We start from the raw sequence: 72,089 nt of genomic DNA, 5'->3' as shown, positions 1-72,089 counted from the left end.
TTCGGATAACCTTATGCCAACCTTAGATGGTCTATTTCCTGTTGCTTAACCGTTTTCCTGTGCCTCTCTTAGTGGTGGCAATGAGAAATAAACGAATTTTGTGAGACTATTTTTGAAAAATGTTTTTGGAAAACAATTTCTTGAAAGCATTACTTTACATTGCTTTGGTTTCCTTTTGTTGATCTATTTGTTGTTGTTTAGCTGGTTAGTTTGTAAAAGACGAAGAAGAGAAGATAAAAAAAGTATCAAAAATTTCATTTGAGAAATTTTGGAGTGAATGAGTGAATTTAGGTTTGAAAGAAATTGGGTTGGAGAATTGAGTGATTGCGATGGTGACAACGCTTGCAAAGGCAGATGAGAGAGGAAAGAATTGGAAAAAGAGAAGAAAGGGTGAGTTTGGGTAAGAGAGAGTGGGTTTGCATATTTCTTTTGAAATTTGGGGTCAAAATTGTATTTTTTTTAACATTTTCTGTTTCAAATATGACCGTAGAGGTCAAATTGATATGATTGCAAAAATTTTGAGGGTAAAATTGAAAATATGATTGCAAAAATTTTGAGGATAAAATTGAAATTATTCAAAGTCTGGAGGTGTTATTAAAAATCGAGGCAAAATATATGGATAAAAATAAAATTTTCTCTCCATTTAAAAAATTCATTGAACTTAAAGGTATTTAAGCCCCAAAAGTAGGATTGTTCAGTAATAAACCCTTATATTTTTGTTAGATATCCTTTTTAAACAACAAGACAATTAAACTTGCTTGAGTTATTACTATCATATGATTATGGGATAAAGTTTTCATAAAATTTTGATTATGGGATAGTCATTTGATACATTTAAGTCATTTTAATTTCAATGAGAACTCGAATAAATATTTACACATCTATAGTACATGGTATAAAAATATATTTGCAAATATAGATATTCTCTTATTCATAACAAAATTGTGTTAACATTTTGGCAAAACCCAATAATTTTCCTAGATTACCAATATTATGGGTTAATTCATGTCTTATTATGAAAATGCAATAAACTACTCTTGGTAAGATAGCATTTGTATTTATTTTTTTATTTGTTTGGATTCAAAAAATCATTTACATAAATGAAGGTAATTATATCAACTTGGGCAATCAATTATGGAAGGAAATCCAACAATACATACTTACAAGTTCAATACAAACAAACTTAATGTTAATGCTTGAAAGAGCACCATAATTTAGTAAGAAAGAAATCAACAATTTAGAAACAAAAAAAATAAAATCCTAATAGGTGAAAAAACAATAAATTTATTATTTGATGATGATTGTCCAACGACCTTTCAATTAAGAGCATGTTTGTTTTGAGGGATAAGGGTGTGGGATTGGACTATTAGTCCCACCAGACTAATAGTCCATTGTTTGTTTGCAAAATTTTGCTCCGGGCTAATAGTCCTCCCGGACTATTAGTCCCACAAATATGGGACTATTCTATCCCATGGGAGGTATGGGATAGAAACCATGGGATACCAATCCCATGGGATTATTTGGTGAAATGTCCATTTTACCCTCCATGCTATTACTTAGTAAACAATTAGAAAGGGTAAAATGATCTTTTGAACATTTATAAATTATTTTTTTAGTGTTGTTAATTTAAAATTATATATTAAATAAAAAAATTAAATTATAAATTATAAATTAAATTTAATTAAAAATAATAAATTAAAAATTATGGCCTTATAAATTAATTTTTTTTAGTGTTGTTAAAAAATTAAATTTACATATTTCTCTAAAATTATTTTTTTAGTGTTGTTAATTTAAAATTATATATTAAATAAAAATTATAAATTATAAATTAAATTTATTTAAAAATAATAAATTATAAATTATGGCCTTATAAATTAAATTTTTTTAGTGTTGTTGAAAATTTAATTTATATATTAAATAAAATTATTTTTTTATTGTCGTTAATTTAAAATTATATATTAAATAAAAAATATAAATTATAAATTATAAATTAAATTTAATTGAAAATAATAAATTAAAAATTATGGCCTTATAAATTAAATTTTTTTAGTGTTGTTAAATTATAAATTATAGATTACAAATTTAAAATTATATATTAAATAAAAATTATAAATTATAAGGATAAAGTAGTCTTTTGAACATTTATCATTATCCAGTCCGTCTAACTAAACATTAGATTCATTAAAAATAGTCCAATCCAAACATCTAATCCATGACTAAGCAAACATAGGATACAAATCCAGTCTAACCAAATAGTCCGGGGACAATGTATCCCAAGACTAACAGTCCGATGGATTACAATCCCCCTTATCCAGTCCGTTCAAACAAACGCACCCTAGGAGTACAGAAGAGTGATCAGATGAGTAAGTTTAATTGGCTGATAAGAGTACATGTAGCATAATGCCAAAATTGTAGAGCACCCATGAAGGCAATGACACCCGCCTTTCTTCAAATATATACATGTAAAAATTGTCCTTTTTTATTTACTTTACCTTACCAAATATCCAAAGGACCTAGTTAGAAAATAAAGGCCAAAACAGCTACATTAGTAATTTAAAATAATAATAATAATAACAATAATTGATTTTTTTTTATTTTAAAAAAAGAGGAAAATTAGCCTTGGACTGTATTGTGGCAAAAGTCCAAACTTTGATCTTTTTTAGTTATTTTTCTTTTTATGATCAGGTGTTTGTGATCGGAGCTTAAATGTTACACATTTGACTCACTAAAATACATTCATTAATTTGTATTATTTTATAATTTTGTGTGATTTTATATATTTGTACAAATTTTAAGGATTTCTACATAAATTAGTATAAATAATATATTTTAGATATTTTATATTATATTATATAAATAATAAACACTTATAAATAAATAATAACAAATAAACAAATAAAGGAGGCAACTGGAAAGGACAAGAAAGAAAGGAAAGAAAAAGATAGAAAAATGGAAAGGAAAGAAAGAGAGGAGCCACGTCTCCTACACCCCTCCTCAACCATTATATATATAATAATATATTATATTATTTATATTATTAATTTGTTTTTGTTTTCTTTTGCAGGTTAAAGGCTATAAAAAGAGAAAAATAAGAGAAGAAAACGCGAAGGGAGTTAGGGGGAGCAAGAGAGGGGCTTCGGCCTGAGAGAAAGAAACAGAGAAATAGTAAGAAAGGGAAGGTGGGAGAATATAATTTTTATATATTAGAGTGTGGTATGAGTGTTAGGAAATAATTTTCCATCTTAGGGTGGATATGAAACCCTAATCAAATAATTGAGATAAGTTGTATTTAATATATTTAGTTTTGATTTGATTTGGATAAATTGTATAACTTTTAGATCTTTTTGTGAAATAAATATTTTATTCAAATCATGTTGTACAATTGTTTTCACTGCTGTATATTAAAATTGTTAGATGAATCATACCTAGTAAGACGAGTCGTGCATTAACCTTAATTTAGTTTAGTTTAGTGGTGACACTCTATGCTAAGCAAGATGATTCATGACTTTCTAGTTTTAATATACAAATCCTCTTGACGATGTATTTCTAAACAACTTACATCATTTTATCTAAATTAATGATTTTTTGAAAACTAATATAATAACCCCTGATTATAAGGTTAGCGGTGGATTCAAAATACTGAGATATTTTTTATTTTATTTTATTTATTTTTTGTTTTATTATCTTAATTTGTTTTAATTTTGATATTTTCAAAATCTATTTTTTTAATTACTTTAATTATTATTTTTGAATCAACACAACTCGATTAGTTCTTGAGAATCGACACCTGGTCTTAACCACTATATTTCGGAGTAGTAGTTATTACTTGGTTGTAAATATAATATTTTGATATGCAAATGACCGCATCAGTCTGAACTAGCTTATGCTCACCTCAGCTAATCCTGAAACTCACGCAAAGCGTTTCCTTCACGTGGATCGAAAAAATCTCATGTAGAGCCCCCAGCCGTAGCCCTAAGGAGTTAATAGCACTTAGTGAGAGTTGAACAAGAGATCTGGAAGGGGTTCCAAGGTGCATCCACTAGGCCAACCCTTTTGGGTTGATCTTTGTTAGTTATAAGGATACATACATGGCACTGTCTGCTTGATAAATCCAAATATGTGGTGACGATAACAATTCTTGATATTTTTGTTCTTTTATGTGTATTTTGTGTTATTTTTTTTTTATTTTTTTTATAAATGTTAAACTTTAACTTCATAAATCCGCTTTTAATAAAATTGATATTTTAAAACAAGATATATATTGAATATGAAATTTTAAAGAAAAAAAAAATCAATATATATATCCCATTTTGAAACTAATTTAAAACAAGTTAAGGTTCAACACAATAGAACGTGAATTTGCCCCACCTTGTAGATCAAATGACATTCTTTTTTTGTTTTATGTTTCATGAATTATGCGAGAAAATTCAAATTCAAAGCCAAAATAACCTATCTTTTTATTTTATTTTTGTTGCAAAAATAGCAATTCAAAATCATTTCGGGTGCATGGATCTCAAAAAAAAAAAAAAAAAAAAAAGAAGAGGAATAAAATAAAATAAAATAAATAAAAATGGACTACAGATCGTAAAGTAATGTCACCATATATATATATATATATATATTAATCTCATTTTTTGTTTATAAAATAGATAGATATATTTGTGTGCTTCAATTTTTAATTTAAAAATATAAAATGCACAAATAATGCACATATATTGCACAGATAGTATACATAGATAATACACATATATTCCTATTTTTAATTTAATAGGGATAAATTTGTAACTATTTTTTAATTTGAAAGTGGACACATGTATTCATTTGCCCCCTTTTTTATTATTTAAAAGTGATTTAAAAGTGCACAAATAAACATATTTACTAAAAAAAGTACTTTTTGTGACCGCTACAAGCCGTCGCAAATAATAGAAATACAGTCGCAAAAAGCCTTTTGCGACAGCCAGTGGGGGTCACGAATGTACGGGTGGCAAATACTTTTTGCGACGACAAAGCAGCGGTCACAAATTATTTGTGACCGCCTAAACTACTTATGGCAGCCGCTATTTTGTCGTCGCAAATAACAAAGAAAAAATGCTAGCATGTTTTTTGGCGACTATCTTGTTACGGTCGCAAATAGTTTTCAATGACATTTGTCACGAATAATTATTTGTTACAAAAATTATACATGCATTTGTTACAACAAAAATATCAATTGCAAGCACTTAACAATTTTTTTTATAAAAAATTATGTAAAATTAACTAATTAATTTAAACACATAACAGAAATATCAATCTATCTCATATATATATACCCATGAAAGTTACAACACCAGACACATCTCATAAAGGTAAAAATTTCTTACTGCAACAATTTTTTTATATATTGCGACTAAAATAAGAATTGAGTGGAAAATGATCAATACTTAACAATTTTTCTATATGATTTTCATAAGTTGGCAGTATCGATGAAAACAAGAATCAATACTTAAATATCTAATTCACTATCTTAATACACACCATTTGGAGGAAAAGAAAAAGAAACACTAGAAGTAATAAGCAATTATTAACATATTCTGAATTGAGTGGGAAAGGATCCAAGATCACCATCAAATTATGTTAAGAGAATTAGTGAACTTTCTATTGTAGACAAATGTGAATCAAGGAAAGCATGGGCTAATTATTGCAACCACCAAAGCATGCAATACATACCAACACAAAGTCTACTTCTTTTAAAGTGCATATAAATTAATGGCACTCTCAAGAGATCAAACTCCAAAGTAGCATTATTGTACCACGCATATCACAAATAAGAAAACAAAATAAATAACAATAATAATAGGTACATCTGTAGTGGCCAAACACAAAAGCAAACCAGCTAGATATCAACTAAGGGACAACAAAACACCTTTATTGCTTCTCATATGTAAGCTTACCATGCCCCATCTTTAGATGATATGGCCTCAAATTTCAACTCTGATAGATCTGGAACCTTATCTCCAATTTTTGAAACAACATTTATTGTAATAGCAGTAGCGCTTATTGTATCTACAGCCTTGTTGTTTGCGTTTCTCATCTCTCTGCGGCATGTAGGCTAAAAATAAACAAAAAGCAAAAATTTAAGTTGAATAATTGCAGGAAAAAGTAGCATTTAAAAAAATACTTTAGAAAAACACGTAGGTAAGGGCACCATAAGCACCCAGTACACTTACGCAGATAGTAGTAATAAAACCAAAAAATGCACAGCATACGTGCACTTGAGCATGTAAAATGCGAGGATCAGAACACCTTTATGCACTGTCATCTTACTAATTTGTAGGTTTATGTACCTTAGTGTTGCTCCCAGGTCCAGAAGATATACTCCCTCTAATATGTCATGGATTGCAGTTTTAAATTTTTCGTTATCTATTCAAGTACTTTTCAGATGTTCATCTATGGGAGTGGTACTAAGTGAACCCCCAAAAAAAAAAAAGAGTAATACTAAGAGCAATCAAAAGAGAGAGAAGGACCAAGGTGTTGTACTTGCATTAAATAGGTGAACTTCAGCCCTGGAATTTTGCTTCCTTAACTCTTCTAGTAACTGCAATATAATGTCAATAAAAGTAAGATTTTAGATGGTGATGCAAATGAATGAAGAAAAGAGGATCTAAAATTCAAAAAAATAAGATCATTGACCTTGACAATTAGGAACGTGAAGGAAGTGAACTATTTAAGGAATTAAACATGTAGATATATATGGTGAAAAATAAAAGAAACTGGAACTATAAAATAAAATTATAAAACCATAAATTAGAGAGAATTTACCCATGTTGGAAACATTCAATTCCAGTATATGCACGTGTAGTGGTTATTTTTGTAACGTCTCCAAAATAATTACAAGATGATATGAACCAAATAATAGACTTTCATATAGCAAAGTCAAATTACAAAAGGTAATACATGCGATATACATTCATAAGCTCCACCCTGAATCTACAGCATGTGATACCAACTTCATAATCAACCAATAAATGTCTTATAGACTTACAGCTTTCCAAGACTAAACTTGGTTACAACAAAAGAGAGAGTCTTAAGCTCCATACATATAAAGCCTTAGGCTTGTACAAATATTAAATACAAAATCACAAAACAGAGCCTTCAGCTCCCTGGTCCTCCTAAGCTAGGTCCTTGAAGGAGGCATGTGTAAACACCCCATTTTTGACCGCCCTTAAGACTTGGGCGCCACAGGTTGATCACTCGATGATGAAAGTTATACTGTATAAACGTTCTATTTCTTCAGCAAGAGGAGCTCTAAATCCCAACCTTACACCCCATTTTTGGACCAAAGCGATTTTGACCAAAATCATTTTAGACCTTAAAACTCTCTTTTTCAAAATATTTTTCTCAAAAGTTTTTACGATGTTTCGAGGCTTACATTTCATTAAAAATTGCACTTTTCGGTAAACCGAGCAAGGACAAAGTGGAAATAAATGGAAGAGAGGTGAACTCTTTCAAAAATATTTTAAAACATCTTATTTAGAGGTTTGGAGTTGAATAAAATTGGAGAAGAGGCAATACAAGAATTTACACATTTGGCGACCACTTTTGCCGACCAAAAAAATTTTGGTCGCAAAAAAATGACATTTGGCGACCAAATTTTAATTGGTCGCGAATGATCATTATTTTTGGCGACCAAATATTATTGGTCGCAGAAGGTTATATTTTGGCGACCATAAAATGAGTTGGTCGCAGAAAGTGGTATGCATTTGCCGACCAACTACAAATTTGGTCGCCGAAGGCCACATAATTTTTGGTGACCAAAAATTTGGTCGCCAAAAACTTTTTTTTAGCAACCAAAAAAAATTAGTCGCCAAATTTATACTTTTTGCGACTAATATTTTAGTCGTTGTTGATTGAGATTTGGCGACTAAAAAAATTTGTCGGCGAAGGTACCTTTTCTGCGACTAATATGGTCTTTTGGTCGCCAAAAGTTTGGGAGGGAAATTTGATTTTTATAGAGGTGGGAATTGAAAATTTTTGGCAACAAAAAAATTTGGTCGCCATTACTAAAACGACGTCGTTTTAAAAATACGCATTCACCGTCACATGCTCTTTCTCTCTCTCGTTTCCTTTTGTTTGCATCGCTCTCCTACTACTGATTACCCCAACCCACTCCATCCACCAGCTCCAGCTATGAAAAAGCATATACATACACTTTCAAAACCCATATCATAAATTTCTAGGGTTTGAATTTTCAAATACAAATCCATTCTTCTTCTTCTTCTTCTTCATAGATCAGAGAGAGAGAGAGTGTGTGATAAATTGAAATTGATAACGCCAAGGCAGAATCGCGTTGTGGAGGGTTTGATTCCCGGATCTTGCAAGATTCGAAAGAGGGGTTGCTCTTCGTCTTCGTCCTCTGTGTTGCAGAATTACCAATTCAAGCGGGCCATTTTGGTGGGTAAGCCTCCGGGATCCAGATCGAGCACTCCGGTTCCGTCTTGGAGGACGACAGCGGTGGCTTTGGATTCTCGCAAGTACGCGCCGTCGCAGAGCGGCGGTGGGAGGTCGAGGCCGGTGTCTGCGAGGAAGCTAGTCTGTTCTGTTCTGTTCTTACATATATATGTATTTGCATTAGTTATATGGATTCATGATGTTTGAATGTGAATATTTTGTGATGTATATGTAGAGATTTCGACGTTTCTTCATGCTTGCGAGGGCGATGCAGTGACTAAGCTCACCAATGAGAAAATACCTTACTTTAATGCTCCAATTTATTTTCAAAACAAGACCCAGATTGGCAAAGTTGAAGAAATTTTTGGTCCCATCAATGAATCCGTGAGTCCTTATTTTGCCATTCATTGTTTTTTGTGGTTTGAAGTTTTTTGTTGTTTTTAGTTTTGGAATCAGATCAGACATGATTTCTGTTTTGCATTTCTGTTATTGGTAGTACTTTTCAGTTAAAATATTAGCTGAATCCCCCCATTTTAAAGTCTGGAGCAAAGTTCCAGTTTGTTCGGGGAAATGGTTCTCAAACTTCAATAGCAAAATTTAACTAGTCAAGAATACAATTTTAAAACTACAAAATTAGTGTGATAAAGTATTTTATCAATGCAATTGAAAGAAAAAAGTGTGTTATTGATGGGAGAGAAATATCCTGTTTTGCTTAGAATAAAATTTGGGCTGTTAATATTAACTTTCTGAAATGTGAAAATGTAGGTTAGAATGCTAGGTATTTGCTTGTCCAACTTGATAACTTGTTCTGTGGCTCTTTTCTCTTTTGGTAGGTTTTATAAACAGAGTGAGGCCCAGTTTTATAGGCTTATTCCTCACCCAGTTGTGCTATTTACATTAGAAAATTTCTCATTTTGCATATGTGATATCTAGCCATACTATTAATTTTCCATTAGATCAACTAATTGTCATCAATTTACATTTTATCTTTTCCTTCTCAAGGAGTTGTCTATTTAGTTCTTGACTTCCTAACCTGTCTGTTATGTGGTTGGCGGCTCTGTTGGGTGATGCCTTGATTACAATGCAAGATGCTAAGCTTCCTTGGTGGAAGAAACTCATGTTTCTCCCAGACTTAAAATATTCATAATAAATGGGCATCTGAATATGCTATGTAAGTATTTTACCGGCCTTTGCTAAAGTTCTTTTGTCAAACCCAATTGGTACACATTTCAGCATAGCTTATAATGTTTGCCTTGATGTTGATGTTTCTGATACAACCATGGCAGTACTTGGTCAAATTAATATACATTTCTTTTTTACATCCAATAAAAAAAGGTTCGGCAATCTGTCATGTGTATGGTTCTATATCGCACATCAATTGGTCAAATTAATTTTAACCATGGGCTATGGAATAACACCAAGTATGGGTGGGCTTTTGAATGGCCAGCCCCTTGAGTTAAGTGGTCTAAAGCATTAAATCTTTTTATAAATAAAGATCGCTATGTTGTTGAATTGGCCCGGTTTGCTAAGGAATTAATAATTTATCCAGTTCAAGTCAATGTGTTGTAAAATGGTTGGTTCACATGTGATTTTTTATCCCAATGGTGTACCGGGGTGATGGGCCAAAAACCAATTCAAACCAGCTGGCGTGCTACATACCAGCTGGTATTCTAAGCCTTAGAACCTGATGATTAGTGTTGCACATGATGTTGCTCAAATTAGGTTGTTTTGAATGCCTTAGAACCTTCTTTACAGTTAATTGGTCGGGGCATATCCCTAAATTAGCTAAAATAGTAAATCAATTCCCAAACTAAGCCTAGTTTTTAAAGAATTTCCAAAATAAGCTAACTCGCGGTTCACAATCGCGATTTCAACATATTCCGCCTGTTTCGCGTGAAAGTTGAGAAATTTTAAATTCGTGGTTACGAAAAGCGATTTTGATTAAGAAATCGCGGTTACAAAACGCGATTTTAATTATTTTTTTTTTCTTTTGAACTCGCTGTTACAAACCACGATTTCATCCAAAAAAAAATTTTGTTCTGAATTCGCTGTTTGTAACCACGCTTTTAGAAAAAAAAAATTTGTGAACTCGTGGTTTGTAACCACGAGTTTAGAACTGCTACTCAACACATCACTCACACTCTACACATCACTCACACTCAATATATATATATATATATTAATATATATATATATATATATATATATATATAAATTTTATTTCATAAAATTGAAACTAATATAAAATAATTATTTTTTTATTTTAATTCTTAATTTTTTTTAATTTTACTGTTCAGGGATAAAATTTATTTTTTTTTATTTTTGGGTTTAAGGTTTAATTCTTAAAATTTATTTATTTTTATTTTAGGGTTTAGGATTTATAAAAAAAATAAATTTTAAGAATTCAATTCTAAATTCTAAACCCTAAATTCTAATTAAAAAAAAACCTTAAAAAAGTATAATTAATTAAAAAATTAAAAAAAATTTAAATAAAAAAATTTTAAAAAAATAATTAAAAAAATTTATGACAGTGGGATCACACATATAATTTATGACAGTGGGATCACACATATAAATTTTTTTAATTATTTTTCAATAAGTATAATTATTTTTTTAATTAATTTTTTTCAATTATAATATGTGTGATTCCACTGTCATTAATAATGAGTATAAATATAAATATTTTAGATTTGAACAAACATATTTTTAGTTTATGTTTTAAATTTTTTTTAAACATTTTGTACAAACGAAACACGTTTGTAATTTATGTTTTTCTAAAAATAAACAGAAATCAGTTTATAAAATTTTTGTAAACATAAACCAAAAACGTAAATGTTACCAACACTACCTTAGTGTATAGGGATAAAATTTATTTATTTTTTATTTTAAGGTTTAGGGTTTAATTCTTAAAATTTATTTATTTTTATTTTAGAGTTTAGAATTTAGGATTTAGAATTTAGAATTTAATTCTTAAAATTTATTTTTTTTATAAATCCTAAACCCTAAAATAAAAATAAATAAATTTTAAGAATTAAACCTTAAACCCAAAAATCAAAAAAAATAAATAAATTTTATCCCTGAACAGTAAAATTAAAAAAAATTAAGAATTAAAATAAAAAAATAATTATTTTATATTAGTTTCAATTTTATGAAATAAAATTTATATATATATATATATTGAGTGTGAGTGATGTGTAGAGTGTGAGTGATGTGTTGAGTAGCAGTTCTAAACTTGTGGTAAACCACGAGTTCACAAAATTTTTTTTTCCTAAAAGCGTGGTTACAAACAGCGAATTCAGAACAAAATTTTTTTTGGATGAAATCGTAGTTTGTAACAGCGAGTTCAAAAGAAAAAAAAAATTAATTAAAATCGCTTTTTGTAATCGCGATTTCTTAATCAAAATCGCTTTTCGTAACCACGAATTTAAGATTTCCCAACTTTCACGCGAAACAGGCGGAATATGTTGAAATCGCGATTGTGAACCGCGAGTTAGCTTATTTTGGGAATTCTTTGAAAACTAGGCTTAGTTTGGGAATTGATTTACTATTTTAGCTTATTTAGGGAAATGCCCCTAATTGATCATGCTTTACAGTGTCAATGGGTGATCTGATAAAATTGTTTATTTATTCCCTGAAACAAATGTTGTGACTGGCAGGACATGCTTCCAATTTTAACGGAACGTCGTCATGCATTGGACATGCAAGTAGCGCTTGAAAACCATGTTGAGGAAGGAAACTTCATTAAGGTTGGATGTCGGTTTTGGTGTTATTTTGTGGAATATTGCACTTTAACTCTCCAATTCTTTACTTAGTTTGCATGTATTTTATTGGTAATGTGCATGTCTCATAATTTCCTTTTTCCTTTTTCTTTACCAAATACTATTTTAATTGTGATCACTATTTTAATTGAATCAATACAGGCTGGATAGTTATGTAATAGGCTATGGAATTAAGATTGCCCCCTTCTCCTTCTCTCTGTCTTTTGTTTTTTGTTTTTAATCTTAAAGTCATATATATATATATATATATACATATATATTTGTATGGTATACGATTCTTGATTTTCTAGTTCAATTTATCTCACTGCTGGTAATTCTACCTTGGTTGTATTAAAGAATAGATTGAAACAACAATATCAATATCAATCTTCTACTTGCATACTGTTATATAAGTTATATGACTGCAATTACGGCAATTGAAAGTTTGGACTTTTCATAAAATATTAAAAGATAATTTAATCATTACAACTAGATGAGTTGGAAAGAATTACTGCAATTGAAAGTCTGGACTCTTCATAAAATTGAAGGATCATTTAATCATTACAACTAGATGAGGAAGTGAAAAGACATAAATTTCTCATGGGTGGTATGAAAGTTAGAAAGTTGAATTAGGAAGGGGAATTGCTACGAGCTTGAGTGGATAATATCCCTATCTGATATTATTTAGCAAATTTTAGTATTAGAGATTTTAACGATTAAATATGTGATAACTCCTTCTCTCTCTCTCTCTCTCTCTCTCTCATTTATTTAATTTACTGGTTTTGAATTGTGAGGCCTGTTTTCTCAATTGTGTTAGGAACCTATCAACTTTATTGATTTTTTTTTTCTGCATTGGGTTAATAAAGATGTGACATGATTTATCCAATACTAGAGATCGGTGGAATGCTCCAATTATTCTTATTACAATAAACCATAACATGTACTTAATCATAAGATGATCTTGAAGGCAAGGTTGGGCATTTGAAGAGTATGACAAGAAATTATGGAGATGGACATCTTCACATTATTTGTCTCTAATTTTAATTTTGATTTCTTTTGCTATGTAGTGAGTCATGCTATCAATTTTTATTTTATTGTCTCTTTTTCCTCCTTTTTTGGATATATCCACCAACATTTACACATCTCTTGCCAAATTGAATTATATATTATATGATTAATTGTGCAGATCTTGAGAGAGTACATGGATTTACTTTTGGGGACAGTCTTGATGATAGTAAGAAAAGCAAGTGGCATCACTTCAAAGCAAGGCTTAACAGGGTAGTGAACTCTCAAATATGATGTTTTCAATTTTTTGCGAACTAAATAGCCATCATGATCCCAAAAAAGGAGCGGAGAATAAATGACAAAGGAAAGCTACCATCTGTCATATGCCTGTAGCATTTCCTGAACCTTAAATTTTTTCCCTTCAATTATCAGATCAGTTTTGCAAATCCTTTACTGTGGCATTTCTCAAACCCTTGTCTCTCTCTCTCTCTCTCTCTCTCCCCACCACCCCACCACCCAAAAGAGATTATTGTAGTTGGTGTAGAAAATGATATTGTTTCTCAATTCAGAATTGCAAAAAACATGCACACACAAGATACACAGATATTGCATAGTGTAGACAATTTTCAAGTGACTCATTTATTATTGTCAGTTCATTTTTTCTCAGTGTTGAAGATTGCACACGAAATGCATGTCCATGTTGACTCTCTCTTACCATTTGAATTTGTCCAACGGATAGTGAAATGGACTGTTGTACATTCCCATTTATGTAGCATCTTCTCCACCTGGGCATTAAATGTATGTTATTGGTGATTTGTCTGACTGTTTAAACTATCTATGTTCCCCATGTTAGTATGTTTACACCAATCTCTCAAAAACTTCCAGTGAAAGACTCGTGAAGCAGGCTCAACCCGTTGCTGTTTGTGTTGTTTAAGTTGCTTCTACAACAAATTACTTCTTTTCTTTGTTTTAGGTGGTCATTTGTGTACTTTTTTTTGTCATTTTGAATAAGATTTTGAAGTCTTGTTTTATTGGTTGGATGAACAAAAACTGTTACTTGTTCATGAATTTCGGTAGTTGAACTTGTGTTGTAACCTTTCTTGCTTGGATTTATATTTATGCCAGGTCTCGATGTGGTTCGCACTGATAGGACTCTAGTTTTCTATGAGAAGCAAGAAAACTTGTCAAAACTTTGGGACATTCTTGCTGTCTATGCGTGGTTTGATATAGATATAGGCTACTGTCAAGGTAGGTAGTCAAATGATGACTTCAATAAAATGCAGAAAATGATCAATTATGATAATAGTTGCACTAGAAGACATACTATTCAAGATTTCTGGAATAAACAAAAGCTGTCAACTGCTGACAAAACAGAGCCTGAAATAGAATTATACCAAGTTTTCATATAATCTAGTTGAACATAATGGCGAAAACAATTAATAGACAACATCTTGTGTACCAATACGATTGTTCTAAAGATGTAAATTGTTGTGCTCTGAGAAATTTAGTCAAAGTTGTTCCATTTTTAGTGTTTAAGCAATTTCTCTGTCCTATTACTGATGAGATTCTTGAGCAGGTTCGAAGTCGGTTTTATCTTTAAAATCTTCCAACTCTTTTGGGATGTAGTTGCATACTGTTTCTCTCTGTATATTATCAATTGTATTCGACTGTAAAAATTTTAATATGTATACTATCAGTTATAGCTATTGTAGTTTGTATTTGAATGACATGTGTTGTAATTTCCAGTTGCTTATGACATGTGTTATTTGAAATTTTAAAGCGAGCAAATTTCAGATGCACTGAGAGCTCTGTTGGGGTGGAGACACAACTTAATAATTTGGCATCAGTTACCCAAGTTATTGATCCAAAGCTTCATCAGCGTTTAGGTACTGTTTTTAAATTAATGTATGTTCATTAGTTAATATAGTTGATGAAAGAAATCTTCATTTTTGTTAGTCAATAAAAATTTGCTCCAAATGTATGAAGTTAGTTGGTGGCAACTTTTTTAAATTGGGCCTGTAGCTAATGAATAAATTACCAAGACATAAAAAAAAGGTTTTAGAGTTGAGAAAACATAAGAGATAAAGTCATAGGTAACTCTGGTAGGTTTTAGAGTTGTATGGATGCAATTAGGACACCTATACTTGATGTATTAAAAATAAATTTCAGAAAGACTCAATTTCAGTATGTACAGGGAAATGATTCATTGGCATTACGAGTTTAATTTGTCTTCCAACACTGCAGGCTTATTTCAATACACCTGACGGAGACGAGCCTCTGGCTTTGGACATGGGGAGTATGGGAAAAGGTCAAGTATGGATTAATGGTCAGAGCATTGGAAGATATTGGACAGCGTTCGCAACTGGTAATTGCAATGGACATGGGGAGTATGGGACAAGGTCTCTTTGCTTGATCAAGCACAAGGCTAATGCTTGGTGAAAAGAACGATCAAGCACAAGGCTGATGTCTCAAAACCATATATATTCCTTCCTGTTTTCATGGCATCTTTATTGTATAGAAAATATTTGGTAGACTGCTAGTTATTTTTTTCGGTTGATGTACATGGATAAAAATTTTAAACATAATAACAAGTATTTGTTATGTCTTAAATTTTTATGCTTGATGAAATATGTAGTTTGGAATTATTTGTGGATGAAAACTTATAATAGTTGCTGATTTTAATTAAACAGGTTCAGAAATGGTTGATCTATGTATTTTGTTGAATGTTCATGATTTAATTTATTTGTTGGTTTGAATGATTTTTGCAAATTACAGATTATATTGAATAAATTGGATGGATTATTATAAATTACAGGTTTATTTTGTTGGATGTTGGTCGCAGAATGTGACAATTGGCGACCAAAATTTTTAGTCGCGGAATGTGACAATTGGCGACCAAAATTTTTGGTCACAAAATGTCACAATTGGCGACGAAACTAATTTTGGTCGCAGAATGTCACAATTGGCGACCAAAATTTTTGGTCACGAAATGTCACAATTGGCGACCAAACTAATTTTGGTCGTGGAATGTGACAATTGGCAACTAAGAAATTTGGTCGGCAAGAGGCGACTTTTCGCGACCAAAGTGTTTTAGCGAGAAAATAGATTAGTCGCAGTAAATAAATATTTAGCGACCAAAAATTTAGTCGGCAAATGCAACTTTTCCCGACCAACGAAAATTTTGGTCGCGAATTACTTTTGCCGACCCTCAATTGGCAACCAAACTAGCGATAAAAAAAATTGGTCGCGGATAACTTTTGCCGACCAAAAATAGACTTTTAGCGACCAATTTTTTTGTTGCCAAAAGTGTTAATTCTTGTAGTGAGGGAAGAAACCTAGTTGGGCAAGAAGTTGGGCATAAACCGTTAAGAGAGAACCAGACAGCCTTTTCTAAATCAGGTCTATCCTTTTGTACACTTGGACTTAAGTTGTGAGGCCACCACCATTGGAAAAGTGGACTTCTCGGGCTTCATTTTACACTCAAGAATCTCCTAAAGCCGTGTCACACCCCAAACCTGCCCCTAAAAGTTTGGTTCATGACCGGCTGTACGTAGGCCTCAAACAGAATTTAGAATAATATTTAAACAAATACGGGGCCTTAAGCGGAAGCAATGTCGATAAAAGAAAACATCCATTGAGCTTGTGCATACATGATGGTTTAATTAGATTCAAGCATTTAAATACATTCCCAGAGTTACACATACAATCACAGAATTTATATAGATCTCACACACACTTACATAAGACTTAATAATTTATATGACTCCCAACACAAATTAAGGCCTCAACACGGAGGCGCACCCCATGCGGCTTGGCAGACAGGTAGACCTCAATACCATTCTAGTGTCAATCTCCGATGGCTCACCTACATAAATATACATAAAAACAGAGTGAGCAAGGCTCAGTGAATAATAGGAATGTAAGGAGGTGAGTTAAACGGGTATAGGCTTAAAGAACGTAAACATGCATATCAAACCATACACAGATCTTATTCATAATCATATTTTAAAATGGCCTCAGACCCACGTGTAACACAAAACGGCCTCAGGCCCATATATAATACAAAGCGGCTGAAAGCCCAGATATGATACATGACGGCTGTAAGCCCAGATATAATACAGAACAACTGTAAGCCCAGATATAATACAAAATGGCTGTAAGCCCAGATATAAGACAGAACAGCTATGAACCCAAATATAATCCAGATCGGCTGTAAGCCCAGATATAATACAGATCGACTTTAAGCCCAGATGTGATACAGAACGGCTTTAAGCCCACAGATAATACAAAACGGCTTTATAAGCCCAGATGTGATACAAAACGACTTTAAGCCCACAGATAATACAGAACGGCTTTAAGCCCAGATATCAACAGATTGGCCTCTGGCCATCATTAGCAAAACATAATGATTCCAGATACACAAAGATATCATTGTTCCATAATACACATATGTTCCATTTGTTCATCATGAATTCAGATAGTTAACTCGCAAATAACAAAACGTCAGTATTAACTATTAACAGTAAGCAAAACATACTGCTACAGTACTATTACTCAATAGTGCACAAAGATTTTCCCACGGTTTGTTACAAGTCGACATAGTTGTCTTGCGGATAACAGAACATTAATAATAACTATTAATAGAAGGCAAATGTATCACTGCATTAATAGCTACAGAACAATTCACATCATAACGGCCTCAAGCCCACTTCTATTAATAAGGACAGAACGGCCTTAGGTCCATACTAATGCCATTATTCAATCATATCCATTAATTTAAGTAAAGCAAAATATTAATGGAATACGCCATTCACAAATGACAATACATAAATCATAATCACAGGAAGTAAGTGAAACATATCGTTACACTACTATTACTCACAGTGATCGGCTCCCGGTAGTAATGGGACGGTGTCCTCGTCTCGACCTTGAGCCACTTCCATCAATTTCTCCATATTTCCTCTTCATTCTCAAGCTCTTCATTCCTTCTTCTCTTTGAGTTCTCTCTCTCTCCCTGTCTCACGTGGCTCCCCATTTTCTCTAGATATTTTTGGTTCTAACAGATGAGTCCATCAACTCATAAGGCATCCATTTATATAAATATACACACACACAAGTTTAACACAATAGGGAGAGCCAAACGTGGCCTTACGAATCATACGAAATCAAATTTCAATTAAACCTTCCAGATGACTCTAAAAATTGTGTTGATCATAAATATGTCATCTGTTCTGGTTTCTGAAGCCTCTGAAGCCTCTAAAGCCTTCAATTTACAGTACAAAATTAACCACCCAAATGTGCATTAATGAATCAGACAAATTAGATTTCCAATTAATTTTTCCAAACAGTTCTAAAAATTCACATTAACATACCCAAGTACTCAATTTTGATTTCTGAACCCATAAAGGTCGGTAATTTAAATTTTAAAGCCGTAACTCAACAGATAATTCCTCAATTCGAACAGATATCATTAAATTAAAGTGCATTAACCCACAAGGGCATAAGGGTAATCTTTGATACAGATTTTGGGGTCGTTACAAGCTGAGTCTGGATATGGGAGATATGGTGGGTTGAAGTTAGGCATCAATCCGGTTAAGCCAAAACTGAGCAATTTTCACTAAAACAGGCATATCTCTTAGCACACTTAGAATTTAGAAGTAAGGCTGCCACCATTGGAAAGTATACTTCTGGGGCTTCAATTTAGAATCAAGAATGACCTGCAAAGGAGTCCGGATGAAGGAGGTATGACCATTTGAAGTTGGGTCTAGAAGCAAATTTTAAATAGCTGACCGGCCATCATTGATGGCCGACAATCCACACTTCTGGCTTGTCAGCCACTGGTGAAAAACCTAGATATTTTTGGCCAGCTGTCCCCCACAAGCTCCAGCTGTTCAAGGCTTGATATTTTCGACCTGTTAGGCTGTTTTTCTATATATACCAGGCCTTTCCTTGTGGTTTAAGGTTCCAAAAAATTCCAAAAGCTCCAACTCTTGGAATTCTCTCTCTATCTCTATCTTGTAACCTATACACCTTACCCAAACACTTCCTAAACCAATATTGGAGCTCTCCTTGTTGAGATTGTTGAGTGCAAATTTCAACTTTTGAGAGTGAAGGACTTATGGTTTGTGAACAAAAGTTTTATTTCTCTTCAAGAGGTAAAATTTTGAGCATCTTTGCACTAATTCTTTTCTATATTTTCTTACTAATTTTGAAGTGTTTTTGAATTATTTTTATGGGCTGAAGCTTGTGGTTTAAGGCTATTAAAGGTAAAGGGGTTAATCACCCTTCTTTGAACCTTGTTCTCTAAGCCTTTCTACTTGTGTTTCCTATTTCTTCATCAACTTTTTTTGAGATTTTTACCACAGGTTTTTAGAGTTTTTCAGAGGCTAAAAATCATGTTTTGAAGTCCCAAAAATGAAGGGGGTTAGCCTCCTCTCTTTGTGCCTGTTTCCTAGCTTAATTGCTCAACATTTTAGCTTATTGTTTTAGCAACTTTTGTCTTCATTCCAACACATTTTTGTACTATTTTTGGACTGTCCAAACCTCTATTTTTGTGGCTGAAATTGATGGTTTTGGGCCATTTAAGGTTAGGGGGCATTTCACCCTCCTTTATTCCTTGCTTGTAAGGCCACTCTACCTTTGTTTCCCACTTTCAAACTATCTTTTTTAGGCTTTTGAACACTGAATTTCAAAGTAATTTCAGTGGTGAAAATCACGTTTTGAGGTCTAAAAATTGGAGGGGTTAGCCTCCCCTCCTTGTATTTTGTTTATTAACTTAACATGCTCCATGTTTTAGCTTATTTTTCTAGCTTTTGTTAATTTAATTCTAGCATGTTTTAGGGCTGTTTCAGACCTGTTTTAAGATTGTTTTGAGTGTTTGTCGTGTTTGAACTTTGTTTTGCATGGTTGTAGTGTAATAGTTCTCACAAGTTGGTGTTTTAGGGTCTTAGACACCTCTTGTTTGAGTTGATAGCATCTTTTGGTATTGTTTTTCACTCCATTTCAGCACTATAATCTTTGCAACCTCCCTCTTTGCTTCATTCTTTCATTTGCTTTTGAGGGTTGTTTCAAGCTTGGAATCCTCTAAGCTTGAGATTGAGGTTATGCTTAATAGTTTAATTCTCTTTGAGGGTTCATTACTAATGGCATAATCTCTCTCTTGCCTTACATTATCCCTTGGTTGACACTTCTTTTATCTTAGAGGACACTCACCAATGGACAAATTGATTAAAGAATGATTTGATAACTAAAATATGTAAACAAAATTGGCAAGTAAACGTGGTAAGATAAGCACTTCTTTGTGTTTTAGTTTGAACATAAGGAAAATGGAACATTTCATACTCAAGAGTGATGAAATATGCCATTTTCCTAGGTCTTCATTGCCCTTGATCATGCATGATAAGGTGATGGTCATTTGAGTCTTGTTTGCGCATTTATTGAACTTGTACAAACTTGGTTCTTTAGCTATCATGCATGGAAATTGCTTGATTGATGGTTTGAGAGCTAAATGTATCACTCCTTTGAACTTGTTTGATGATAAGAAGGGTAGCAGTACAAACAAACCTTCAAAAAGTACACTATTTTGCTCTGTTTGCTCTTTGTTGCAACAAGGAAGTCCAAGCCAGTGGTGGCTGACGGCCACCACCAGTAGCTGACTGGCTATCATTGTTGGTCGACCGACTATCAGCAGTGGCCGACCTGCCCCACTGTCAGCCACCAATGAAAATTCAGCAGAGTGTTTCTGAAGCAAGGCAGAGTTGATCTAGAGAAGGAGAAAGTGTAAGTGCTTCTGTGCAACAGAGGCTTGTAGCAGCAAAACAGTGACCTTTCGAGTGAAAAACCGAGCATGCATGCATCCCTCGTTTCCTAAGGCCATTTGGTTAATTTGCTTAGTTAATTAGTTGTAGCTAATTCATGCAAATGTTGTAACTATTCAGCTTAGGTAGTTAATTAGTTAGTTAATTAGTTCACGTTGTGTAATTAATTAATTAGTTAAGTGTGTTGTAATAATTAGTTAAGTACGGTAGCTTAGCTAGTTTCATTCGAACCCTTCTTCGCGAAGGCATAATGTTGTAATAAGTGTGCGTGCGTGTGTGTATGTTTTCCAACCCCACGTCTTTCTCCCTTTTATTTACCCGCTTTTGATGGTTAGATTAGAGACATGTTTCAAATTAGCATACCTTATGCTTGCATCCATTCATTCGTATTGCATGCACTGAGGCTCGGCGCATCATTCAAATTGCATTGTCATTTCAATGCTTCTTTAAATACGTGTTTAATCGCATGTTGTTCAAATTGCTTCATATGCCATATTAATAACCGAGCCTATTTAATTGCATATTGTATATGTTGCATTAGGCATCTTGTATAGTTAGGAATCATGCATATTTTACTAACTCATATCTTTTTAGCTTGGAGTACTAGGCGAGTTTTTATGCTTTAGCATACTTGCATAAGTGTGAATGTTGCCATGATTAGCATGCTTGCCATGAGGCTATATGCTTACTTTCTAAACTGCTTGAATGTCTGTGGATGAAGGCTTGATATTTGAATTGGAACGATTCAACAAATGTGCGTTTCAAGCCCACTTTGTTGAGTGGCAAATCATGTTTTAAGCCCACTATGTTTGGTGGCAAATCCGCAAACTTTAAGCCCACTTGAGGTGACAAATTCAAACCATTTTCTCAAATAAACATGAGTTGAATTGTTCCAAATTGAGCAAGCTAGTCTATACTTGCTTGTGCGCATCACATAGTAATGCTAGTCTAATAACCGGAACAAGAACATATAATGTACCTAAAAATCATATCATGATTAGCAGAGGCCGATCTTTGATCGGGAGAGTGGGGGTGCTCAATTCATGACCTTCCCCTCTCGTACCTAAGTTCCCGAGCCGAGGCAATTTTGGTGATGACGGACACGTGGCCTTTGGTACGAGTCATGGGTTTCCTAAATTTCTCGAAAATAAAATATTAAGGTGGGGACTCTGTATTTGGCAAAGCAGTCCATTTTTGACATTTTTTATCCTAAAATCAATTTTCCAAAAGATTTGCAGGATTTGGACTTTTTGGTATTTATCAAATTCGCATTGCACTTGTGAGATTAGATTCAGAACCGCGGCAGTCTGAACTGTAGGGCTTTCTTTCAAAGCTTTTGAAAGGGGGTGCGAAAAAATCGAGCTACAGCATGTCAACAGCACCTGAAAATGATTTTTCCAAGTAGGATGAGCTAAAGCCTAGTAAAAATAATCTAGCACAATATGTGAATCTTAATAAAGATATAACATGTTCAATGCCCAATGACAAATCTTTTACAACTCTTTTCCAAAACCATGTATTGCCAAACTTATATCTCAATCTATTTTATCTTAGTTCATTAGTTATACCCACTTCTTTTAATCAACCAAACAAATGATACACCCCATAGGTCTCTAACCAATATAATTATCATACAATTACATTTACTTGCCATTTTACGGAAATTTCGTCTGCGGGAATCGACACCCATGTATACGCGCGATTTTCGGGACTTTTTGGACACACAGACTAACTTAGTTTAATGGAGTCCATCCCCTTTCTTCTCCCAAATATGAATGGCAACGGGGCCGGGCCGAGGATCACACTCTCCATCCTTGATCCCCGAAGGCACAAAATTCTCATTCCTCGTCCCTAATCCCTAGCGGGGAACCCATCACCCTCCTTGCCCCTGTCCTCTAACGGGGATCGGGGATCCCAACCCCGAAACATTCCTGTGCAAAAATAACATCCACAACAACAGATCAACAACCACAACCACAACATATACAACAGATGAACAACCAAAAAAAAAAAAAGATACTAATACACACTCACATACACATACATACATACATACACACAGATTTGTGTGGATTGCTCACGGATCCATGTGGATCAACTTAGATTTACGCCGAACCATGGCTGACATTGCCGTATCTTGAGACATTGGCTAGGGTTTCATTATCAGAATTAAAAGAGAAAGAGAAGGGATGGAGAGAGAAAGCAAGATGAAGGAAATGAGGAAAGAAGTGAGAGAGAAGGTACTACGACGGTGCTGCGATGGAGGATGGTAGATGAAGTACTACGGCGGAGCGGCTGTTCTTGAGGTTAACAGAGGAAGTGTTGCGGTGATACTGTGATAGAGGATGACGGAGTGGCGGTTCTTGAGAATGGTGACCTTGGCGACCTTGGTGAAGGTGGAGACGCATTGGATCTGGTCTAGATCGACATGGGCTTAAGATTAGGGTTGAGAAAGAGAGAGAGAGAGAGGGTCTGAGAAAGAGAGAGACGGAAGGGTCTGTCTAAGAGAGAGAGAGAGAGAGAAAGAGAAGGGGGTATATATAATATGAATAGATAGAGGGTATAATAGTAATTTTAATTCGGGAGGAAACAGGGTCGGAGACGGGGACGAGGACGGGGACGAGCCGGGGCTAGGAAACGCATCACCGTCCCTGGTCCGACACTTGTCAAGGATGCATTTTTGAATACTATCCCTAGTCCATCGAGGATATTTTTTGGGAAAAAACCGTTCTAATTGGGGTTGGGAAGTCCGGTCCCCGTCGGGTCAAGTTTAAATTGGCATCCCTATTCCCAAACAAGGAGTACATCCCCTTGCTGCTCCCAAACATCATACATATACAATGTATTTAAATCATAATCATATTCAATAATAATGGCTACAAGATTAGTTTCAATTCGCCTAATCCTCATGCAATTTCTACAACAATCATGGCTATCCTCCATTGATAGCCCAAAACAGATATTTCTAAACAGATATACAATCTTTACAACAGATAGATTACCCAAATTTTCATAGGTGAGAGGTAATACATATTTAACTCCACCATTTATTAAACGTCCATCTAATTTTATATTTCCAATGCCAATTTCATTTATTTATACAAAATAATGTTTTGAGATATTTTAGGGCAAACTTCCCATTTTTCCAACATCCACTCCAAGTACCAAAATCAATCATTTTAACATAGCACAAGCTTATATTTACTCCTATAACCATTTCCAATACATCCATTAAAAAACTCCTCTTTTGATTTTAAACCAAAACCCTAGGTTTGTTCAAAATCACCTCAAATTCCAATATTTTTGACACATCAACAAATAATTAAGTTAAAACTCATAGAAGAGTGTAGAAAGTCCCTACCTTGAAGTTAGAAGTCGAGCAAGCAAGGTGGAAACTTCAAAGATGCTCAAGCATAACTCTATTCGGATAGAAATGTAGCCCTTGAGATGCTCTACTTTTTTAACAAAGGAAGTAGGATAGAGAAACCACTAGATCTAAGTGAAAATTGAGAGAAAGTGAGAGTTTTAGAGAGAAAGGCTCTCAGATCTAGGGTATTAGGAAGAAAAGAGATGAAAAAGTGATGAAAAAGAACGCAACTGCGAACTGATATACGAACAGTCCGCTCGAGCATAAGAGTTAACGCTCGAGCGTTAGACACAATAAGTTATTCCGCTCGAGCGCAAGAAGTGACGCTCGAGTGCAAAATACACACATCCAATAGTTTTGCAGACAATTGACCAACGCTCGAACGCCCACCCGCTCGAGCGTAGATTACAACCTCCCAGTAGTTTTGTAGACCTGCAAAAAACTTAGAGTTTATAAAGTCCGCTCGAGCACAAGAAATGTCGCTCGAGCGGATAAGCAAAATTCTAGACAACAAAGGTTTGAAAACTAAGTAACCAACCTGTTCCAAACACAACTACTATAATCCAATCACCTAATTTAAGGAAGAATAAGGGGGAAAAGACGTGAACAAACATACGAAACTATGAAACCCGAGTCCAGAATACAAAATAGGTCGGGTTTAAACTAGAAACGCTATAATTTTAATCCATTTCTTATATCTATTTATCAAAAAAAAAAAAACAAAAATCCATTTCTTATATCCATTGAAGAAGAACTCAACAGTCTAATAACTTTGTTGATTCATGTCTGAACATTTGAATAAAAATAACAGGACAGACAATATATTTGTATATATCTTACCTCTCTAGGATGTATGATAGTTTTGTACTTCTTCACAAATGGTGAGCATGCCTCTTCATTGAACTGAAAAAATAAGCAATGCAATAGTAAGTAGAACTACAGGTGAATAGTTCGTGAACATAAAAACTAACAATTTCTTATTTTTTTAATTTTTTTTTACAAAATTGGCCTCAGTACTTATGGAATCGATTACAAGTACCACCAAATTAAAAAGTATTCAGATTTTTCCTCATTGATGCAGATCAATTTTGTTCTAAATATGGACTCAATTCATCAGAAAATCCCTAAAAATTAAAAATAAAAATAAAAAAGAACTTAATCTCTTGCAGACCAAAATTTCCAAGGAGCACATAGCAAAATTTGTTCCAAAAATTACAAAAAGCCCTGACAGCACCATTACTATACATCTTATATATAATGCACTTGTGCATATACGCACAGACAAAAAATAAAAATAAAAATTAGATACATATAAAAACATACAACACAAAATCAAGAGAGAGAGAGAGAGAGAGAAAGAAAGAGAGAGGTGTTCCAGCAAGTGGATTTCGGGACCTCTGAACTAAAGAGGCCTCGAATTGAAGAATCTCAGGAGCAGCCTTTTCGATCTGCCATGCCTGCTTCAAGAGCTCCGCATTGGTAGTTGAAATCAATGACTCGTAGTCGGATTTTGGGATTTGTTGATTTTGTCTGATCAACAAGAAAATAAATTAGAGTAATACTTCAATCATACTGAATCAATACCTCTAATTCAACGAAACCTTATTGTTCATGAACTAGAAAATATATGTGTGAGGTGATGTATGGTCGGTAGATATAGAGATTGAGAGAGCGAGAGTTCAAGAGAGATTGAGATCGAAAGAGAGATTCATACCGATGTTCTTCAGACTATGATCAGAGAGAGAGAGAGAGAGAACAATGTCAAGAGTTTAGAGTGAGCTTGGCTAGGGCAAATATAAATCAAAGAAAATAGGAGAAATAAATGGGGAAAATATATATTTTTTGCCACGGATAAACTGACGATGCCAAAAAAATAGACGCAAAAAGTCAATTTTCTAGTAGTGTTTGTTTCTATTTTTTATTCTGAAAGTTGATAGATGTATTTACTTGTCTTTTTTTATTTTATTTATTTAAAAGTGAATTAAAATTGCACAAGCAGATGTATTTGTCTTCATTTTAAATTTTAAATTTTGTCCCATTTTTTAAAAATTTAATGTGATTTAAAAATACATATATAAGCATATCCGTCCCTAATTTTTAATTTAAAATTCCATACCATTTTTAAAAAAACTGAAAGTTCAAAGACAAGTATATCTATCCCCATTTTTTAATTTCAAAATGAATAGATATATTGTCCCATCTTTTAATTTGAAATTTTTTTATTTTTTTTATTTTTAAATTTAAAAGTCTATCCCATTTTGTTTTTCAAATTTTCATATTCAACATGGTTTTTTTTTTTAAAAAGATCTCATAAAGGTGATTATAAATATTGAGAGGGAGATTTGCGCTGGACAAGTACGGCCGAGCTATGGTAACGCAGGTTATAGCGGGTGGCCAAGTCACATCGTTTGCTCGGTTGGAGCATGTCACGACCCAAACCCGGCCCTATGGGTTTAGTACCGTAACCGGCCAGTAATCCGAGATTACCGAAGGCCTGCAGAACAGTAATACAATAAAACAGAGTACAGGGCCTGGCGGAAGCCAATACAGTAATTAAACAATGTCCAATGAGCTGCGACAGTCTGTATGCCAAATAGATTTTCATGCATTCATACATACAAACAGTACAGTCTATACAAAATTCACAATCACACAGTACAGGGACCTAATCCCTTAATAACAGTACGGTAAGCATTCAGCTTATACAAAACAGTAAGACGGTGCAGAAGGGGAAATCTAAAACACCCCTAAGTCTTAACAGTTGGCTCGGAACCTCGCAGTGAGGCACATAGGCTGGCTTGACAAAACTGGAGTCTAACCCACGCTCCTAGCTCCGGTCTGGTGGCTGAGCACCTACATATATATATAAACAGTGAGCTAAAGCCCAGTGAATAACATAATGCGTAAAGAGGTTATAAATGAAATGTCCTTACAGTAATGAAAACAGTCCATTAAATCAGTATTTCAGTCAGAACAGTTATTCAATTATATGTGGTACATCCATTAGCATAGCAGTAAACAGTAGGTCTTAAAGACCGAACAGTAATGATGGCCATCAGTCAGTAAACAGCAGTGGTTCCACGAGGGAACCGACAGAGATCTCTGTAACAGTAACAGTCAGCAACAGTAGTTGCTAAGGATGCCACAATACAGTTCAGAATAGAGGACATACATTCATTCAGTAAACAATAGCAGTTCAGAAAGCAGTACAGTTCAATTGTTCAGAAAATAATCATTTTGAACATATCTTTACACAGTTGTTACTCACAGAGTTCGGGCTACAGTAAGCTAGAGCGTGTCTCCCCAGTCGCCAACCCTACACAGTTAACAGATTGAACACACTAAGCTACGCAGTTGGGAAATATCATAACTTAATCCCTAATTTGCCTTGGTGTGTTCTACATCTATATCCTCAACAAGATGTCTTAAACTAGGCCTAAGAATGCCTAGAATGGGATGAGGATGCAAAGATGTACTTTTAAAACATTTTCAGAAAAATAGAGTCCCGCTCGAGCGCAGGTTTCCCCGCTCGAGCGGTAATGCAACAAAGGTACACGCTCGAGCTTAAACTTTCCCGCTCGAGCGTACTGTAAAAGTACTGGATGGGTGAAATCTCCGCTCGACGCCTGCTCGAGCTTGAGACATGACTCCGCTCGAGCGCCCAATCCTCCGCTCGAGCGGACTGCAAAACAGTGCAGAGAGATGCTGGATGCTCGGATTCCACGCTCGAGCGTAAGTTTCCCCGCTCGAGCGGAAGTGCAAAATCTGGGAATTCCAGATTGCACCTCCAAGCTCAAACTCACCTTCAAATGCATCAAAACCAATCCTCTTGGGCTCATTTTCTGGAAAAAATTTATAAACACATAGAATAACGTGGTTCAAAGCTCAATTTGAGAAATCAAAGCCCAAGGGTGTTTAATTCAAACCCAATTTCAAACCAATTTCAAATCATTTTCAAGAACAATCTTCAAACATGACATGCATGATCTTAAATCATTTTCAAAGCTTTAATGCTGTTTCAAAAGAGCTCAAACCTTCAAAAACAAGATGAACTCATGGAGTATGACCAAAATATGGACATGCATGTGAGGTATGATGAACTACCACCTCAAAACTTCAATATATGTACATGCATGCAACACTTAAGCTTCAATTCAACAACAATGAACCAATTCATGACTTAGTTCTACAATGAAGCATGAATCATGCAAGAACAACTCAAAGACACCATTAAGATGATGAATGATCTACCTTAGGTGTAGAATTAGAAGTGAGGGAGCTCAAATATGCAATCTCCTCAACAATTTCTTCAATTTCCAAACAATTCACAAGCAAAATTGAGATGAAATCAACTCCTCAAGTCTCTCTCTCTCTAAGGTCGGCTAGAACAAGAAGAAATGGCTGATGAAATGTTCTTCAAGTGTGTACATAAGGCTCAAGTGTGTGTATTGAGTGGGCCACTAAGGGTGGCAATTTGGTAATTAAGCCTAACTCTTTAATTAGCTTATTTAATCTAATTTAATCATACCTAATCACTTTTTCAATGAATGTACCATAAAATTACATTAATTATGAGGATCATAAAACACTAACCAATTCCGGATTCGACCGCCGATAGGGCCTTCAATTAGTAGTTTAAACATATAAGCATGAACAGATAATCATACAGTCAAACAGATAGAATGCAATTTAACTAACATATACTCAATCAATTCGGTTTCCAATTTCAGTCAGTCAGTCAGTTCAGTACTATAATCAGTTAAGTTATCAGTCATAATCAGTTCAATTTAACGGTAATCGAAGGTTATCGGTAATCAATCAGTCATTAATTAGTAAACAGTATGAGGGTTGTTACAGAGCAGCTCCACGGGCCGTCGCGCCGGGCCAAGCTAGATCAGTCGACCGGAGCATGGGGTCATGCGTGTTCCCGATTGAGCTATGATTCGGCTAGGCATTCGTGTTCTTGATCGGAACCGTGTCAAGCATAGCCCGGAATGAATTTAGACCGGAGCGAAGGTCGGTGCGCCTCACAGCTAGTCAATCCGGAAGAACCGATTTCTTACAGCTCGGCCGTATTGATCGTAGCTGTGTTTCTTCAAGGGATAGGTCGGTCATGATATCCCGATTAAGTGTGCCACCTGGACCAATGATGTGGTGGAGGGGAAACCCGCTCCAAGCACGCGTCAATACCACTTGACAGTTCTGCATATATTGTTTGGAGGTTTTGGCCTTTACACGCGTATGGTGGTGAGAGGCGAGCACTGCTACCTATCCAGGGAAGGACAACAGAGGTAGTGCGCACATAATCCCTGAAGCTGCATGGCCAGCCTAGAAAAAGGAAGGAAGGGGAACGTTGGAGGTATGCTATCTGAACGACTCTCTCTCTCTCTAAAACAGTATTCTTCTTCCTCAAGTGATCTGACTTGATCGTCGGAGGGTCTATCCGGCAACACACTGCCGGGCAGCTCACCGTTTCTCTGTTTCCAGGTCAGACGTCGTTACGTGAAGCTTGAGTTCTAGGAGTACGGAAAGCAAAGGATATTTCACCCCCGTACAATTGGCGCCGTCTGTGGAAGAGTTTGATACACAAACCTTGCTCTTCAAGCTTTTTCGACCGTTTCCATGGCTAACAACGACGAAACTCCACTGTCCGTCGTCGATGGTGTCACACCAGAATTTGTTCGTCGGAGAAAAGGCCCCCCAAACATTCCAACCATGGTGGGCCTAGAGACCTCTTCGAGAAGTGCGCGAGACAAACGCGCAAGGAGTACTGATCACTCGAAGAGTCCAGAGGGCCATCGTCAGTGGGGGGATTCGTATGCACAACGCCTGGAGCATAAACTCAAAGATCAGGACGCCCCCATTCGCAAGATGGCAGCTGAAATGGAGGTGCTGAAGCGCCAGATCAAGGGGAAGGGTGTTGCTGGAGAGGACAACCTCAGTGAGCACACCCCATCTCCTCGTTCTAGCTGTCGCCGCCAAGGAAGGACGCATTCTCTCTCTATCACCAGGAGCTATGGGGTTGGGGACTCCAACCCACAGGAGGGCAAATCTCTCATTCGCGACAGCACCTACCGTTCCTCGCGCCCATCGTCGACGTCGCGATATTCTTTTTCTGCCCGTTCCAGAGACCTGAGGGATATGTTGGAGGAGAGGGCACGTCGTAAAGAGACTCAGAGATTGCCGGCATTGCAGAGGCTAAGTTCCAAAATCCAGTGTAGTGAGGAAGTGGCAATGCCAGCGCCCAAAATGGTGGCCCCAATGCTTGTGGACAAAGAGCTGGCGAGACTTACAGCTACGCCGCTATCTCCAGAAATCGAGAGTACACCACTCCCTGCCAGATTCCACCAGCCTAAGTTCACCTTGTACGATGGCAAGACGGATCCGTACATGCACGTGAGTCATTATCGGCAAGTAATGGCTGGACACCGGCGCAATGACGCCTTGATATGCCTCATATTCTCGGTAAGCTTGGGAGAACTGGGCCTGAAATAGTTCGAAAAGCTTTCAGAGGGGAGTATCGAGGGGTGGTAGCAATTAGCGGAGGCCTTCGTCACCAGATTCAAAACCAACACTCGAACACCAAAGGAGGTCGACCATCTCCTAGGTGTCAAGATGGAGTCTGAAGGTTCGTTGAAGGCGCATAATGCGAAGTACTGGGAAACTTACAATGAGATCCTCGACTGCCCCACCAATCTGGCGATTACTCAATACAAGCGAGATCTCCTAGTCGGTCATAGACTGCGAGATTCGCTTACAATACACCAGCCTACAACCATGGAATTCTTGATGCAACGGATCAATGAACACATCCGTGTAGAGGATGATGCCGCCTCCGCGACCGAGAAGGCTAATCTGATCACGACGGATAGGAGAGTGGCGGGGAAGGTTCACTCAGTCGGGTAGGAGGACAACCGCCCAAACGACCAGTCAAAAGATCAATGTCGTAACTCAAACCGCAATGATAGAAATAAAGGCCGCAGAAACGATCGAGCTAACGCTTCCCGTGATAAAGAGGAAGACGCCAAGAGGAAATTGAAGGCGCGAACTAGTTTCACCACAGTCTTTAAGATCTCCATTTACCGTATCCTGAGTGAAATCCGAGGTGAGCCCTTCGTCCGCTGGCCGGCAAAGTTGGGGAATGCACAGAGAGGCTTCAACTCAAGGTATCGCTGCACCTTCCATGAGGAAGGGGGCCACCGAACGGAGGATTGCTTACCGCTTAAACAACATTTGGAGGAGCTGGTAGCGACGGGACATTTGGACCAGTACATAAATGGGGGTATAAAAGCCGTCCCACCGGGACAAGCCGAGCCAAACGGCCTGGCTGCCCTAGAGGCAGCGCCCCAAAGAGTAATCAATGTCATCCATGGCATCATTGAACCAGCAAGGGTCTGCGAGCTGAGAAGGATGATTAAGAAAGCCGAGCACATAAGGGAAGTGCTCTTTGTTCAGCCCGCTGTGAAGAAAGGAAAGTCCGAAGAGAAGGATATCGTCACATTTTCCAGGAAAGACTTAGAGAGAATTCAGATGCCCCACAATGACGTCCTAGCAGTGACTCTTCACGTCAAGGACTTTGACATCAAAAGGATCTTGATTGACCAGGGGAGTTCGGTCGAAATCATGTATTACGACACGTTCAAGCAAATGAAGTTGGAGGACAAGGACTTGGCCCCTGCGACGTCTCCTTTGGTTGGCTTTAACTCTCAGCCAGAGTGCCGGTGGGAAAGATCATTTTGCCGGTCAAGGCGGGTTCGGTCATAAAGCAAGTAGAATTCTAGGTGCGCAAGGTGCCATCCACCTACAACTTAATCTTGGGTATGGGCTAGTTGCACGCCATACAAGCCGTAGCACCAACCTACCATCAGGTTCTGCGCTTCCCGGCGCCAACTGGGCAAATAGAAGAGGTTTGAGGAGACCCGGGGATGGCGAAATAGTGTTTCGTTACGGTGAACGGTAGCCGAGCTGCCAAAAGGTTCATTCAAATGATAGAGAGACCAGAGGAAAAGGAGATCTTAGAAGACGTGGGGAGAAAGACCGAAGAGAAATCAGTTGAAGATTTGGTGGAGGTGCGCATAGACAAGAATAACCCCAACAAGTTCTTTCTTTTGGGCTCATCCCTGTCTAACGTCGAGCGACATGAGTACGTTGACTTTTTGATTTCCAAAATGGAAGCCTTCGCGTGGACGCCTTACGATATGCCTGGCATCGACCCTAGCTTCATTTTCCATCAGTTGAATGTCTTCCCTAATGCACGGCCGATCATCCAGAGGACACGCCGCTCGGCCTTGCACCACGCCGAGGTGGTGGTGGAAGAAGTCAAGAACTTATTGGAAGCAGGAGCAATAGAAGAAGTGCAATACCCCCGATAGATATCCAACACGGTGGTGGTTCCAAAAAAGAACGGCAAGTGGCGGGTGTGTGTCGATTATAAAACAGTCAATCGTGCGTGCTCAAAGGATAGCTTCCCTCTCCCACGGATCGACCAGCTGGTGGACTTGACCGCTGGCCATCAGAGGTTCAGCTTCCTAGACGCATATCGCGGCTACCACCAGATAGCCATGTATGAACCAGATCGAGAGATCACTTCATTTACTACACCGAGGGGTCTGTATTGTTACAAAGTCATGCCGTTCAGACTAAAAAATGCCGGGGCAACTTTTCAAAGGATGGTAACCAAGATGTTCACTCTCCTTCTGGGACGCACTATGGAGGCTTACATAGATGATATGGTGGTAAAGAGCAAGGAAAAGTCTCAACACCTCGCCGACCTAGCAGAGATGTTCGCTACACTAAAACATCACAAGCTTCGTTTGAATGTCTCCAAGTGCGCCTTCGGAGTCGGCACTGGAAAGTTTTTGGGTTTTCTGGTCACAAACTGAGGGATTGAAGCCGACCCATCCCAAATCAAGGCAATACAAGAGCTGGAGCGACCAAACTCCACGAAAGACATGCAACATCTCGTCGAGATGGCAGCCGGGCTGAATAGATTTATAAGCCGATCCTCAGATCGTTGCAAGCCCTTCTTCAAAACTTTGAAGGCCAAGTTCTTCTGGGACGACGAATGTGACCGTGTGCTGGCAGATCTAAAAGTGTACTTGTCCTCAGTCCCTATCCTGGTTACACCACAGCGGGCGAAGAACTATATCTCTACTCAGCAGTCTCTCAATATGCGGTGAGCGTGGTTTTGGTCCGTGCTGAAGGCACCCAGCACCTTCCCATCTTTTACGTAAGCAAGACCTTGCTCCCTGTTGAATCGAGATATCTGCCGCTAGAGAAATTAGCCCTGGCCCTGATGATAGCTTCCAGAAAATTGGCACACTATTTTCATGCCCGCACGATAGTGGTGTTGACCGAGTTTCCACTCAAGGTGCTCTTTGAAAAGGCAAACTTTACAGGGAGAATTTTGAAATGGGCTGTAGAATTGGGGCAGTACGACATCAAGTTTTAACCGTGTACCGTGATTAAGGCTCAGGCTCTTGCAGACTTTGTGGCAGAGTTTGCCCCTGGAATGCATCCGGTTTGCCCAGTTGATTTGGCTAGTGCGGATTTGGCACGGCCCATGGTAGAGGTAATAAAGACAAGTGTTGGGTCACAAATGGAAGAAGGACAAATGGCAGCCGAACTAGAAATGCCGGATAACTCATCGAAAGACAAGCCGGTGTCCTCATAACGACCAGACACCCACAGGAAATCGTCGTCGTTGATTTCTTTGTCCGGATTACCTTCAATGAGCTTTGCTCGGCCGTTCCTGACTTTCAGATACCAGCAAAGCCCACCTTTATTTTTGCTAAGGGTATATTGGTGAAATATCTCGGCGAGGCTGAGATTCAGGCCAAGTAATCTATTTAGCTCGGCCACACCGTTTATTATTTGTATGTATTGTTGGAAACTTGGGTCGGGCAAAGCCTGGTCTGCCTCAAAAACTCGTAGATCAGGGGCTGGACTGGGAAGCGTAGTCCTCCTTCCACTATGGACACGACTGTGAAGGGACACTTGTCTAGCTCGCCCCATGGGGTGTCTCCTTTCTTGGCGAGCTCCAGATGGACATCGTCTGGAATGTTGTACTCTCTACGGAACTCAGCAAGGGCCCCGGGAGAACTCACCATGAATCGGTACTTCCCTATCTATCTTGGTTTTATTTATTGAGGTGACTTAGGTCGTATCTCGGTGAGAAATTTTGTGTGTTTGCTTGGACTTTGAGCCTTACCAGAAGTAATGCTGAACGGGCCTGGTCGGTCCTAGTTTGTTCTGCATTGTTAAGAAATCAGTCCAAGGGTTAGCACCGCATAAATTGCACGGCTTCTATGTAGAGTTCCTAGCTCGGTAAAAGGTTTCTGGGGCGTTTGATTGGCCCGACCCCTATCTCGGTTCGACTATCTGGCCGATTTGACCTTCCTAGTTCGATGCTGATTCCCTATGTCCAGCACGGTCGCGACCTCAACGAGAAGCCACAAACTAGTTTTTACTCGGCTGAAGTTCTATCTATGGATCTAAATTATTATTTTTTAGCTCGGTCTTACCCAGATTTTAGGCTGTTCATCCGGAATACGGAGTTAGTGCTTTAAAACTTAGGGAAGCAAGGGGCACAGGAGCCCCATCTGCTTCTCCGATTCCAGTTTTTCCTAGGGTGTACCAATATTGCCCCTAAGAAGGGGCATTGATAGGATTCCAACAGTGCCAGGCAAAAACGTGAAAAACAAGAATGAAGAACACGAAGAACAATGAGAGCAAAACACAAAGAGGGGCAGTGAAACTTACGGATGATGGATGCCTGGGCAAGATCAGCACACCTCGAGCTTGCCTGTTGTTTCTGAAAGATCGAAGGTAGTCGAAAATAGCCTGAGGAATGGCGATGGCGGTTTTGAGAGCTAGGGTTTTGGGCTTGAAAACGAAGATAAACAGTGGGGGCACGAATGACCCCTCGTGTGTGTATAAAAAAGGTGGGAAACCCTAACGGCGGCAGCCGTTTGAATTTTGTGCGTGAGGGAGATAGCTGTGGGGCTGCACGGAGCCAATGGAGCAAAGCCACGTCGCAGCGAAGAGATGGTTCTGTCAGTACGGCTATACGACCGGTGACAAGACTACTGGCACAATTCAAAAGACCGACCAAATACGATAGCTCGGCCATAGCGGTAATCCCAATCACGCTTAGCTCGGATGGGATTAAGGGGCGATTAAGAGGGAGATTTGCACCGAACAAGTACGGCCGAGCTACGGTAACGCGGGTTATAGCGGGTGGCCGAGTCACATCGTTTGCTCGGTTTGGAGCGGCTCTAGAAGCCGTCGCGACGGGCCGAGCTAGATCAGTCGATCGGAGCATGGGGTCATGCGTGTTCCCGACCGAGCTGTGATTTGGCTAGGCATTCGTGTTCCTAATCAGAACCGTGCCAAGCATAGCCCGGAATGAATTTAGACCGGGGTGAAAGCCGGTGCACCTCACGGCCAGTCAATCCGGAAGAACCGACTTCTTACAGTTTGGCCGTATTGATCGTAGTTATGTTTCTTCAAGGGATAGGTCGGTCATGATATCCCGGTTGAGTGTGTCACCTGGACCAATGATATGGTGGAGGGGAAACCCGCTCCAAGCACTCGTCAATACCGCTTGGTAGTTCTGCATATATTGTTTGGAGGTTTTGGCCTTTACATGTGTATGGTGGTGAGAGATGAGCACTGCCACCTGTCCAGAGAAGGACAGCAGAGGTAGTGCGCGCATAATCCCCGAGGCTGCATGGCCAGCCTAGAAAAAGGAAGGAAGGGGAACGTTGAAGGTATGCCATCTGAACGACTCTCTCTCTCTAAAACGGTATTCTTCTTCCTCAAGTGATCTAACTTGATCGTCGGAGATGTGGTTGTCCCAAAAGTTTAGAAATTGGATTTATAACCGAAATGTCCTAAAAAATGTATAGATATATTTGATCATTTTATCAATATAAGGATAGCAATAATAATAATAATAATAATAAATCAATCAACTGTCATTTTCACTTTTAGTAATATCTTTACTTTGAAGTCTTTATATCACATAACTTTCTTTTTGTTAAACACAGGTGTTAAGTCTAAAAGCAAATTGTCAAAATCTTATCATCATCAAGCCATTAAACTTATTTCAATAAATAAATAAAGCCATTAAACTTATATCATTGAGATAATTTATTTATATTAATTGTATATTTTATCTTATATAAATTTGTAGAAAATTTTGTATATAACAATTTAAAAATTAAATAATAAAATCTTGCTTAAAATTGATACTATTAAGTAAATCAGTGATATTATTAAGTGAAAGTAGTGCATTAATAAATTTGTATATAAAATTTATTCCAGCTACCCTTTAACCATCTTCTAATTACTTTCATAACCTCAATGACACTTCAACTGCTGCTTTTGGTTAGCGCTCACCCTCCAGCTACTTTACTACCGATCATCATATTCGACCACCCTCGTTTATTATTTGACACTACCTCTAACTAAATATATTATAGATTTGATAAAATTATATCCAAGTTGATTATGTCACAAAAAAAAATAAGTAAATTAACTATATTATTAAGTGCAATAGTACATTAACAAATTTGCATATAAGATTTTATTCCGGCAACCCTCTAACCACTGTCCAATTTTTTGTAACCTTTGACAATATTTCAATCATTACTTCAAGCCAGCACTCACCTCTAACTATTTTACTACAAGTCATCACATTTGCCCACCTTCTTCTGTTAGCTATATTATTGGGTGAAAGTAGTACATTAACAAATTTGTACATATGACTTAATTTTGGTGACCCTTTAACCACTATTTAGTCACTTCTGTAATCTTTGATGACATTTCAATCATTACTTTCGATTGGCACTTACCTCCAACTACTTCAATATTGGTCATTACATTTGATCACCTTCCTATAGCTATACTAGTAAAGAGTTGTTTGGGGTGTCCTAAATAAGTGCACTTTTTGTCTTTTTAGATTAAAAAGTTGAGGAAAAAAAGATGGTTGTTTGGGATAACTTTTTGACTTTTTACAAAAAATGTGTATTAAAAAATTGTTTAAATTAGTATATAGGAGAAGATTATAGGGAATAGGCTGTACAATAGGATTAATTGAGGGACAGCGTCGGTAGAGTAGAGGCTGGGAGATGATTCTCTGCTTTTCGAGCATTGAATTGGAGGTGCTATTTGGCCTGTAGGGGCCTACCATGGGTCCCGTTTTACTAATCAAAACCGTTTAATATGTAAAACTTGTCGAGTACTATATTCTTGTAAAAAATCACATTGATCGGATATCGATAGTTATCTGATTGGATTAGTTTGTTTTCAACCATTAACTATAATACCATCCATTTTATAAATTTTAACTGATTTGATTATATAGTTACCGATATTTGATCAATGTGATTTTTTACAAGCATATAGCACTTGATGAGTTCTACACATTGACGATTTATATTATTAAAAAGGGACCCGTGATGGGCTCCCACGGGCCGAACAGCACCGTGTTATTTGTACATCTAAATAAGTGCAATTTTTCCCACAAGTCAAGCTTCGCTACTCTGTCGTCAGAGTTGTTTGAAAAGAAAGATTGTGTAAAATTATTTTTTTAATATTTTTTTAGGTGAATAGTGATAACTTTTTAACTTTTTGAGTAACTTTTTGACTTTTTAATTTTTTTTGAGTAGCCAAACCAAGCCTAAGTGAAAGTAGTAAGTTAACAATTTTTTATTATATATATTTATTTAATTTCGGCGACCTTCTATCCATATTCTCGTTACTTTACATTCAACAACATTTCAACCACTATTTCCAGTCAATGCTAACTTTCAACTACTTCAATATCGGTCACCTATTCGACTTACCTCCTCTATTATTCTACACTAACTATGACTAAATATATTATTTCTATATGAGAAATAATAATATTAAGTAAATTAGCTATATTATTAGCTATATTTAATTATGGCGACTTTCTAACTATATTCCAATCAGTTTTGTATTCTCTGACGACATTTCAACCATGACTTTCGATCGACATTCATCTCCAACTATATCACTATCCGTCACCACGTTCAATCGCCTTACCTTATTTCTTGACACTATCTAGGACTAAATATATTATTTTTATATAAACAAAAATCATATAATATTAAGTAAATTAGTTATATTATATTAAGTTAAAGATATACGTTAACAAATTTGTATATAAGATTTAATTATGGTCACCCTCTAACTACCTTCTAGTCACTTTTGTAATCGTTGACAACATTTCAGTCATTACTTTTGCTCGGCACTTACCTCCAACTACATTACTATCGGGCACTACATTGGACTACCCTCCTAGGACAAAATATATTATTTCTATATAAACAAAAAAAAAAAATAAAAATGATAACATTAATTAGTAAATTAGTTTTGTTATTAAGTAAAGAAACACATTAACAATTTTGTATATAACCCTCTAACTACATTCAACTGTCCTACCCTATTACTTGACATAACCTATGCCTAAATATATTATTACTATATAAACAAAAACAAAATAATATTAACTAAATTAGCTATATTATTAAGTTAAAGAAATAAATTAATGAATTTGTATATAAGATTTAACTTTGGCGACCTCTAACTATATTCTAGTCACTTTTGTAATTTCCGATTACATTTTAACCATTACTTTTGATCAATACTTACCTCTAATTACATCATTACCGGTCACCATCGATGGACCGACCTCCCCTATTACTCAACACTACCTAAGACTAAATATATATATTTTTTATAAGCTATTGTGGGGATATATTTTCTGAGTATCAACACGTGGCAAGGTGACGCCGACGTGTCAGCCGAGGTGCCACGTGTCCTGGTCGTGATGCCGAGGTGATCTTGGCAAGGCCGAGGTTATCTCCGAAGATATCGGAATCCGAGATAAGTGGATAAGGGACAAGAGTCCTAGAATGAAAAGGGAACTCAACCTAGATGAGGGACAAGAGTCCTAGAATGAGAGAAGACTTCAGTTTGTATTAAGATAAGACTCTTAGAGAGTTTATCCTAATCTTACTGGGAGTCCAAGATTAGCAGTAATCCTGAGTCCATAGAAGTTAGGCTTCTATTGGGACTAGGTTTATGTTAGCTATAAAAGAGAGGCACCCTCACGGGTTTAAGGTATGCTTTTTAGGCTCAAGCTTGTGAGTTAAATAATTGATTATTTTGAGAGATATACTAACTTGATCGTCGGAGTGCCCCCGGGTGGACGAACCACCGCGGGATTCTTATGTTTTTGTTGCAGGTCAGTCAGGTGTCATCTATTCTGCCGGTGCTCTCCAGTTGATTACTAAGCGGGCAGTGTGGTCAGAAAATCACCCACACAATTTGGCGCCGTTTGTGGGAAAAAAAGAAGAATAGATGGCCAATGACGGACAGAAGGATCAGACTAGAGACAACGCTCTTGCTGGGAATGAGAGATCTATCAACCTTGACGTTGAAGGGGACAATAGCAACACAGAAACTCGCGACCAGAGTCACGGAGTGAAAGACGCCGTCCAGGAAGGTGACGCACCAAAGACACAAATCGAAGCGGATATTACAACGAAGATAACCTCCAGGTATGGAAGGATAGATACCTGCGGAGGAACGAAGACCCTTCCAGAAAGGATGCAAAGACAGGGGGCATGAGCGCTCCCAATGAGATAACATTCAAGTATAGAAAAACTCATCCTAAGTGAGCAGATACCGAATTCCAGATCCTAGATCCCGGATCCGAGAAGACATGATCTCAGCCTAGACAAGTAGGCCCGAAAAGACGGGAGCTCAATCTGAGTGAGCAGATCTTGGATTCCAAATCCTGGGTCCCGGATCTGAGAAGACATGATCTCAGTCTAGACAAGTAGGCCCGAGAAGATGAGAGCTCAACCTAAGTGAGCAGATCCTATATTCCAGATCCCGGATCCTAGAAGACATGATCTCGGCTTAGATGAGTAGGTCCGAGAAGAGAAGAGCTCAACCTGAGTGAGCAGATCCAAGATTCTAGCAGACAAGATCTCGACACTTAAGTCCGAAAAGAGAAGAGCTCAGTGAGCAAATCTCAGATCCCAGAAGATAAAAAAGAAAACACACAAGGTTGGACTGCAGTTAGCCAGGTTGAAGAGCTTTTATAAGGTTCGTAAAGGAGTATGTAGAAGCCATGCAGGGGGCAAAGAGAAGAAGAATATGTTTACCACTTGTTGAAATTTGTAGCAATTTACAAGTTGGTTAAACCGAGATGATGTTTACCACTTGTTGAAATTTATAGTAATTTACAAGTTGGTTAAACCGATATGATATTTACCACTTATTGAAATTTATAGCAATTTACAGGTTGGTTAAACCGAGATGATGTTTACCACTTGTTGAAATTTGTAGCAATTTACAAGTTGGTTAAACCGATATGATGTTTACCACTTGTTGAAATTTGTAGCAATTTACAGGTTGGTTAAACCGAGATGATGTTTACCACTTGTTGAAATTTGTAGCAATTTACAAGTTGGTTAAACCGAGATGATGTTTACCACTTGTTGAAATTGTAGCAATTTACAAGTTGGTTAAACCGATGTGATATTTAACACTTGTTGAAATTCTGTGTGAATTTACAAGTTAAAGTTAAACCGAGATGATGTTTAACACTTATTGAAATTCTATGTGAATTTACAAGTTAAAATTAAACTGAAATCATATTTAACACTTGTTGAAATTCTGTGTGAATTTACAAGTTGAAGTTAAACCGATATGATATTTAACACTTGTTGAAATTCTGTGTGAATTTACAAGTTGAAGTTAAACCGAGATGATATTTAACACTTGTTGAAATTCTATGTGAATTTACAAGATGAAGTTAAACCGATGTGATATTTAACACTTGTTGAAATTTTGTGTGAATTTACAAGTTGGATTTAAACCGAGGTCATGTTTAACACTTGTTGAAATTCTGTGTGAATTTACAAGTTGAAGTTAAACCGATGTGATATTTAACACTTGTTGAAATTCTGTGTGAATTTACAAGTTGAAGTTAAACCGAGATGATATTTAACAGTTGTTGAAATTCTATGTGAATTTACAAGTTGAAGTTAAACCGATGTGATATTTAACACTTGTTGAAATTCTGTGTGAATTTACAAGTTGAAGTTCAACCGAGATGATATTTAACACTTGTTGAAATTTTGTGTAAATTTACAATTGAAGTTAAACCGATGTGATATTTAAACACTTGTTGAAATTCTGTGTGCATTTACAAGTTGAAGTTAAATTGAGGTCGTATCGGAAGAAGATTGGTTTAAACACTTGTTGAAATTCTGTGTGAATTTACAAGTTATAATTAAACCGGGGTTATGATAAAGGAAGATGGTTTAACACTTGTTGAAATTTTGAGAAAAATTTACAAGCTGAAGTTAAGCCGAGGTTATGATAAAGGATGATGGTTAAACACTTGTTGAAATTTTTGAGAAAAATTTACAAGTTAAAGTCAAGTTCAAGCAACACTTGTGAAAATATTTGTTACAATATTTTCAAGTGTTAGGACAAAGCCGAGATGAGCAAGATTAGAAGTTGTGACAGAGGTATTTTACCCGAAGAGATTGCACAGTCAAGGTGTACTTTGAAGACATGCAAATTTTTCTAAGTATAGAATCATACAAGAGCAGAAAAAAGAAGACATATATTCAAAGAAGAAATCAGAGAAATGCATTTAAAGAAGAAAGAAGGCACTTCGGCCTGAATATTGAAAAATAAATTATTCAGACTATAAAAATGGCACGTCGGCCAGATTAAAAGCATACAAAGACAGACAAAGTACAAGGTACAAGGAGTAAAAGAAGGAAACAAAACTACTCGGCATCAATGGCAGGATATAGAAGACAGTTGGGAAGACTTCTCAGCAGCCTTCTCAGCCTCGAGCTCAGCATCGATCTCCCGAAGAGTTTGATCAAGGCTCTTCTCAGCGATTGGCACCTCGGAGTTTGAAGGCAAGGATTAAAAGCAAGAATCTGGAAAAAGACACAGAAAACAGAAACAAGAATGTAATTCTTAATCAAGAATGGTGATGAAGCTATCAAGAAATCAAGACAAAAAGATTGCACAAGTGTGTCAAGCCAAGAACAGTGGCAGAAATCAACAGATGTGTGAACAATGTATATTCAAGAAGATGATTTAGAAACAACGGGTAAAACAGCAATGGTGATTAACAATGAAGCAGAGCTTCTTGGAAAGCAACAAGAAATAAAACCAGGAGGAACAGTGGCTTACCAGAAAGAGGGAAGCTGGAATGAGAATTGCCGAAGTTTGACGACAATGACAGAATGACGTAAGCTTCACCGGAGGAGAGGAACGAAGACAGTTACAGAAGCTTGAAAGTTTGGAACAATGACGGATTTAAGCAAAAGAGCTAGAAAGAGAAAAAGCCAGAGGATTGAATGAAAAAAGAGAAAAATAGTCAAGAAGACGACAAAGTTCAAGAATAAAGCCAAGTGCACAGACACTAAGTAAGTATGTGAAGAACAAGAAAGTAATGACCCAGACACGATGCTAGCAACAGAATGCGGATATGACAAGAACAGTGCCAGGCATTCAAATAATTCAAAACTTGAAGGCAGACGAAAATAGAAGGCAACAGATGGCAAGTAAACAGATTCAGAAAAGTTATGAAAGATTGAGCTTAATAGCAAGTAAAGAGCTTATGAACCTACAAAGTGAAATGAACGTCGATATGAAAATTGCCGGAGTCAAATAAATGACTGGAAATCGGGAACTCACCAGAGAGTTTGAGTGGAGCAGTTGCACAGCTCTTGGAGTTTACGAATTAATGGAACCAGACCCTCGGCTAGGAGGTGCGATTTCAAGCAGCTTGGAAAGCATGAAACTTGATTCTTGACACCAGTGGACAGTAAAGTCCAGGGAACTTTGAGGTCGGCGAGTTTGATCTCGGACAGAGGGGCACAGATGAACGAACAGTGTAGGTTCCATCATCTCAGAATGCCGAGGTAATAGAACCTAGGGGGCAGTTGTGGGGATATATTTTCTGAGTGCTAACACGTGGCAAGATGACGTCGACGTGTCAGCCGAGGTGCCACGTGTCCTGGTCGTGACGCCGAGATGATCTCGGCAAGGCCGAGGTTATCTCTGAAAATATCGGAATCCGAGATAAGTGGATAAGGGACAAGAGTCCTAGAATGAAAAGGGAACTCAACTTGGATGAGCGATAAGAGTCCTAGAATGAGAGAAGACTTCAGTTTGTATTAAGATAAGACTCTTAGAGAGTTTAACCTAATCTTACTGGGAGTCCAAGATTAGCAGTAATCCTGAATCCATAGAAGTTAGGCTTCTATTGGGACTAGGTTTATGTTGGCTATAAAAGAGAGACATCCTCGTGAGTCTAAGGTATGCTTTTTAGGCTCAAGCTTGTGAGTTGAATAATTGATTATCTTTGAGAGATATACTGACTTGATCGTCGAAGTGCCCCGGGTGGACGAACCACCGCGGGATTATTATATTTTTGTTGCAGGTCAGTCAGGTGCCATCTATTCAGCCGGTTCTCTCCAACTGATTACTAAGCTTGCAGTGTTGTCAGAAAATCACCCACACAGCTATAAATAAAATAATATTAAATAAACTAGCTATATTATTAAGTTAAAGAAATACGTTAACAAATTTATATATAAGATTTAATCTTGGTGACTCTCTAAAGGGTTTCATTTTTTTAAAAAAAAAATGAAACGATAACTTCTTTGGTACATTATTTCCGTTTAAAGAAAAAATTGATTTCAAACTTTTCAAATGTTTTAAAATGCATACAAAAATTGTTTTTACTTGTTTTTAAAATAAGTTTTCACTTTCTCTTTTTATCCACCACCTTCAGCCAACTACCACCCTCCACCGCCAGGGGTGGCGAGCCATGGCCAACCTTCGGGTACTCTCCAATGAGTGGGCGGTCATCATTGTGATTTTTGATCACCTTTTCTTTCGACGATATCCAATCACTAATTTCGACAAACACCTTTAACTACCCACCACTACAAGTCACCAATTTGTCTATCCTCCATATTTGGTCATCAAATTTGACAACTCGACAAATATATTTTTATATTTTTATTTATATTTATTTTTAAATTTTTTTCCTACACTAAATAAGTTTTTTGTTTTACAAAAATAAATAAAAACCTATTTTTTATTTTTTGTAAATCAAAAACTAAAAAGTTAACAAACGGGACCAACCAACTACATTTCACTTACTTTTGGGTTGATTTGGGAGGTGGGTTGGCTTTTTAGTTTTTTTGGCTATTTTAACTTGAACTAAAAAGCTTGGTTTGGGAAATTTTTTTTGACTTTTTTGACTTTTTTTTGTGAGAGAAGAGTGTAATGATTATGGATTAGATGTGATATTTTGTTTGTTGTGACTAAAATAACCTATTTTGTCTTTTATGGCTAAAATAGCCAAAAAAATCCACAGCCTATCTTCCTAAACGGAGCCTTTGTAATCTCTAACGATATTTCGATCATTACTTTCGATCGGCACTTGCTTCTAACTATATTATTGACGATCAACACATTCGACCACCCTTCATTCTTTCAAACTTATATTGAACAGAAACATACATTTTTTAATATATTATTTTTATTTTAATCTTTAATAAGATGAAAGAAAAAGTATAAAGAGATAGGGAGGGAAATATTATAGAGAGGGAAATATTAGTCATTTTTCATATGATTCACCTTATATTATTAAAAATAAATTGAAAGTGATGAATTAGAACTCTCAATCATTTTTAACAGAAAACAGAAAAGTGTAACAACCTTGTCAGACGAAATGACTCTATAATATAGGTATTAGGACAACACGGCGTAGAGTAACCTAATCCTCTCGCTTTCCCACCTCACACAGGGTATGAGAAAACAAAGAAGTCCTTAACCTGCGCACTTCTACCAATTTTTTAACCTACGCCACCGCTTTCCTCGCCACTGTGTCTCTGTCTCTGTCTCTCTCTCTCTCTCTCAAATTTCCCAATTCTCAAAAGTACAGCAAACAAAAGTCCGCATCACAGAAACCACATCGAACTTTCTCTCTCTCTATATCTCTTCGTCATGGCTTGATTCGATTTGCCGATTTTGCCGGATTAGGGTTTGGACTCTGGAATTCAATCATCGGAACTGTGTAGGGGGTTGTGCTGAGGGTTTCGAGATATTGGAGTAAATTAGGGTTTTTCTTTGGTTTTTGCGTGATTCTTTGAATTGCGATGTTGATGGCAGCCGATAGGTCGAACCTTTGGTCTTTCACAGATTTATCGGTGGGTGATGGCGATATTGATCTGTCCATCGATCTTCAGTCGTTATGGGAAATCCTGGAAGATAGTTCCGATCCTGTGCAGGTCGGTTCTGATCCTAGACTTTGTTGTGGATCATTCAAAAATCGGCGTAAATTACGAGAATTAAGTTGTATATTGTATGCAATTTAGAGTTATTTGCTTTGTTTTCTTTGCTGAAATATATATATATATATATATATATATGTTTGTCATTATGATTGCTGAACTATATTAGTGCATGTGAATTTGATTTAGGGGTGTTTTTGGAAAGATGGTAAATGCTGCTTTTTGGCTTTTTTGGGAAGTGGCTTAAAAGCTGGAAAGGGACTTTTAACCCACTTCCCAAAATAGGCTTTAGCGGATTACTTGGCAGCAGTAAAAAAATGCAAACTTGCAAGCTTTAAGTAATGGGTTATGTAGATTATGCATATTTGTTCATATGGATATGTCATGCATATATACAAAGAAGTAAATATGAGAAATGTCTGTCTTGAATAGAATTTCTATGCATTGATCACAATCCCAAGAGAATATTATCCCAATAGATGTTATGTGGCCTGTAGCTTTTGCAACTTGGTATATGAGTATGGGGTTTGTTAACTTATTTAAAGAATATTAGGCACAGGCCAATATATTGTCAATAGTTAGTAGATTTGCTTTTGGTAAGCTTTATAACACACCACTAGTTGAACAAATATCAGCTAGAACCTAAATTAAATGTAAAACTTGTGGGTAAATGATTCTTGTTGATACTAACGAGGTTGGGTATGTTTCCATTCAGATATGTTCTCATGATACTCCGACTCTTTTTTGGAAAGTTTAGTCATAAGTTAGTTAGCTCCACGGGGAAAAACAATTTTATGTTGTTTGATGGTCTTTGAATGTAATTGCAGTTGCATGTTTCCATGGTGGCGTTGTCTTTAGGTTTAGTTTAGTTTAGTTTAAATTGGTGCACATGCTGAAAGACAACTTGTTTTGGTCGAATCTAGGGGCTTTTGTTTCTCATATATTGATTTGGAAAGTATTTGTGTTCCTTAAGGTTAATCTTTGTATGGTCCTTGGCTGAAATGGAACTCAATAGTAATGCCGTGATTTAAAAGCAGAGACCTAATTGCTATTTGGTTCCAAAATGGTGCAAAATGTGTAGGAGAAGTCAGAAAGCATTGATTATTTATCGACCTTTTTAGTCCCCAAACTATGCAATTTGTGTAATTTTGGTCCCCAATGTTTTAATTTTGTCAATTTAATCCTCAAACAAGTGTTTTGATTTGGTCCCTAATCTGATTCAGTCTGTAGATGTTGTTAAAGCTTGGGATAAATATGGAAATTCAATTTAAAATTACATTTTTAGTTATAAAGTATGCATTTTGATCTCTAATGTTTAAATGTTCAAGTTGGTTAAATTCAGTCCAATGTATAAAAAGTGTTTCAATTTGGTCCTGAGTTGCAAGAAGTGGCGGCGGGGATGGGAGCTAGAGAACAAGGGCTTAATATACTAGTTTTTAAGGTTGAGAGTGCCTATGGAGTTTGTATGCATTTTATTTATGTATTAAATGCATAAATATATTAACAGTTATTCTTTTCTGCCTGGTTGTAATATATGTGAAAATGTGAATTATTACTGGAGATTGATGTCAACTATAAACTATATTTTTTTTCTATAAATAAGTACTATATTAATAGAAAGAACTAAAATAAGTGTGAATTGTTTTTTTTCTTTGAGATTTGTATGTTTGAGAGGTTCTGTCTCAGTTGGGTTGGGAGGAAGTTTCTTTCTTGACGGGAGTGCGGAATCGCACACTTGAGTAAGAAATGTCAACCAAGTAGTCATTTCTTGCTACTAAGATTTGGTCCCCAAACCTAATTTTGTCTCCCTCTTTGTTTGAACTAGGATAATGCATGGAAATCATTAATATATATATATATATAAATGTAAAAAAAAAAAAAAAAAAAAACCAAAATCTTCGGAGGGAAATATTCCCACCATCCAACATGTATGTATATGTAATATCAAAATATATTGGATGGCACACTACAAGAAAAACAATTTTGTCACAACAGAAAAATTTGTCTGGAAAAAAAATCATTGACAAAAGAAATCGCTGATGAGGATCTCATTTTGTTGCTGAAAATAAGTTTTGGGTAACAGTTTTTTTTTGGTATCTTGAAAAAACATCATGAAAATTGCATTTCTTGGAGTGGTGGGAATATTTTTGATGATTTGTATTTATGGTTTCCAAGCTTTACCCCTAGAAAGAGACAAAATTACTTTGTGGACTAAATTGACATAATTTTAACATTAGTGACCAAATGACACAGAATGCGTGCTTTGAGGACTGAAAGTATACTTTTTTTAATTGAATTTCGACATTTATCATTGGCTTTAACGGCATCAAAGTTAGGTTGAGAGACCAAATCGAATCACTTTTTATACATTGGGAATTTAATCGACACAATTGAAACATTGGGGGCAAAAATGATACAAATTGCATACTTTGGCGGCTAAAAAGGTAATTAACCCATAATTCTTTTTCACTGTCCTCTAGCCATGGCATTATGGTATTGCTTATTTCAATTGGTAGAGGTAGATCGGGTAGTTTCCGGCCTCATGCATTCATATGTTCATTTTTGATTAATAGGTTTTAGTTTTATTAAGAGGCCCTGTTTTCTATGGAATAGTGTGATATGCAATGTGGTATAGGTTATTTTTTTTATTACAAGTTTGAAGATGTTGATGTTCTTTGGGATGGGACAAAAAATTGTTATTGTTTTCTTTCTTGATTTTGGCTTTCGGTTTCTTCCTCTTTTAAAGAGATGTCTTTGTTTTTTTGATGGATAAAAGAGACGTCTTTGTTTTGATTTCTAAAGATTGGAATGCTGTTTGTCACGTGTAATTGTGTTACCTTTTTCTATCTCCTTTTTTCTCGATGGACTTCTTCCTCCCTTGATTTTATTTGTACCTTTGTTTTTTTAGTAATAATATTCTCCATTGCTAATAAAAAAAGATGGGGACTTTTTCATTCGACTTTGACTTCTGCATATTCATTTCACATCATAAATGAGCCATCCTACTGTTTGATTATTGAGAAAGGGAAATAAAAGAAACAATAGATAAACAAAATATAGAGGAATGTGGTGACTTTTTATGATTCAGGTGGCTTACCCCCCCCCCCCCCCCTCCATCTTTCCTTTCATGTTAAATTTTTGATGATCTTGTTGCTCCTTGCTCTTTTACGAGTGAATACATCCTTTTAGTTGTTTCAAGGATCCCCCTCCATCTTTCCTTTCATGTTAAATTTTTGATGATCTTGTTGCTCCTTGCTCTTTTACGAGTGAATTCATCCCTTTAGTTGTTTCAAGGAAGCATCCCTTTCTCAATACTAAATCTTGAAGTTGTAATGTGCAGAATAGTCCAGAGGATTTATCAGTAGAAAAACAGCATCAAGGCAAGTTGGCTTCTGATGTTGGCAATGATGAACGTTCCCTGCTTCAAATGGGTAAATCTATGATTTTGACAACTATTTTTCCTTATTGCTTCTGGGACCTATAGTGGTATTTTATGTTGGCAGAATGATTTCATTTTTTTCTGTGGAAGTAGTTGGGGAAATTGGGTTTTACATTTTGATCTCTGTTATTAGAATCGTATAGGTTGCATGCATCACAAATAGCTATGAATTAGTGAACCAAATCGGTGAATCGTAAATTGATCGGTTTACATTCAATTTCGTTGAAATTGATTTTTGGGCTATCTTTTTTATTTTTTAGTTGGAAAATGGTTCACACAAACCTTTGAAGGTCTTTAGGGTTACTATATGCCATCCTTTGACTTTCTCCCTCCCTATTTACTCTCTAAAACTCAAACCCTAGAAAAAACGAACCTTCTCTCTACAATATTCTAGGCGTACAAGTTCAACTTTCTCCGAGTGTTTGCACTTATAAAAGGATTATTCTGAAGGCAACAAGTGAGATTTTTGAAAATGTTTGGAGATTTGAATTTCTTTACCCCCTTTGAGGTGAGTGTTTCTATTATTTTAGTTGTAAAAAGTTCAAAACAATTCACTCTGTTTGGTTTAGAGTTTTCGAAGATAGTTTTTTGAGTTTTCATTTTGTATTTTTTATTTTTAGTGAATTTTTTAAAGATTTTAATCATTTTTTTAACTTTTTAAATTTTCTTAATATAGATACACTTCAAAAATATATTTTTTGTGAAAAAATCTATAAAAAACTAACTAAATACAAAAAATTCGAAAAAAAAAACTAAAAATAAAAATAATACATTTTACTATGTTTTTGTATTTATTAAAAAAAAAAATTCTTTATAAATATTTTACTTTTTAAGTACATCTAGACTAGGTGCATCAAACAAATAAAAAACAATCGACTAAAATATGGAAAAAGTTTACTAAAAACAAAAAATTATGGATTGAAAACTCAAAAAGCTATTTTTGAAAGTTCCAAATCAAACATGGTATTTTTCAATAAGCCAAACCAAGCAAGGTATTGTTGTTTGAAAATTAAAAGTTTGTCTTTGTTTACTTTCTTTATTAAGAATAGTTGATAAGAAATATCTAAAAGGGAAAAGGCGTGTTGGTGATCTTATATGGGAACCTATGTTAAGAGCATCTCCAATGATTTGCCATTGAAGCTGCCATTGCTATTGTATAACAGCAACTGTTGAAAAGTGGTGCTCCAATGGTGAACATGGCAGCTGTCAAATTTGGCAAATGCTAAAGCTTGTGCCAAATTTGACACAAGCTTTGGTAGCTGCCATATGTGCCAACTCAGCCAAAACAAACCGTTTCCCTTCCTCCCTCCCTCCCTCCCTCCCTCCCTCCCTCCCTCCAGGCAAAATAGATAAATTTTTGCAAAATCAAAATTTTTGCAGAACCAAACACAGAAACTAATGTGTTCAGGATGACCGGCTTGACGATTGCCCCAAACACACCAGTTTCTGTGTTTGGTTATGCCAAAATGGCATCTGACCATTGAAGCACCATTAGTATAATTCTACAATTTTCTAGTATTCATTGCCAAATTATAGCAATGGCAATGGTAATGCTATTATAGCATTTGCAATTAGAGATGCTCTAACTTCTTAAATATCAAATCGCGTGATTATCATTCAAAACATATTTCATTAATTTAAGTCTAAATATTTCATCTTGATAAGCTTTATTTAATATCTAAGTGTGTGGATATAGTTTTTTATTTAATTGAGAAAAATTGAATGAATCTTTATGATTCATGATTCAGTACAAGGCCATTTCGATTCATGATTTGAATCCTAATTTGACAACTGTGATTTTGATGCTTAATGATTACATTGTGACTGTTCTTTCTTGGAATGTTATTTAGAATTGCTGGATTCGGAAAGGACATCTTCTTTCGGGGCTGAATTAGCTGGATCTGTTACATTTTCCTCTTCATACAACTCGGAAGCATCAGATTCAAAGGCAGGGGTTTCAGAAGGTTCTTTTGAGTCTGTAGGGAAGCAGGATGCTTCAGCTCGAACTAATTCTCCGATGCATAGCTGCTCCGGAAGTCTTACAGATTGGATGTTACCAATTTCTGGTCATGATTCTTTAAGTGCAGGGAGTAATGGAGTCATTCAAAATGTTTCTTTTTATAGCGAAGATGACAGTAAGGAAACTCAATATGAAATACCTAATTGTAGTGCTACATTTAGTTTTCCTGCTGGAGATGCTAATCAAGGTTCAGATTTTATAGAAACTTTCAATTCCAGTCACCTGAAGGGTGAAGCTGAATTTCAATTTGGTTGTTTGGAGGGTGGTGCTAATTCCCAATGTATGTGATTGTCTGGTTATTAGAATTTAAATAGTGGTATTTTTCTTGTGCTTGTGCGTTGTGTGCTGTAGGTCCTTCATTTCATTGCATGTGTGCTTTATTTTGTCTATAAAATTTCAGGTGGAAGAACTGATTTAGATTTTGTGATGTGTTTTAGATGGATCTCACAGTCCTCTTTTGGAGAAATCAGATATTAATTTTGGAGACATGATGGATATGGATATACCTTTGGATTGGAATCTACATGATAGTTTAAGTCTTCAATTTATGTACAATAATGAAGCAGTGGCAAAATTAAAGGATGAATTGGAGTATCTTCCAACTCAGGCCGCACACATAAATGGTGTGATGATGTCAGAGGTCCAGGTGGGAAAAGTTGGCGGAGAACTTTTGGGACTATCAATGACTGGTGACCCCAATGTCAGTGAGCTTAATGTCAAATGTGAAGGTGATAAACTTATATCACGAACAGGTGGAAACTCTTTTACTAAAACCAATGGTGGATTTATCATTGACAAGACAATGTCACAGCCCTTGCCTTGTACTCTGTCAAATGTTTCTAGCCAAAAGAAAATGGCTCATATAAAGGGTGAAAGAAATGATGGACTGGTTGCTTTTAGTAGGACCTCTCCTAGTGTTGGTAATGGGTTTAATGCTGACAACCACCCAAGGCATATTCTGCCGTCCAATTCAAAGAAGGAGCTTTTGATCCACACAAAAGATGAAAAAGAAGATCAATACTTGTCATCTAAAAGAGCTCGTCATACTCAGAGCAAATATCCCAATCCGGTTGCTGATGGTCATTATGTAAAGGCCTCAGAGCAACCTTGCATCCAGCCGTCCATTTCAATGAGGAAGCAATTAGGCTGCACAAAGGATGAAAGAGAGAGTAAACTGATTCAGCCCAAGAGTTTGGATACTCATCTTTCAAAAGTCAGCTGCAAAACAATTCACAGTAATGCCGTCGTTAATAGCTCCCAAGACGATGATGACTCAGATCTATGTATTCTGGAAGATATAAGTGAACCATCACGCTCAAATCTATCTTCAATGAATAGGAATTCCCTGGTTTCGTTGCAGCATCCTACAATTGTTGACCCCCCTAATCACTTGGGAATGGGAGTTGTGAGGCGTAGAGCAAATGATGAACGGCTAATTTTTCGAGTTGCATTGCAGGTGAGCTCTTGTAGTTTGGGATAATTTTGTTGCTTATGAATTGCGGTAAAGTAAATATGCTGATCTCCTTAGTTTAAAATAGTGTAAATTTGTGTTCTTTTAACATATCATTAATTCAAATTAGTTTGAAAACCGGACACAAGTTTATGTTTGTTTGGTATTGTGACATTCATTGGTCATGAAGGAAGGCTGTTTTTAAAAGGGATTAATACCCATTTATGCTTATTTGACACTAGTTTCTCTTTTGATATCCACAATTACGTGTCTAATCCTTCCTAAACATATCTAAAATTTAGAAAATTAAGTTTTATTTTTATTATTATTATTTTTTATTGTAACGAGTATCAGATACTTCTTGGATATTTAGGGTATGTGTTTAACCCATATTGATATGAATTTGATGTCAAGCAAAAATATAACAGAGGTTTAAATACTTTCTACTACTTTTAGAGAATAAATAATTTTATTCAATTTTATGTTAAATTATGTTGATCTTGGTCCCAAGTCCATGTCCACCCAATATAATCCTGGAGTGTCTTGTGTGAATTTTAATATTATAAGTTACAATTTTCTATATTTTGATAGAGAAAGATAGTTTGTAATGTAATGATAAAATTACTTCATTATATATGTAAATAGTGGATACATATGGATGTATATATGTCGCTGTGTTTTGATGTATTTGTATCCTGTTTGTTTGGAACTTGCTGGTTTGTTGTGTTGTAGAGTTTGTACTTGTATCCTGTATTTGTGTCCATCGCTTTCTAGGTCATCAGAGAAATTGCCTTGCAACTTATACCCCCCCGGGGGGGGGGGGGGGGGGGAGAATACAGAGAAATTGCCTTTTGATAATGGATATGGCTTACTTTCTAATACATGTATTCACAGATATTAATACGCTGCATCAAAAAATTGAATGAACTTGGTATCTTCTGACATATGTTAATTATTTGCATCTTTAAAGCATCAACGTAGTATATCATATATTGAATATAGTTTGTCAGCAGTGGCAAAACAAAAACTCAAGTAATATGTTTTTTTTCTTGTTTTTAACTAGAATGATGTTTGCAGCATCATTTCAAGTATATGCAAATTGATTATAGCTGTGATTGAATGCTATAGCTTTGGAAAAATTAGAACATCTGTGCTTAGATTTCATGATTTGTGAGACACATCCCTTGATCAGTGATTGGCTTGTGTCATCTTACTTTTTTTTTGTGTTTTGGATTTTAATAAAGTTTTTATGATTTACCAGCAAAATAGTATGTGAGCACTGTTGACTAAACTCATTTATATGATACAAACAAAAGCTTAGACTTTGACCAAAAAACGTGCAATATTATAAAAGTGGTTGTATTATTCTTTCCACCTAGGGACCATCGTTTTATTCTTCATTGTTTTCCTCCCTCTTTGTGTTCTTCAGTATGGACAAAATTAAGTGGTTCAAGTTTAACCATGGAGACATGTGTTCAATAAATATTTTCTTGTCAAATAAAGGTGTTATGCAGTGTACTGGTCCTGGTGGTGCCTAGAATCTGGGTTTGTGTGCAGAACTTGCCATGTCTGTGTTGAAATATGACCCCTGTATTTGTGCCCACAGATAATTTGTTATATTTAACAGTTAACTTTTTTATTTTTTAATGCTGAACATTTCTGAGATTGGAGTTCTGGCTTGCATTGCAGGATCTTTCTCAGCCAAAAACAGAAGCTATTCCACCAGATGGTCTTTTGGCTGTGCCTCTTTTAAGACACCAGGTTTTGAGCTGTTCTTTAGTTCTATTTTATTAGCTAAAATGTTAGGTTTTGGTAGCTTTGGTTAAGCATAGATGAATGAATGATGTAGCAATATATATTTGGATCTCTGTCTTAATGAGGCACCAAAATAAAATATTCAATTGCGAAAGAGGAATTTGGTTGTGTAATATTGCACTTTGATCTAACACATTTGATATTTGTGTGGATGGAAAAAGAACAAAAGTAAAGTCGAATGTTGGACAAAGTAAGGGTATTTTGGATAATAATAATAATTATCTAAACAGCTAGTTTAATGTGGCTGACACTATGTTACCTAAAATGTGGATTGTCCGGTATGTGGTGTTACACGGTTTTGGGTAGAACTCACCACAAAAGCTAGCTATTAAGGTAAGGGTGCCCTCACACTTATATCTTTAATATTACTTTAGTATAAAGGCGATGTGGGACTTCGCTTCACACCCTCTCTCAAGCCTAGCGTGCTCCCTCGGCAGCACCTGCATATTAGGTTGGTTTATACATGTATTTGAGTTAGGATAGTAGAGTTCGGAATCTACTAGGAAGCCTAATATGTATAGGATTTGATTTATCGAATTGTATGGAACAAGGATTCTCTTGGGTAGAACTCATCCCCCAAAAGCTAGCTATTAAGGTGAGGGTGCCCTTTCGCTTATATGTTTAATATTACTTTAGTATAAAGGCGATGTGAGACTTCACTTCACACTCTTCCTCACGCCCAGTGTGCTCACTTGGTAGCACCTATGGTGTGCAGGCTAGGGACATGCACCCTACCCATCCGTGAGTACTTTGGCTTTGAACCATGTTACACGATCTTGGGTAGAACTCACCTCAAAAGCTAGCTATTAGGGTGGGGGTGCCCTCATTCTTATATGCTTAATATTACTTCAGTATAAAGGTGATGTGGGACTTTGCTTCACACGTGGAAGTGGAACAAGAATGTGGTACTCCACATGCTCTAAAATGTGGTACGATAGTGATAGATTTATATAGATTATATTATAAAAATTTAAGGCACTTCTAGAGTAATTTTCTTTTAACTATTAGACATCTAATATTATTTCCAAATTAATCATGTAGCAAAACAATTCTATGAGCATTGTGAGCCATTTTTTATGTTATGTCAGATCAAAATTTAACTCACCTTATATTTTAGTTCATTATATTTGAATTTTTTTCCTTCCTAAGGAAACATTCAAGGAAATGTATTGAAAAAACTTTTGGGATTGCTTCCGATCACTAAAATTACTATTTTGGAACGACATTGTATCATGTTTTGGAACATGTGTTCCAAAACGTAATTCACTAAGGTATTAGCATTTTTTGGTAGCATTGGGCTGGCATCATATACAAGACCATTATTTGTAGCATTCAAGAACTAGAACTTGTTTTTAGTTTGTTGTTGTGTCATGTTGTGGGGATTTCTCAACTCTGTTGTGTGCGTGTGTGCGTAGTTATTCTTTCCCCTGCTGCTTAGGGGTTGGAGTATTGTTGTCAATTGCCTGGATTGACATTAGTTGAAATTCTGGACAGAGAATTGCTTTGTCTTGGATGGTCCTGAAGGAGACAGCCAGCTTGCACTGCTCTGGAGGAATTCTTGCAGATGATCAGGTTGGCTTCTTTGGTTTTTCATATATACATACGTATATATATATATATATATATATATTTGTAGTGCTACTTGAGGGTAGATATTGAATTATGCGATCTTGATGTTAATCTGGGCTTATACAATTGTTCTCTGATAGGGACTGGGGAAAACGATATCAACAATTGCGCTTATACTCAAGGAAAGGGCTCCATCTTCCAGACCGTGTCCAGACAATTTGAAACAAAATGAAATGGAAACATTAAATTTGGATGAAGATGATGATTGTGTGTCTGAGCTTGACCAATCGAAGCAGGATGTTGAGTCATGTCAAGTTGTGTCTAATGGAACTCCGATTAAGAGGACGGACACTTATGTGCAAGCCAAGAGTAGGCCAGCTGCTGGAACCCTTGTTGTATGTCCTACAAGTGTCTTGCGGCAATGGGCTGATGAATTGCATAACAAGGTGACTAGCAAAGCTAATCTATCTGTTTTAGTATATCATGGAAGCAATCGGACGAAGGATCCTTTTGAGCTGGCCAAGTATGATGTTGTCCTTACAACATATTCAATTGTAAGCATGGAGGTCCCAAAGCAGCCTCTTGTTGATAAAGATGATGATGAGACTGGAAGGCAAGAAGCTCGCATTGTTACTCCCATGGGATTGTCATCTAGTAGGAAGAGGAAATATCCTCCTAGTTCTGATAAAAGATCTTTGAAGGATAAGAAGGGAATGGAAAATGCATTGCTTGAATCTGCTGCTCGTCCTCTCGCTCGGGTTGGATGGTTTAGGGTTGTACTGGATGAGGCACAGAGCATAAAAAATCACAGAACTCAAGTAGCTCGGGCTTGTTGGGGGCTCCGTGCTAAACGCAGGTGGTGCTTATCAGGGACACCTATCCAGAATGCTGTTGATGATCTTTATAGCTACTTTAGATTTCTCAGATATGACCCATATGCTGTGTATAAGTCATTCTGCTCCACAATAAAGTTCCCGATCAATAGGAACCCAAAGAATGGGTACAAAAAGCTACAGGCTGTCTTGAAGACAATAATGCTACGTCGCACAAAAGGTGAATTGACATGAAGATTTTATTTATTTTCTTTCTTTCTCTGAATTGACAGCTACATGAAGTTTAATTCAGTTTTTCTCTCTCTCTTCCGTCCTCTCTCCCTCCTTTCTTTTTTTCTTTCCTTCTGTGCAACATAATATGCCGAAGAGTCTTTGAATTATTTTTGAAGCTCAATTTTTGAAAGACGTTCTAAAATAGCTTCCTGTCACTTATCTATAGGATGCTTCTTTGTTGTCTCTTGTAATTGTAAAATTGCTGATGTGTTTCATCCTTTTTCCCCCTCTTGCGGCATGTAGGACTGAACTAAACTTTCCCTCTTGAACTTTTTCCACTTATCTACAGGGTATGCCTTGTTCTTGTGGTTGTGACTTGCAAGTATTACTGAACTTTCCATGAAACTGCTAGGGACTTTTATGTTGAAAAATTATCGTTATGCTTGTTTCAGAAACTTTTGACTATTTTGTATCTCTTGCAAGTTACTGACTGACATATCCTATAAACAACAATTTTTGTGGAGCAACATGGTTAAAGTGATCATTTTTTGTTTGCCTTTGAGATTTTACTAGCATATTTTCATCACCTATTCAACAAGGGAACAGCTGTAGGGATTGGGTTGGTTTACACTAGCACCTGGCAAACTGCAAGTTATGGTTTGCTGTCAAATTTTGCTCCTATTGGCAAATTTAGATTGTTATTGTGCTGCATCCTTAAAGTACTTTTGAATGTATGCATTTTCTGTACCAATTCCTATTGTTTTTATTTATTCTGAGTCACGACTGTCTTTAGCATCCAGGATATGCATTTTTAATTTCCATTTGAGAAATGTAATATAAGTTGTTTTAGATGTTGGTTTTGTGATATGCTGGCATGCCGCGAAATTCATGGATATATTAACATTAAGTTACAATGCATATGCTTTGTTCTTTATCTGATTTTTTCCAAGTTGATGGCTATTATTCTGTCTGGAACTGCAACTAGGACTGCATCAATGTGCATCCTGCTGCTGGAACTTATGGTTATTTGGTGGCAATTTTTGCTCTAGGCACACTTCTTGACGGGGAACCCATCATCAACTTACCACCCAAATCAGTAGAATTGAAAAAAGTGGAGTTCACGAAGGAGGAGCGTGATTTCTACCGCAGACTGGAGGCTGATTCAAGAGCTCAGTTTGCAGTATGTTTATGCTTCAAAAATACTTTCTAATTTTGCAATTTTATCAAGTTTTTATGATTGATTTTTTTTTAATGTTGTGATCATGCTTACTCTTCCTTTTTACTATTCCCTTTCTTTTGACCTCTAGATTGATATTTTGCCAGGAATATGCAGCTGCTGGAACTGTCAAACAAAATTATGTCAACATTTTGTTGATGCTCTTGCGCCTTCGACAAGCATGTGATCATCCTCTTCTTGTAAGAGGGTACGACTCTAGTTCCGCATGGAAATCATCTGTTGAGATGGCGAAGAAACTTCCTCAGGAGAAGCAAGTTTATCTTCTGAATTGTTTGGAAGCTTCTTTGGCAATTTGCAGCATATGCAATGTATGTGGTTACTTGCTGGTTCCTTTTGTGAAGTTTCAGTTTTTATTAATTTTTCTCTTCTTGGTTGCTTAGATAAAACTATATTCATTGATGTTTTTAATAAAGACATCAGTCATATTGCACAAATTGTTTGAATGCTGTGGTTACTTGGTCCAACTTTCAAGAGAATATGGGGTGCAACAGGCTGGGTAGAGTTTTATTTTCCTTAGGATGGGAGGAAAGTTCTCTGAGTGTAAGGCAAGAGGTGCTTCCAACAGTGTTGTCGTCTGATAGTTGTCTAATACTCCTTGAAGATTGTCCATTTAAGTGGGGACCTACCCCTTTAGATTTGAGAATATGTGGTTAGATCATCCTTTGCTTTTAAGAGGTTTTAGGAAGTAGGGGAAGGATGATCATAATGTTTATGGGTGTGAGGCTTTGAAGCGTATGAAGTTGAGGATGGTTAAGGAAAAGCTCAAAGTATGGAATACGGAGATTTTTGGAAATTTTACAGAAGTAAAAAATTAGATGGTTAAAAAAATTGATAAAGCAGATAGGTTAGAGGCCTTGGGGGAGTTGGATGAGGGTGCTTAGAAGGGAAAGGTTGAGGTTGAAAATTAAGTTTGAGAGAGTTGTATTTAGGGGGGACGAGTTTCTGTGGTAGCTCGAGGAGAAGCATCTGATGGTTAAATCTGCAGCTTCTATTGGTTGGGCAGGCAGGGGATATTGATGAAAATCAATGTCTGAGGTGGAAAAAACATTGTGTGAAAGTTGGCAAAGTTTTGATGCAGTTTTGTTGTTGGGCATGGGTGCTTTTTTGACTGTATAAGGGGTGTTGAGTCTATATTTTTCTTTTTCTTTTTTTCTCTTTTTGGTTCTATAAGGGTTATGCCTCACACCCCGGATTTCCAAAATCTGACCCCCACAGAATAATCATAAATAATGAAAGAAAAGACAATATTAAACGAAATCAAGGGATTCTCTCATACATGTGTGTGTGTGTATATATATATATATCAATGGCATTCATTACATGAGATTGTCCAATTACATACATCCTTTATTCATTACGGGGAGTGAATATACAGTATGTAAAACGAAAGCAATAATGTCATAAGTAAATAAAATGCCTTTTAGCTTACATAAAGTAAAATGGTTCAACCCTTACAAAAATGGCACTCGGCCTATAAAAGATGATCCAAGGCCTACAAATCAAAAAGAGCTCTTCTAGCTCATGCACATATCCCAATGCCTTGCCTCAAGGTTGGGGCACGCCATCAACACCTGAAAAAAATTTCAGCCACGTAGGGTGAACATACAATCCAGGAAGGTAACATTTCAGGAGATAATATGTTCTCACACATGTACATGATCATGATTTTATCTAAGTATAATATGCTCAAAACATTTTCATTACGTTAACAATTTTTGTCGTTAACACTAAAGACTCAGTGAATCCTCTCGAGTACATGTATTTGCTATCACTAAACACCACCTAATCTAGTGTATTATCCGAAGCTACACTCTACCAGTGACCATCGCTAAGTGTCACCTAAACACCACCAAATTTATCGATTGCTAACCGAAAGGACCTTGGCACCTACATCGTGCGGGTTTTCGGTCTTTCACCATGGACTATCAAGCCAAATTAATACCAATCTCATTTATACATGACTTGAATTCACCACTAATATTCAATTAAAACCATGATATTTTGGTGTAACCGATGCAACAATGTGAAATTCAATAATCGTAAAACATGCTTTGTGCACCTCTGTTCAACAATGGGTTTTCATCCTCATAAAATCAATTATTCAATAGTATCAAGGATGTGGATTTCACCATCCTATTGTATTAATATCAACAACATCATTTCTCACTAATGGCCACAATTACCTCTACAACATTATAATTTCACAAATTACATTCACAATTCTCCAACTTCCTTATAATACTTCAAATTTTAATTTAACAACATAAATCTCAAAATGGTATCACCAATTCAATATTTCCTCATCAATTTCTCAATTCATGAAATCTCAAAATTCAGGGTTTTTTTTCACAAATTTTGGGTTTTCTCAAATTAAGGCTTTCTCATGCAATTTTATATAGTGAAAATAAGTTTGTTAAGAAAATTACGGACCTAATCACCAAACCCTAATCTTCATATCATGCATTTTCTCAAAATTAACAATAACAACCCAAATACATTGTATCAAAATACCACAAATACACCCATAAATCCATATTGAGCTAATGAAAGGGAACCCTATCTCTTGAAGTGGAAAATGAGAGCGCAAATCGGAAATGAATGCCCGAATCAACTTTTCGGTTCAGTGATCTTGAAGCCCTCGTCGAGCTCTACAATATCGACGTTCAGGTCAGAGATCAATTCTCACTCTAAAGGCTCTAAGTGTGAGGTTGAAAGTGAGAGTTATGATAGAGAGAGAATGAGTAGAGAGGAAATAGAGATAAAGAGAGAGTGAGTTAAGAGGGTAAATGAAGAAAGAGGGAGGAATGGGCTGATGATGAAAAAGGGGCTCAAAAACACTTGGCTGGGAGGCTGCCACATGCAGCTTCTGAGCCTTGGCCGCATGCACGTGCGGGCCCTCCTCGCCGCACCTGCGGTTTCCTGCAGTGTTGAACCCAGAAACTCAAACTAGCTGCATGTGCGCCCCTGCTTAGCCGCACCTATGGGACCCTTGCTGCATGTGCGGGGCTGACCGCTGCACTGCCCAAAATTTTAATCCCTACTGCACCAATCTGCACGTGCGGGCATCCTTGCCGCATGTGCAGCCCTATCAGCTGAGGCCCAAAAGTTCAAGGAGTTTTTCTGTGTGTCAATTTTCGGTCCTTATGCCCAAAACTCAAATATTAAATACATTACATGCTAATAGGAATTTATACTAATGCAATCAATCTCAACAAAGTATAATCCGACAATTTGAGGGTCTGAAAGTGTACCGGGCCTCCATATAGCTTGGTTTAAGACCCGGAACGTAACGTTACATCCTCGACATGTTCTCTAATACAGTTTTTATTTGTTGCTGATAAACAAAAAAAGATGATGCATCTCCTGCCTATCTACAGATGTGCCTACGGACACCAAATAGAACATAGTTTTGTTATATGGCTGCATAGTTTCTATGTTAATGGGATTACTGTTACTAATTCATATCATTGTAATTAGATTGAGGTGCCATGTGTTGTCCAAGAAGTAGGGGTGCTATGATTAGATTTGCAGCAGCTGGTCTCAGTTTGGCTTTTAGCTTTGTTATTTAAAAAATGGTTGCTCTATTGGTCAATTTGTGATGGAGATAGCATATGCTTCAGGGGGGCATAAGATGCGTTCCATGAAGTAAATGGGGATAGTATGCCCATGTTTCTGCATATCTGGAGCAATACCATGTTTCTAGATGCTATTATTCTCATTGGTGGTTTGGTCAGTATGCTAACAAACAATTACAGTTGAAGAAGACTACATAGCAGTCATATCTTACACAGTTACACAGATTCTTGTTTCAACTTCTCTCTATAAATGTGATTTTTAATATAGTAACTCCTAAAGTTTATTACCCCAGTGTTGATTACATGGTACATTACTTGTTAGAAACTCAACTCCCATGTATTAATGGTTACCTTGTAAGGTTTTCACAACCGTTTCTCAATTTGTGCTTAAAACTCTTTGCTTCATGTATTGATCTTAAATTATCTTCTAATAAATTCAGTTGACGAGGTACTTATTTCTTGAAATAAATATGTTGACCTTTTTGTAGGATCCACCTGAGGATGCTGTTGTAACAAGCTGTGGGCATGTCTTTTGCAATCAATGTATCTGTGAAGATCTTACAGGTGATGACAATCAGTGCCCTGCCACAAATTGCAAAGCTCGACTCAGTTTATCATCAGTGTTTTCTAGAGCCACATTAAAATGTTTACTCTCGGAGCAGCAGCCGGGTGAGGATGGTACCCCTGATTGTGGTGGTTCTGAAGTCTCTGTTAAGATTGAGCCTGGTTCATGGAGTCACTCATTTGATTCGTCCAAAATCAAGGCTGCTCTTGAGGTCCTGCAATCACTTTCAAAACCAAGCCACCGTATACCAAGAATTACCACATTGAAATCTATTGATGAAACTGCCACTTGTCCAGAAAACTCATCTGATCCTCTTTCAAAGGGGTTAGAGCAGGATATGCTTGATAAAATAAACTCAGATTTGGAAAAAGGTCGGAACGATTCGATTAAAGTAGCGGGGGAGAAAGCAATAGTCTTCTCTCAGTGGACGAGGATGTTGGATTTGCTTGAAGATTGTCTCAAGAAATCTTCCATTCAGTACAGGAGACTTGACGGGACAATGTCTGTTCTTGCCAGAGATAAAGCTGTGAAAGATTTTAACACTCTTCCTGAGGTTTGTGGGGATCTTGGTAGTTTTTGTTAGTATGCTTAAATATTGGCTAGGTTATAGATTTATGAGTCTTGAATTTGGCCCTTTATACTTTTTTTTGTAGGTGTCTGTCATGATTATGTCTTTGAAGGCTGCAAGTCTTGGACTGAACATGGTTGCAGCTTGTCGTGTTCTTCTTCTGGACCTCTGGTGGAACCCAACAACTGAAGATCAAGCAATAGATAGAGCCCATCGGATTGGACAGACCCGTCCGGTTACAGTTTTGCGGTTGACAGTAAAAGATACAGTTGAAGATCGCATTTTAGCTCTTCAGGTATTATTATTTTTGCTCCAATCTTGTGGCCTGTTTTTTTTCCATTGTCAATGTAAAATTCGTAAGATTTTTTAAGGTAGTGTAGAAATGTTCACCATCAGCTGTCACATTATTATTGGCACGAATTTGTTATGCTTGCTTTTACTTTTCTTTTCTTTTTTTCTTCTCATTAATTGTTTGCAATGAGTAATTGATTTTATAATATGATGAGACCATGATTGAGAACTTTTGTACTTGATTAACATATGGTAGTAGAGGTATTTTAGATGTTGAACAGGGTCTTTTATAACAGCTGGTGAAGGCATTGGTAAGGATAAAACTGATTTACTTACTAATAATGGTTGCTTGGTTTCTTGAATGAACACCATCTTTACAAAATTTATCATTCCTTAATTTTATTTGTAGCCCAGTTAAACCTTAGTAGCATTATATCGCAATTTTATGTTCCTGTAAGGACAAAAGAAGCAAAAAGGGTGTGGATAGATGTTGTGAAGTGGAATGACCTGTCATTCAAGTAATCTAACATGATATATCATAATGCACAATGTAAGGCAAATGACCAACCACTGAGAAATGCTAGTACTTGAACAACTGTCCTTGACAATTCATTGGGTTTATGTTGAATTTTTTTTGGGATAAATGTCTAAACTGTTGAGGTACTAGTATAAAGTTTAACAAATGAGAGAAATGAGGATAAATGAATGACCAACCATTAGGGAAAACCAACAGAGGAACAATTGCTGTGGCAAATATATTCATTTCGTTTGTGTGTCATAATCATGTGCTGCTGATTTCATCATTCTTCAAACTTTTGAAGTGTGCGACATGTGTATAGGAGTTTGTAAAGGATGTGATCAGAGGTTAAGGAGAATGCCTCGTGCATATCTAAATTGGACAAGTAATAAGTATATACCAGGAAACTCTGGAGGAGACAGGATTTTAAACCAATTTTAGCCTTGATATGTTCTCAAGCTGAGAGCAGGGATTCTTCTGATCATTCTTTTTCATTTTCTGAATAGATATAAAAGGTAAATTACATCAACCTGCCTTGAAGTTTGGAAAAAATACACCAAGCCCCACATATTTGACATAGTTAAATTATGCTCCCTTAAGGTTTTAATTCACGTTACACATAGCCTTCTTTCCATCACTCATATGGATGAAAAAAATGATATTTCATTTCTTTTTATACTAAAATATATAAATTTTATCATTGATTATCTCTGTGTTTAGACATCATCTGCATTAGTCCCGTTTACTAAAAATTACGCAACCTGCCTTGAGGTTTGGAAAAAATACACCAAGCCCCACAAGTTTGACATAGTAAAATTATGCTCCCTTAAGGTTTAAATTAATGTTAGCCTCCTTTCCATCATTCATTCATAAGTCATATAGATGAAAAAATTGATATTTTATTTCTTTTATACTAATATATATATATATATATATATATTTTATCATTGATTATCTGTGTTTACACATCATGTGCATTTGTCCCTTTTACTAAAAGGGAGGTTGGTGTAATTATGCCAAACTTGTGAGATTCAATGAAATTTACCCATATAATAATTGTGGATGAAGATCCTCTCACACCTGTTGTAAACAATATTTTATAGTTAGTGATGGCATTGTTTACAGATTCAAGTGTGTAGAGGGTTATTATTATCTGACAGGTAACCAAATTATTGAAATCTGAATAGGACATGCTACTTCATATATTTTTCCCTATTTCTGAGAAAAGCTTTTGTTATGTTAATCAATCACGTATATTTGGCTTATGGTCCAAACAGGCCCCGTTTGGCAACAGGCCAGTTTAGCAAAAAAGTCAAAAAGTTATAAAAAAGCTAAAAAGCCACAACCCATATCAAAAAGTCAAAGATTCTTTTTTCTCTCTACTTTTTACACATTTTTGCGTAAAAAGCCAAAAAGTTATCCAAAACATACTAGTTTTTTTTAGTTCATATTTTAGCCAAATAGTCAAAAAGTTACTAAATTAGCCTGTTCCCAAACGAGGCCTTAGTATCTGTATTCTATATCTCCTTTCAATGCTGATGCTGAGTACTCACTTTCTGTTTTGCAGCAAAAAAAGAGAGTGATGGTTGCCTCTGCATTTGGCGAGGACGAGACAGGTAGTCGTCAGACTCGGCTTACAGTAGAGGACTTGAAGTACCTGTTCATGGTCTAATTAGGGTATTCTTTATAGTGTAATTCAGTGCTCATATTTCAATAGATTCATTATTATTAGCAGCCGCAGCAGCTACACAGTCGAAGAAGCTTTTTCTAACGATAGATCTTTGGCAGTTGCTAGAAAAGAGCAGGCTTCATTTTACAAAGAGATCATGCGATTTGTGGGAAGAATTGACATGATCCGATTTTTTTAACAATTGATTTGTGTCACATTTTGATTGTATAGGATTTGGAGTTCAATAGCCAAGTACTGAATATAGGAGCCCAGTGGAGATTCTTTTTTTTGGTCTAAATTGTAAATGCTTTTCCATTTCTTCCCATACAGATATACTTCTAACATCGCTTTGATCCGGAAATGTGATTATATGTTATTGTGGTGGTTCTTTTTTTATTTGTTCTATTCTAGTGGTTATGTTTGATGACATTATGGAAGAACCTTAATAGTCTGAAATTTGTTTTTGTTTGCACCAACTCATGTTTGGGAGTAATGTTAATAGTTTGGTCATTGACATATTTTTGTTTATGCTATCATGTTGATGTTACTATAGTAGCTGGATGCTCTTCTGGATGGATATGATACAATGTTGCACTGGTTTAGTTGATGCTGTGGCACCCAAGGGTGGGAGCTTATTCCATGTGTTTGGTGCCCTAAGGGGACATGGGTTTGAGTCTTTGGGGCAATGATTGGATCGAGACTCATGGTCATTAGTCTGGGGTCACCAACTGTCATTTTGTGTTCGGTCAGGCTATGGGTCAAGCCTTTCTTGAGGGAGCGATAGCAATTTTTTTTTGCGCAGATCTCTCGTCTTGGTCCATTTTGTCAGGCGTTCTAACTAGGCCTGGAAATGGATCGGGTTCGAATTGGGTTTGTCAAAATTCGAATCCAATTCGATCAAAACAAATCCAAATCCGATTTGAATCTGTTTAGCCCATATTTGATTATAGATAATCCGAATATGATAATTTCAGATATCCAATTAGATAATCCAATCCATTTATTTATTCATTGAGATACAATTTTATATAATTTGTTTTTGTTGTCTTCATTCAAATTGAGAATAATTGGATTGGATTACCAGATTGAATTGGATTTTTGCATATTCGATCTATTTAATAAATGAATTAAACGGATTCAAATTGTGGATCGGATTTTTTTGTAAATGAATTTGAATTTTCGGATTGGATTCGGATTAAGTCCGGTCGATTGACAGCCCTAGTTCTAATGTGTGGGAATTTTTATGGTCAAGTTTAGGAAAGATTGCTAATTTAGGAATTCTTGTTCGTGCGGTGGTGATTTTGGTTGTGCAGTCTTCAATCAGTCAAGGCAGTGGGGTTTTCCTGATTGAATTCTCTCACCAAAGAAAGATTATACAGACGATTAATTGTATGTTTATGTTTTTATTTTTATTTTTATAACAGTATGTTTATGTTGAAATGATAAAAGCTTAGCAGATAAGGATTGAAATTCTTACTGAATAATCAACTATCCTATTATCGAAGACCACTGAATAGTGATCCCAAATGTTTTCACTGATTTGTATTCAAGTTTAATAATTGAATTCAGTTAATTAAGTAGTTGTACTTAAAAAGGGACAAGAAAGAAAAAAAAATCAAAATATTTGAAATTTGATGAAGAATCTAACATAATTTCATTCGAAATGATAACTGATGAAATAATTTCGTAAGGGAGGAGGAGGAGATGAAAAACAGGGGAAAGATAATTTCGTAACTTAATAAAAGATTTCTAATTATTAGTTGAATTATTAATTACTTTTGTTCCTTTCATCAAATTGTAATTATTCAATATAAATTCAAATATTTACCACTTATAATAAATTTTCCTTAACCTCTTCATATACAAATTTATATTATATTATCCTAAAACAGAAAAAAAAGCTCAAAAGAGGTCCCATGGTCTAGTGGTCAGGACATTGGACTCTGAATCCAGTAACCCGAGTTCAAATCTCGGTGGGACCTTTCTTTTTGCTTCTTTTCCCTTTCTTTTCAGGTTGCTTCATGTGGATTTGCTTTCCAGCTCATTTCTTCAAGACAAAACTGCCTTTAATACATTTTTATTTTTATTTTTTGTATTTCATCACAGTAAGAGCATATTCAATCATTAATTATTATTATTATTTTTAAAAAATTAAATTTAAATTTGATAAAAAAAATTCAAAAACCATCTCCAGTAATTTCATCAAAGTTTCATCAAATGTTTATCCCATCAAGGAAAAGACATTTATTTATTTTTATTAAATTGAGTACTAAGTAAATTTTTCATCAAATTTGATGAAAAGATGAGGCATTGAAAATGATTTTTCCCCATCAAATTAAATAAAAAGTGAAATTTGAGATAAGATGAGAGTTTTTAAAAAGAATTTGATGAAAATTCAATAAAAGGATTGGAATAGTTCACATTAAATCAAATTTATTTTACTCTAATTTAAAATAAAATTAGATATTAACGGGTTGGAGATACTCTAAGATATCAATAAATGGAAAAAAACAATGATGAGAGGTAAACGGACAATAACAGTTAGCCTAGTGGTCTATATAATTGTCTTTTGTAACAGTGAGAAGGTCATAGATTCAAGATTTGAGTTGATGGAGTGATTGTAATAGTGATATACACACGAATTAAGTTAACATGAGCCAAATTATATTAAGGGTCATATTAATGACAACTATAAGAATTGTCAATAAAAAACAAATAAAAATAATATTTATAATTTCAATATTGTATTTTTAGTATTTTTATAACTTTTGATACATTTTTCACATATATCTATACAAGTTTTACACACCTCAACACTATTTACAGCCTCATGGCTGTCTTTAACATTCTATGAGATTTTTTTCTTTTTCTTTTTTTTGGACTTATTTTGCGTCGTTACTGAATTTAAAGAAAAATGTAAATAAGTTTTAGGATTTTGAATTTTACTGGATTAGACGGATTGAAAAAATAATTTTTTTTAAAAAAAGTTTGAAAAGAAGTCTAGAAAGGCCCAAAAAAAAAATAAAAAAATTGAAAGCAATTGAATTTCTCAATAATTTCCTTTTTTTGAAAATTTTAAATTTGTATCCGCAAGACTGGCTAAAAATTAATTTTTTTGATATAATTTTAATAAAAGTTTAAAAAAATTATGACTTTTACCATCGTTCCAAGCACCCTACAATTGAAAATGAGGATATATTTCTTTGTGTAATACATTTATATGTAATTTTTTTTATAAAATTATATAAATTTTTATAAATTTATATAAGTAAAAATGTATAAATTCATAACAATTTATGTAAGTACATGAATTTATATTAAAATTACGGATTTATGTAATTATATGAATTTATATCAAAATTACGTATTTTTATAAAATTATTTACTATATGTAAATTCGAAAAAGAAAAATGTTTGAGGGTCCAAAATTATTTGGCTCGAAACTCAAAACGACGTCGTTTTAGATTCTCTTACCGATAACATGTAATAAAATTCTCTTACTGATAAAATAATCTAAAACGACGTCGTTTTAAATTCGGGACAAATTCGAGCTTAAAATGTTCGGTCCAAATTCGGGACAAATTCGAGCTTAAAATGTTCGGTCCTGTAGCAGCGTTCGTCGTAAAAATTTAATTTTTTTTCAAAAATGATAAACGAAATAAATTGTAACTGTCTACATACATCCACAAAATGCAGAGCATTGTTTGATGAAAAGCTGATTCCAATTGCAATCTAATTTTCAGGAACAGTAATCACAATTCATGTTGTTGTTCAAACAGTAGTTGTTATGGAAAATCAAAAATCAATTTCACAATTAACCATAAATGTGTTCATTCAGTTCTGTGATCACTCCTAACAATCTCAACATTGTCATCAGTTTTTCACATCACTCAACTGATCGTTCACATATATTGGTTTCTCGTTCTCTATCTCATCGGATTCATCTCCACAAAACAAATCTTGGTCAGAAATATGGGTCTGAATTGATCAGAGATTTAACACATGAGTCGGATCAAAATTGCCCTGTTGAATGAATTTTAGGGTTTCTGAAATGGTGATGGAGTTGAAGAATGCGAGACAGTCGTCGACATTTGGGACTAAGGAGGATTTGGTGGATTTGATGCCATTGTGGGTGTTGTAGTCCTCCTATGGAGTGTTGTTTCCCCAGCAATAGAGGTGGTTTTGATCTGGAGCTCTGTGGTTGGTGTTGAATGATTATCACATTTTTTTTAATAATCTTGCTTTTGCTGGTGGGTTAAGGAGGGTGTTGATTTGGACTCAGGACTGGGTTAGTAACTCAGTGGGTTGTTGAATTGGTTTTGGCCTTTTTACCCATTCAAGTTGACTGGTAGATCAACAACATGACACCTTAAGTTGTGCCCACAAGCTGTTTGTTTCAATAGCATTGTTTGAAGATCAAATTTCATTTCAAGGGTGAATCATGTGGTGCCACTACAAATTTGAACTTTCTTTCTACTTTGACATCTTCAAAAGGTACCCTCTTGATGGCTTTTTAAAAGGACTTTGTTACAATTATTTAGTGTAAACAACACATGAGTGGACAAAAATGATCACAGGGGCTTGTTTTTATTGACCTCAAGCACCATCTGTTACATGACACCATATCTAAGTATTTTTCTTTTTGTTTTTGATGTGTACCCAAGCTATAACTTTTATTGTTGTTAGATTGTTGACTCTCAAGCTTTTGGAAGGACTTGAATTCAGGGTTTATGCACAAAACATGCTTAGGATCGTATAGTTTGGTGTACTTTATTGAGCAATATATATCTTCAACATTGCACCTATCGTTCACGACCACCAAGGCACCAACATGATAAACATGAATAGACTTGGTAAGGCCATTGTGGCGACCACAACCATTTTGTTGCTCGATTGGCATCATGTGCCCGCTGGTATTAGTGTGCCTAATTTTTGAAAGTCAAATTAGTGTGCCTAGTTTGTGATAACATCAATTATCACTTGTGCTAGATAAGGGAAATCTGTGATTGTCCTTACATTCTATCTTCTTTATCTCTTCTAATGATGAATGACAATGATGTAGTGATTTTTTATGATTTGATTTAGCCTTATAATTTTCCATATAGAGCAGTATATTTCAACAGTGGGAAAAATTTTATCAGATAAAAATACCAAAACATTTTTCTTAGTGCCATTTTGTAGTGATCCTCCTTTCCACTTCTTCATTTGTTGCTTTTTCTGTGTTTTTCTTCGGGACTTTACCTTTTCCTTTTCAGGGCCACAAAAATAAGATGGGATAAAGTGAAAAAGGGATAAAGCAAAGTAAATATACTTTTTTCTAGAAGGAAATAACACAAAAAGTGTAGTGCTGGTTGGTTTGCGGAAATCACAGTTGAAACAAGGAGAAGGGGAACATAAAAAGTAAGATAAAAGAAATGGTGAATTACACTAATAGTCCCTGTAGTTTGAGACTTGTGTCACTTTGATTCCTGACTTTTCAATTGTGACACATTTGATCTTGAATTTTGAATCTTATTCCAAATAAGGACAATTGAATATATCATTAGATTTTTCAAGGGTAAAATCATCAATTTGATCAAATATATACTAATTTGATAAAAATAAATGTCAAACAAGTATTTTTGAATTTTTAAAAATTATTTCTACCCACTAAAAATAAAATTATATAAAATTGATAAATCTTGTAGACATTTATTTATTTTTTTTACTAAATTAATTTTTATTATATGTTTGGATGATGATTATGTAAAATTAATTTTAAAAAAGTAATCATGTAATTTTTATTAATTTTTATCAATTTTATATAATTTTATCATTGGTGGATAAAAATAATTTTTAAAAAATTAAAAATATTTTTTTGACATTTATTTTTGTCAAATTAATTTATATTTTATTAAATTGACGATTTTGTCCTTGAAATTAAACAATGGTATCTTCAATTGTCCTTATTTGGAACAAGATTCAAAATTCAGGGTCAAATGTGTCACAATTGAAAAGTCAGGGATCAAAGTGACACGAGTCCCAAATTATAGGGACTATTTGTGTAATTTGCCCTAAAAGAAAAGAATGTGAGGAATTCAAAGTAATATGACTTCTGGTACCAATAATTTATCTGGAGGAAATTAATACCTTCCCATTACCAAGCTTTCAGTTTGAGGAGTTTGAGGATTGTTCAACCATGTGGGTTGGTAGATTCATACCATGCGAAAAATTGTACTAATATTGGGTAGGTCAAATATGGTTTATATTGACTCCATGATCTTTTTTAGGTGGGAGTGGGAGCCTTAATAAGGGCTTTCCAAAGGTAGCATTTAGGGTTGGTATGATTCTTACTTATACTTCACTGCCACTTGGGAGCAATTTGATTGGAAAATTAGAGTTTCTTTTTTTTTTTGGGTTTTGTTTTCGTTTTTTGTTTTTTGTTTTTTCCCCAATAGGAGATGGTCATGAAAGTGGCCTTCACTATCCTTTGGGAACCAATATCTAATGTAGAACATGAAGCGGTAGCTTGAACGTATTTGGAACTGATAATTTAAAGAAGTTCTGCTTTTAGGTGTGATGATGTCCAAAG

At 35.8% G+C, this 72,089-nt stretch overlaps 2 protein-coding genes and 1 non-coding gene across 3 annotated transcripts; all 3 read left to right on the top strand.

The window, feature by feature from the left end:
* Nucleotides 1-30,989: 30,989 nt before the first annotated feature.
* Nucleotides 30,990-32,138, top strand: LOC145799858 (uncharacterized). Its single transcript, XM_082889491.1, has 2 exons — nucleotides 30,990-31,276; nucleotides 31,343-32,138. Exons 1-2 carry the CDS (start codon nucleotides 30,990-30,992, stop codon nucleotides 32,136-32,138), a joined length of 1,083 nt encoding a protein of 360 aa, XP_082745617.1.
* Nucleotides 32,139-45,185: 13,047 nt separating this feature from the next.
* LOC114303863 (helicase-like transcription factor CHR28) lies at nucleotides 45,186-65,914 on the top strand. Its single transcript, XM_028249013.2, has 12 exons — nucleotides 45,186-45,754; nucleotides 49,098-49,188; nucleotides 51,047-51,496; nucleotides 51,654-52,672; nucleotides 54,356-54,427; nucleotides 55,976-56,053; nucleotides 56,191-57,103; nucleotides 58,146-58,276; nucleotides 58,420-58,641; nucleotides 62,397-63,026; nucleotides 63,127-63,336; nucleotides 65,417-65,914. The coding sequence occupies exons 1-12, from the start codon at nucleotides 45,623-45,625 to the stop codon at nucleotides 65,519-65,521; spliced, it is 4,053 nt and encodes a 1,350-aa protein (XP_028104814.2). The 5' UTR covers nucleotides 45,186-45,622; the 3' UTR covers nucleotides 65,522-65,914.
* A 1,514-nt stretch (nucleotides 65,915-67,428) lies between these two features.
* On the top strand, nucleotides 67,429-67,500 carry TRNAQ-CUG (transfer RNA glutamine (anticodon CUG)). The gene has a single exon. It is a non-coding gene; the product is annotated as a tRNA-Gln (tRNA).
* The last annotated feature ends 4,589 nt before the right edge of the window (nucleotides 67,501-72,089 follow it).

This window comes from Camellia sinensis, chromosome 9, assembly GCF_055761805.1.
Source record: "Camellia sinensis isolate YWXY chromosome 9, ASM5576180v1, whole genome shotgun sequence".
Classification (NCBI taxonomy): Eukaryota; Viridiplantae; Streptophyta; class Magnoliopsida; order Ericales; family Theaceae; genus Camellia; species Camellia sinensis.
Note: the sequence above shows the minus strand (reverse complement) of the source record. Positions and strands in the feature narration are given on the sequence as shown.

Bases quoted from the DNA above. Each gene is read 5' to 3' on its own strand.
- LOC145799858 (XM_082889491.1), top strand. From the start codon at position 30,990: ATGGAGTCTGAAGGTTCGTTGAAGGCGCATAATGCGAAGTACTGGGAA. The intron at 31,277-31,342 runs GTAGGAGGACAA...CCGCAATGATAG, and splicing joins GGGAAGGTTCACTCAGTCGG to AAATAAAGGCCGCAGAAACG.
- LOC114303863 (XM_028249013.2), top strand. From the start codon at position 45,623: ATGTTGATGGCAGCCGATAGGTCGAACCTTTGGTCTTTCACAGATTTA. The intron at 54,428-55,975 runs GTTTTGAGCTGT...AATTCTGGACAG, and splicing joins TGCCTCTTTTAAGACACCAG to AGAATTGCTTTGTCTTGGAT. The intron at 56,054-56,190 runs GTTGGCTTCTTT...GTTCTCTGATAG, and splicing joins GAATTCTTGCAGATGATCAG to GGACTGGGGAAAACGATATC.